At 39.2% G+C, this 72,089-nt stretch overlaps 2 protein-coding genes across 2 annotated transcripts in view; one reads left to right on the forward strand and one right to left on the reverse strand.

Moving 5' to 3' along the window:
- Positions 1 to 19,937: 19,937 nt before the first annotated feature.
- On the reverse strand, positions 19,938 to 39,734 carry galnt6.2.S (UDP-N-acetyl-alpha-D-galactosamine:polypeptide N-acetylgalactosaminyltransferase 6 (GalNAc-T6), gene 2 S homeolog). The gene is made up of 10 exons (XM_018250107.2): positions 39,146 to 39,734; positions 37,076 to 37,248; positions 35,938 to 36,087; positions 35,293 to 35,527; positions 33,102 to 33,219; positions 32,222 to 32,422; positions 29,778 to 29,909; positions 24,087 to 24,188; positions 20,903 to 21,061; positions 19,938 to 20,088 (listed from the first exon to the last, which is right to left on the reverse strand). Exons 1-10 carry the CDS (start codon positions 39,628 to 39,630, stop codon positions 19,975 to 19,977), a joined length of 1,869 nt encoding a protein of 622 aa, XP_018105596.2. The 5' UTR covers positions 39,631 to 39,734; the 3' UTR covers positions 19,938 to 19,974.
- A 25,901-nt stretch (positions 39,735 to 65,635) lies between these two features.
- tankl.S (TRAF family member associated NFKB activator like [provisional] S homeolog) overlaps positions 65,636 to 72,089 on the forward strand; it is a 14,123-nt gene continuing 7,669 nt past the window's right edge. Inside the window, exons 1-2 of the mRNA XM_018250108.2 lie at positions 65,636 to 65,815; positions 70,728 to 70,851. Coding sequence (XP_018105597.1) covers positions 70,740 to 70,851 — 112 coding nt within the window. The 5' untranslated portion in view covers positions 65,636 to 65,815; positions 70,728 to 70,739. The remainder of the gene's footprint in view (positions 65,816 to 70,727; positions 70,852 to 72,089) is intronic.

Below are 72,089 nucleotides of genomic sequence, written 5' to 3' on the forward strand. Positions count from 1 at the left end.
TCTGTAGCTACGGCAGAGGAGGTCCGGCAGGGGTCATCCTACCATAGCCTGGAAGAAATGCTCCACATTCTACACAACTGGACTTTGTTGTTTCATTAATTGGAATGCACAGAAGTATCACCAAATTTAACTTGCTCAGTGACATATATCAAATGTAAAACTATGGCAGGTAGTATGGTCAGGGCTGCCATGTGCCTTCTGGTGCTGTGCATCTAACACCATATTTACAATGATAAGCTAGGTTCAACTTGGATCTGGGACAGGTCTGGACTGAGAATTAAAATAGGCCCTGGCAATTCAGGTACATAGAGGTCCAATCAGCCCATACAGAAGTCCAAACAGCCCCAACAGCCCACTAAATAGTGACTTTATATGGGACCTTATAGCAGCCCCGCTGGCATTTGCCAGAACCCACAGATTGCCAGTCCGGGCCTGATCTGAGATCATATTAAACAGCCCATACAGTATTCCATAACACCCCAACATTTTGTATGATCTATTTAACTAGAGATTAAGGAATTTCTACAAACTAAATGGAAATTCATATGTACCTAAATGGAATTTAATTACTGCATTCTGGTTTGGCAAGTCTGTAACCTTCAGTTTACATAGATTCTTTAGGCGTTCCATCCTTACAACATGGATTCTGGAAATGCCATCTCTGAAATGGTAAATGGAGTATTTGCATATAGCCTAGAAACATAGTCATAATGAATATAAACTGATCTAGCATACAGTATCTCACCTTGGTAGCTCCTCCTATGTCACCTATTCATACAGCTAATCATTATACTCACACAGTAAAAGGAATGCAATTTTGTGCATACCAGAGGGTAATGGCATTAAAGTATTTGGCAAATAACAAGGGTAATTAAATAAGGAAAGCAATATTCCCTATGCAGCCAGAGAGAGAAGAATAAGTTTATACACTGTTGAATCAATATAGAAAGTAGCACACGTCTTATTTATGTGAGTGAAACAGAGCACAGTTCACAAGTCTGTATTCACTTCTATAGGATTTTTAGGTACAGTATGTGCTTCTCAGTCACCCACTGATAAAACAATAGGGGGCACATTTACTTAGCTTGAGTGAAGGAATAGAAGAAAAAATACTTCCAATTTTCAAATGTTTTTTTTAGCTACTTCGACCTTCGACTACGACTTCGAATCGAACGATTCGAACTAAAAATCGTTTGACTATTCGACCATTCGATAGTCGAAGTACTGTCTCTTTAAAAAAACTTCAACAACTTCAAAAGTACTTTGCCACCTAAAACCTCCTGAACATCAATGTTAGCCTATGTTGAAGGTCCCCATAGGCTTCCTTACCATTTTCTGATCAAAGGAAAATCGTTCGATTGATGGATTAAAATCCTTTGATCCTTCGATCGAAGTAATTGCGGTAAATCCATCGACTTCGATATTCAAAGACGAAGGATTTTACTTTGACGGTCGAATATCGAGGGTTAATTAACCCTCGATATTCGACCCTTAGTAAATGTGCCCCTAGATGTGATCAAAATGATTCAATGTTATCATCTCATTATATCATCAATTCTTTAGGGGTTCTGCTTTGTCCTTAGTGAGGGTGCATATGTCATAAGATCCTTCAGATTCCTAAAGAATAATCTCTATAATCTAGAATGAAATGACTGGGCAGAAATATTGGGCATCACTTTCAAAGTCAATACATGAAAGGGGTTGTTCACCTTTAATTATCTTTTTGTATGATACAGAGAGTGATATTCTGAGACATTTTTCAATTGGGTTTCATTTTTTATTATCTGTGGTTTTTGGGTTATTTAGCTTTTCATTCAGCAGCTCCAGTTCAGCAAACTACCCTAGCAACAATGCACTGATCTGAATAAGTGACTGGAATATGAATAGGAGAGGTCTACATAGAAAGATGAGTAATAAAAAGTAGCAATAACAATAATGTGTAGCCTTACAGAGCATTTGTTATTTAGATGGAGTCAGTGACCCAACTGAAAGCTGGAAAGAGTCAGAAGAAGAAGAAAATGTTTCAAAAATATTTCAAAAACTACAAAAAAAGAAAAAAAGTTGAAAAGTTACTAAGAATTAGCCATTTTATAACATACGGTAATGTAAGGGTGAACCACCCCTTTAAATGTCTGTTTCAGAAGTGTTTGGGCTGAAACCCAATAAATCGTTCCTTTCTTGCTTTGAAATTAAGTAAATGAATGAAACCCTTAAATGATTCTTCCCTGGAGTTTACTTCATTATGTACAACTAATAACCTGGTTCCACATGATGATTATTAATCAGAGCAGTGTTAACACAAATTTGGCATTCAATTGGAGTAAAATGTTCATATATACAGTTACCAGTTAATCATTAAATGTCACGCAATCACAATGGTCCTAAAGCCAACATTATTAAGTTAAGCCACCCCAGAAAGTATTTTTTTACATCAAAAAGTTGTATTACAGTTTTGACAGGTTTGGGATTATATTTCTACATTTGTTTGCTTTGCTGTAGGTTTGCCACATAAATGATCTCCAAGGTCTTTATAAAACTGAACATAGCAAAAGTGTTTGGTTTCATCTACTAATTTGTAAACCTTGCAGTTGGTCACTTAGGGGCACATTTACTAAGGGTCGAATTTCGAAGTTAAAGAACTTCGAAATTCGACCATCGAATTTGATACTTTGAGCGAAGTCAAAATCGAACGATTTAATCTTTGAAATCGAACGATTCGAAGGATCGTATAAAAATAAAAACTTTGACTACTAAAAACTTAGCCAAAGACTCAGAGAGGTTCTAGGAGGTCCCCCATAGGCGAAACAGAAATTCTGCAGGTTTAAGGTGGCGAAGTGGCGAAGTTGACGTTTTTTTAAAGAGACAGTACTTCGATTTTCGAATGGTCGACTTTGTGAAGTATTTTCAATTCGATTCAAATTTTGGCCTATTCAATGGTCGAAATACCCAAAAATTACTTTGAAATTTTAAGTTTTTGGATTCGAGAATTCACTTCAACCCTAGTAAATGGGCCCCTTACTGTATGTATACCATTATTAATTACTTAACATTTATTTATTAAGGTTTTTATCTGGCCAGTGTTGAGAGGGGAAAGCGGCTGAGCAGATATTGGGGCAATAGGGATCCATGGCTGGAGGGCATCTTAACTAATTTAGCAGCCAATCAGTACAGCAGAAATGCAAGGAACACCCTCTCCCTGCCATTCTGGCCAATAACCTTCTATATCAGTATAATCAGAGCCTAAAAACACATATCTGCAATGGCTCCAGACCTCAATCAGCCAAAAGTAGTCCATGAAGTTAACTTATTTTATGTATGTCCTATTCTTTGCAACCTTTTAACTGGTCTATATTTTTTGTTAGGCCTTCTGAATTATTTGCTGTCTTCATCTCCCTTATAAGGGGGGTTGCTAATAAAAGTGAATTGCCGTTTATGCTGCTAGTTCTTCCAAGAGACCTGCTTATTTTAAATAGTTACAATTGTTTCTTTGCTTATCTTAAATTGTTACAAAAGTATCTAAGTGCAGCTGCTGACTGTTCTGGTCTCTCTGACAAAAAGGCTCTTATTTTAGTTAAGTTTCAGAAACGTTGTATCTTTTCCTCGGGTCAGTGCAGGAGATCAGAGAAAGTCGGGACATTTCAGTAAGAAACCCGGGACTGAGGGCTGAGCTGGACAAGAACAAAAGGAATCAACATTTTTGGCTGAAACATTTGTAATGACAAATATGTCAAACCAAACATGTAGTAAAATACACAAAATATTAGCAATAAAGAAAACTAAGGAAAATAGTAGCGAACTACAATGACCAAATAATGTTATAGACCTAAAGATATATGGCCTTTTCACAGCCTCATATATACCACCCTTGTGGTTAAGGTGAATGTGAGATACACACAGAACTACACACAGATATGACCATGGAACTTGGCTGGAAATCAAAAATTAAATAATTTATATGATATATCATTGCGTCTGTGACCAGCAGTAAGTAGGAAAATCCCCAGAAATGTCTAATCTTTTTAATCAATACACAAGAGTCTGTAAATTATATATTTAATACGTGGTGCTTAGTGATGTCATCAGTTATAATCAGTGCTTAGTGATTTATGTCACATGACTCACTGACAGTTGAGTATTATAATAAATAATGTTGTAAAACTGGTGGATGTTAGAAGTAGAGATGTCGCGAACTGTTCGCCGGCGAACTTGTTCGCGCGAACATCGGGTGTTCGCGCTCGCCGGAAGTTCGCGAACGTCGCGCGACGTTCGCCATTTTGGGTTCGCCATTGTTGGCGCTTTTTTTGCCCTCTCACCCCAGACCAGCAGGTACATGGCAGCCAATCAGGAAGCTCTCCCCTGGACCACTCCCCTTCCCTATAAAAACCGAAGCCCTGCAGCGTTTTTTCACTCTGCCTGTGTGTGCTGAAGAGATAGTGTAGGGAGAGAGCTGCTGCCTGTTAGTGATTTCAGGGACAGTTGAAAGTTTGCTGGCTAGTAATCGTTTTGATACTGCTCTGTTATTGGAGGGACAGAAGTCTGCAGGGGTTTGAGGGACATTTTAGCTTAGGTAGCTTTGCTGGCTAGTAATCTACCTTCTACTGCAGTGCTCTGTATGTAGCTGCAGTGGGCAGCTGTCCTGCTTCTGATCTCATCTGCTGACTGCTGCAATAACAGTAGTCCTTGTAAGGACTGCTTTTATTTATTTTTTTGTTGTTTTACTACTACTACTACTACTACTACTATAAGAGCCCAGTGCTATTAGTCTAGCAGTGTTGGGGAGTGGGACTGGTGTGCTAATCTGCTGCTCCTAGTAGTTCAGCAGCACCAACTTTAATTTTTTTTTTTTAATATTCATTTTTTTTTATTTTACTTTTTTTATTTTACTACCGCTGTAGTAGTGTATAAGTTGACCTTTTAGGCATTATTTGCCCTGTAGGCATTATTTGCACAGTGTTTTCTTCAACCCGCCATCGAGCTGTGTGACCTTGTTCCCATTCTGTCTAAATATCCATAATATTACCGTCTCCAGAAAAAACACCGGAGTCACTTTTTTCAAGCAGCATTCATATATTTTACGTAATCCGTATCCACCGCTGTAGTAGTGTATACGTTGGCCTTGTAGGCATTATTTGCACACTGTTTTCTTCAACCCGCCATCGAGCTGTGTGACCTTGTTCCCATTCTGTCTAAATATCCATAATATTACCGTCTCCAGAAAAAACACCGGAGTCACTTTTTTCAAGCAGCATTCATATATTTTACGTAATCCGTATCCACCGCTGTAGTAGTGTATACGTTGGCCTTGTAGGCATTGTTTGCCCAGTTTTTTTGGCCACAGCCACTGAAGCACAGAGGCCAGAAAAAATATGCCATATAAATGCTGAAAATAGTCATTTTTTGCCATACGTTGACTCAACGTATATGGCAAAAAATGACTATTTTCAGCATTTATGTGGCATATTTTTTCTGGCAACTGTGCTTCAGTGGCTGCAACCAAAAAAACTGGGCAAACAATGTCTACAAGGTCAACGTATGGCGAAAAATTACTATTTTCAGCATTTATATGGCATATTTTTTCTGGCAACTGTGCTTCAGTGGCTGCGTCCAAAAAAACTGGGCAAACAATGTCTACAAGGTCAACGTATGGCGAAAAATGACTATTTTCAGCATTTATATGGCATATTTTTTCTGGCAACTGTGCTTCAGTGGCTGCGTCCAAAAAAACTGGGCAAACAATGCCTACAAGGTCAACGTATGGCAGTTGTTTAAAGAGAACAGTAGATTACTAGCCAGCAAAGCTACCTAAGCTAAAATGTCCCTCAAATCCCTGCAGACTTCTGTCCCTCCAATACAGAGCAGTATCAAGCAGATTACTAGCCAGCAAACTTACTATCATCTGTCCCTGAAATCACTAACAGCTCTCCCCCTACACTATCTCTTCCAAGCACACACAGGCAGATTTTTCAGATACATTTTTGCCCTTGATCCCCCTCTGGCATGCCACTGTCCAGGTCGTTGCACCCTTTAAACAACTTTAAAATCATTTTTCTGGCCAGAAATGTCTTTTCTAGATGTTAAAGTTCGCCTTCCCATTGAAGTCTATGGGGTTCGCGAACCGTTCGCGAACCGCTCGCATTTTTGCGCAAGTTCGCGAATATGTTCGCGAACTTTTTTTCCGACGTTCGCTACATCCCTAGTTAGAAGTCAACTCAGTGTTTCATGACCTGGGGCTCTTCAACCTTCAGCGCTTTTATATGGTCATGGAACTCTTTGGTGACATATAATATGCTTATACAGGTATGGGATCCATTATCCGAAAACCTGTTATACAGAAAGATCAGAATTATGGAAAGACCGTCTCCAATAGAGCTAATTTTATCCAAATAATCCAATTTTTTAAAAAATGATTTCCTGTTTCTCTGTAATAATAAAACAGTACCTTGTACTTGATCCAAACTAAGATATAATTAATCCTTATCGGAAGCAGAACCAGCCTGTTGGGTTTATGTAATGTTTACATGATTTTCTAGTAGACTTAAGGTATGAAGATCCAAATTATGTAAAGATCCATTATCCAGAAAGCCCCAGGTCCCGAGCATTCTGGTTAACAGGTCCTATACCTGTATTTTAAAATTGAGGGTTCACTTCTACTAAATTCCATTCCTGGGGCAGAAAAAAACATTTGTAACAACCATCTGGTTTATTCCAAATATATATAAGACTTATTCTGGTTGACCGATAAAGGCCACAGAATGACATTGCAGGTGCGGCAGGAAGTATTGTGGCAGCACAGAACTGGTTCTTCTAGTCTGTTAAGTTAAGAGGGGAGGTTAAACACTATAAAAAAATACAAAAAGAAAACGGTACTCCCACGCCCATATATATGTATTTAAGTTCATTTCCCCCAGGTCATATGCATGTGGATGTAACATGACCAAAGAATAGGGAGTTGCAAGGTGTAAGGGAACTATAAACTGCCACACAAAGAAAACATGCAGTGAAAGCCCACAATAAGTTTAATATCTTACATCATGAATAATATACAATTTTGGACAAACTTCTCCCTAAAGAACAAGGCAAGGTGGAGCTTCTCTGATACTGACTTGCTCTCCAGGCATACCTCCCAACTGTCTAGTTTTTAATGGGACAGTCCCGCTTTTGACAGCTCAACCTCATTTGTACTGGAAAGTCCAGTTTTTCTCTGCACTGAACAACCAGAAAAAGAAACAAAGTTTATTGGCTTTTGGCAGAGAGCCCAGTACAGCCACAACAGAAGATGAGATACATTTGTAACAATTCCAATGTATCTAGATAAGCAATCTAGGTAAAGAAATAACTAAGGGTCGAATATTGAGGGTTAATTAACCCTCGATATTCGACTGCCGAATTGAAATCCTTCGACTTCAAATATCGAAGTCGAAGGATTTAGCTAATTCGTTCGATCGAAGGAATAATCGTTCGATCGAACGATTTGAAGGATTTTAATCCATCTATCGAAGGAGTATCCTTCGATCACAAAAACCTTGTAAAGCCTATGGGGACCTTCCCCATAGGCTAACATTGGCCTCGGTAGGTTTTAGGTGTGAACTGGGGGTCGAAGTTTTTTTTAAAGAGGCAGTACTTTGATTATCGAATGGTCGAATATTCAAACGATTTTTAGTTCGAATCGTTCGATTCGAAGGTCGTAGTGGAAGGTCGAAGTAGCCAATTCGATGGTCGAAGTAGCCAAAAAAAACATTTGAAATTTGAACTATTTTTCCTCTATTTTCCTCTATTCCTTCACTCGAGCTTAGTGAATGGGCCCCTAACAATATAAGATAACAGGTCCCTTGGGAAAAGTTACACTCACAGCTTAAAGGGCAATTCACCTTCATTGGCAAAACTGTAATAACTGATAAAAACCACAGAAAAATGTTCAAACTTTTATAACCTCCCAAATTTTGTAAAATGAACGTGGTAATTAGGGGGTGTGGCCACAATAATTGGCGTAATCAATAAATTACGCTACTAGCGGGAACTTTTTTGTCCCTGTTTTTATTTCCAAAATGTTGGGAGTTATGTCTTCAAGGCAGGGATTAGACCACAATTTTAAATTTTTAATTATACATTCTTTATTTCTATATTATTATCATGTTAGAGAGAATAGTAAAATTATTAGGGGTAGTTTACAAAAGAAAGTCCAGTGTGCAAAGTGTAACACTGGTTGCAAACTGTTATGGTTTTTTTTTACCCATAATGCAGCCTTTTCTTTCTTATTCCAGAGTCCTGGAGCCAATGCAGAGCTGGAACTAGGGGTAGGCAGAAGAAGAGGCATGTACCTAGGGGGCAATAGTGTATGTGGGGGGTACTAGGCACTACCACTTCTGTTTGGCTACCCCTGGGCTCCCGCTCCCCCTCCTCATTTACCATTCTCGGTGGCACATCCAATTTTGATTGAATCCCAAACTCTATGCATGCCAATCCTTATTGCAATGTAAAACGAGTGCTCCAAATGCACATGTCAGGTATATGTAGGTTCTCTGTGTAACACTATTGAGTGATGTTGTACAAATCTGCACAGCTCCCCAGCCCAGACCAACACACTCCCCATACATTAGTTTAACTGGGTTTATGGCAGCATTGACGTCAGCAATCCTTTGCTCCTGTTTATGTTGTGCAGATAGGGTATCTACAGATACTATATAAATACCAGGTAATTATTCAGATTAAACAGTAGTTAGAAAAAAAATATAAAAGTTTCCATTATTAGCTGAGTTAGCAATAAAATACAACTTCTCATCACTCATCCAATAGATATTAAAATGTGTCTTCCGTTAAACCATATTCTATTTAAAAGAAATACAGTCTCCACCTACCCCAATAAAGGAGTGTGGCATCAGCAAATATCTTGTATTTGGTGTTAATGTACCAGAGGTGAGCAAACAGATCATGATCACAGGTGCTGAGAATTGCAGTTACCAATGCCGATTGTCTAGCTCTGATAAATATAACATAAATGATCCAAATACTGTTTTGAGCTTATTTTAATATCTTAACTAGACAGAAAATGGGAAGAAAGACAGACACCGGCAATGTCTGGAAATAACATGATGGTTACTGATCTGCTAAAAGTTCCCTTACCTCTATACATGACATGATGTACTAAGGGGCAGATTTATTAAGGGTCGAACTGTAAATTCAAATTAGAATTTTCAAGTTGGATTTTTGGTCAAAACTCACAAACTTGAGTTGGGAATAACCCAAACTCGAATTCATATTTGAGATTTATCATACCTGGACCTTGGAAACAATTCTAATTCGACTATTCACCACCTAAAACCTAGTTCATGTAGAAGTCAATGGCAGAGGTCCAGTGACCCATTTGAAGATGTTTTTTGGAGAAAAAACTCGATTCGAATTTAGTCTAATTCGATTCTAGCTTTTGGATCGGTAATATTCGCTCGAGTTTTAGACGTTCGAGTTCTTTCTTAAATTCTTTCTTAAATTCCCATTCGAGTTTATTTTATTTATTAGAGTAAAAAAACTATTTACATAAACTCAAAATTCGACCTTTGATAAATCTGCCCATTAGAGTACTGTGTCTTTTTCTGCTTTTTGGCATAAACACATTTAGGGGCACATTTACTATTGGTCGATATTTGACCCTCAAAGTTAAATCCTTCTACTTCGAATATCAAAATAAAAGGATTCAGCGCAATTCGTTCAATCGAACGATAGATTTTAATCCATCGATCGAACGATTTTCCTTCGATCCCAAATTGCCTAGAAAGCCTATGGGGACCTTCCCCATAGGCTAACATTGGTGCTCGGTAGGTTTTAGGTGGCGAAGTAGGTGGTCGAAGTTTTTTTTAAAGAGATAGTACTTCGACTATCGAATGGTCGAACGATTTTTAGTTCGAAACGTTCGATTCAAAGTCGTAGTCGAAGGTCGAAGTAGCCAATTTGATGGTCGAAGTAGCCAAAAAAATACTTCGAAATTCGAAGTATTTTTTATTCTAATCCTTCACTCGAGCTAATATTGCTTTTTAAGATATACAATATTCCTTAGTTATTTATAACCTTCAATCAGTAAAAGATGACAGGTTATTCTGCATGGGGTTTCAGTTACAGCAATATTTCTGTGTATAAGTATGAGTGGGTGTTGCCCAGGGCTGGGCCAGGATGTGCAGGTGCCCTAGGCAACCTGGCCGGTGCCGGTGCCCGTCTGGACATGCGCATGTGCGAATTACCACACGACATGCGCATGCGCAGCAGCGCAAAATGACTGGGCAGAAAGAATGGAGTCGGGGAGAGAGGCCACCAGACATGGGGTAGGCTTCGGAGAGAACCACTAGTTACAGCCCTGGTGTTGCCATAGACTCCAGTGCCAAATCATCATATAAATTAGCTATAACTTATGCTTGTGGTGACTTTCAGAGTAATTTAAAGCTAATACATTCTACAATGGGTAATGGGCATAATAGAGTTGTAATTAGCGAGTATTAAGCCAGGTTATCTTAAAGATAGCTTTTCAGGGCTCCACCCTACTGTGTGTATTTTCAGAACATTACCAGGTGGATTAACAGGGGCTCACAATTGGATACAATGTATCTTTAACTGCAGCTTGTGTAATATAATGAGCCCTGCAAACTTTTTGCAGCAGAGAAAGGAGGCTAGTGCCCCCTAGTGGAGCAGGGGTGCAACTTTACCCTTGAAAGTGCTGCTGCTGAGTAAGTCTGTACTATTCAAAGGCTTCTAGGTCATGTTAAAAATCAAAGACAGTCTAGCAGGGCTGTGCTTATTGAATTGACATTGCAGCCCAGAAACTTTCATCTATTACAATTTTTGACAAATAATGTAAACTGAAGCTTTATCCACTTACCTGTAATTCAGTAGACATTCGTTCCTGTTGTAACAAAAGCAGAAAAGTACATTTACAATCAAAAAATAAATGAAGACTGCTGGCTACAACATTTTCTTTAACCGTAGCATTCTGTCCATTCTATTCCACACATTTTAACATTTTAAATATATTTTTATTATATTGATTAAGTGAGATGAAATGTAAAAATACTCAATTGCTAGCTGATTGGTCATATGATCCATCACTGATCGTCACAGTGACACAGGAAAATTGCTTTTGTATGGTACAATACAACAAAATGTGATTAAGTGGCTGTCATTTATTGCATATTATGCTGGACCTGGAAAAACCCTTGCTTCTTGGGGAACAAACATAGCAATTAGTGCAGGAAAAGTTCAGTTTTCATTATGGGAGTAATATTACCACTATATTACTATACTGACAAAGAGCAGTATTCATTGTCATGACTTTACAAGACTTTAACATATGCAAAGAATAAAAGATTTAAAATGAAAAAGTTGAAATACGTTTAAAATGAAAATCTGCCGAAAGTCAAAAGACACGGAGAAGGGACCTAACACATTTCATACCTATTGGGGCACTTACTCACAGGCTGGTAGGCACACCCCTGTCCAAACTATTATAGAGGTTGTGACCAATCAGGAGAGACTTCCACCAACCAATAGGGGACACTTATATAGAGTAAATCACATTTGTGGAGATACTGTGAAACAATCTAACAGGACATACCACCTTCAAAGTATAATACAGGTATAGGATCCCTTATCTGGAAACCCGATATCCAGAAAGCACCGAATTACGGAAAGGCTGTCTCCCATAGACTCCATTTTATCCAAATAATCGAAATTTTGAAAAATGATTTCCATTTTCGGTGTAATAATAAAACAGTAGCTTGTACTTGATCCCAACTAAGATATAATTAATCCTTACTGGAAGCAAAACCAGCCTATTGGCTTTATTTAATGTTTAAATGAATTTCTAGTAGACTTAAGGCAGGAAGACCCAAATTACAGAAAGATCCGTTATCCGGAAAACCCCAGGTCCCGAGCATTCTGGAAAAAAAGGTCCCATACCTGTACACCAAATAAGTGAAAAACATTATATATATGTGTATAATAAGAGAGGAGCAAGTCACAGTTATATACAATATGGTTGACACATACAACCATTAGTGCTGCTGTTACATAGCTACATTAGGAACAGCCAACATTATTATGAATTATGAAGCAGTTATCCAACTTACCTGGAAAAGCCACTTTACCATGTCACTCTGTATGTCCATTTCCCTGTTAAATATCATCTCATTCAATACGGCACTTACTCACCAAACCTTCAATCTTTCTGTTGGAGACAATAGAGTTCCTTCTAAAACATATTCTGTATAATATAATAATACAATAATACTATAGGGCTTAGATTCACACACTTCTGTAATCATAAAGCAATTTATTCTCTATACTTCGTTTAGAGAAAAATACATTTTCTATTTACAAACTCAATACTGACTCTGACGGAACATGCTTTCTAAGATAATTTGTGATAATTTCTAGCATATTCCTTTAGATAATTTCGGTCTAATTTATTTTTAATATGGGCACTGTGCATTGCTTTTTTCTCCTTTTGTTTCTAATTAAAGATTTAACTCACCCCACCTAAAACTTGTTGAGATTTTACAACAATTTATCAACAAGTTTGAAATGGATATATGCAGTTCACGACCTAATAATATTTTTTAAATTTTTTAACACAAAAACGCAATCATCATGACCCCATTTGAATATTTATATATATTTATATATATTTAATAAATGCAGAGGGGAAATTGGTTAGTTAACTCATGAGTATTTACTGTGATGACAATTTCAATTGCAATGGGCCCTTAATATCAAATTCACTAGGGGTCCTTGGGGGTCGCACTGGGGTAATTTTCTTAGAGCGCCCTATGTACTGTTGAACAAACAAACCTTCTCTAGTAGCCTTTGAGCAACTCATTATCAGAGGACTTTTTGGCTAGGTAATTCGTTTTATAAGCTATTCCTGTGTTGTGTAGATACAGGAAGTGACAGGAATTATTTAAGTGAAACTTTCTTCATATTATTGTTTAATGCCAAAATTAGCAAAAACCATAGATTTTCCTTAATTAAACAATAGGCAAAACAATATGTTCAGCACAAGCCCAATTCAACACATTTTTAAATGGGGGTGTACACTGTCTCTTTAACAGAAAACTATTTTTTTTCTACTTGCCTTAAATAAACATAATAATCTGCTGATTAAAATAATTTTTTACACTTTACATAGTTTTTACCAATATTTATTTTAAGGTAGTAATTTATTATTATGCACTCATATTTATAAAACGCCAGCATATTCTGTAGCATTGTATAGAAGGTTGTATACATGAAGAACACACATTATATACAAATACTAATGCTAAAGAAGGCCCTGCAGCCCCTGCTTATTGGAGCTTATAGTCTAAATGGAGAAGAGTGTATGAGACCCAAAGAGCAAAATATGGGCAAGTACATGAGTCAGCTAAGTGAAGATGTGGAATTGAGTGTTGTGCTTAGAAATAGAGTAACTCCTTCAGAATTATTGCCTGGAGGGACTTCCTGAGACTTTGGTAAGTGTTTATGGCTTTTATAGAAAATTATCTTGAAGACCACTAGAAAACAGGCCAAGATGATTATGATTAGAAAAGATCTGCACCAGGGAAGCAGGAGGAACCTACTGGCCAATGTAAAGACATGCGGCTGGTGAATAACTATTAACTATGTGCTGCAGTATAGAAATTACAGATACATTGGCAGTTTGCACTTAACCACAATACCAAGGAGTATTTTCAGGTTTGCCTAAACAAAAAAATCTGAACAGAATTAATGGAATACTTAGAATCCCGTGAGGGTTGCCAAGAAGAGACGTATCTGTGTTACCTGTCCACGCAAATAGCGGCAGTCAGGACTCTGTCTGAACTGATCAAGGAGCCTCCAAAATTATTGGTAAAGCTGCAGCCAGATTGGAAAGTGGAAAAGGAGAGAGTTATGGAGCACAACTTCATGGCTAATGTAAGTGTAATGAAACAATAATGGACCTGCCCACAACTGATCCATAAAGCATACAGAGAAGAAGACTGGTTAATGTGAATTCCCTGACCCAGGAATCAGTTTTCTTTTATTAGTTTATAATCTGAGATATTCCTATTTTCTCCAAATCAAATTTTCAGCAAATCTTATGTCAGGCACACAGTCAATGTTCATTTATTTTTGACTGGAGAGATATTCAACAATATTAAGACTATGTGAAAAATTACAGAAGTTCTGTTGCATTGACATGTCTCAGAAAAAGCCAAACCTAAACTAATCGAAGCCACAAATAACCACCTTCCTTTGATATTCTTGTTTTTATAATGCTGACCAGTAAGGTGTTTACATAGTATCAGAATGTAGTAAGGCTTACCACCAAGGACCAATACAGCGAGCACCAGCAGCCTCAACTTGCTTCACTGTCAGGTAGAAATGCATCCAAGAGGCCCTTTTTATTTAGTCCACTAAAGGCAGCGAAAAAACTTGTATACGGTCATGTATCCATACCTGGAACCTGTTTTTTTCTAGATCAGGCATCTTTTAGTAGTTTTAAGCATTGTGCCTTATATCTAGTAAAATGTAAACACATTAAAACAATAATATACATGTATTGGATGTATTAGCCTTAAACTATTGGGAATTGTGTTGCCAGTTTGCATATGTGCTGTTTTGAAAAAGCTAAATAAATAGGGATTAAAGATGGCCAGAGATTTGATTTTACTAATCTCCGTTTTGTACAATTTTCGGGCCATGTGTGGACTGTCCCGACATTTTTCGTGAGATGTCGATTGGTCGTTCAGTTGATCGGACAGGTTAGAAAATTTCTGTCGGCTGCCGATAATATCTCTGCATATATTGCCGACCTGACGATTTTCAGTGGGAGACTATCACCAGCTTTGGTGGACATAAACTTTCGTACAATTGCTGTCAGGTCAGAACATCGTTGGATCTGTTCTTTTACTACTTTATTTAAACTGAAAGGTTAGTGGCAGATTGGGAGATGGGGACGTTCGTTCGTTCGTCCGATATGAAGGTAAATCTGCACGACTATGTCCAGCACAAGAGTAGTAGTAGTAGTAGTAGATGAATAAAGGAGCAATATGATTTAGATATTTGTAATGACCTATAGGGGCAAGTAAACTCATCAGATGCCAGGATCTATCAGGAGGACATAGGTTGCTCTAATGCAAGCTTATATGTTAAGCATGGTGTCTCAGTGTATAGATGGTATTGATTCATATACCTGTATGATGTTCCACGATAATGATTGTCATCAGAAGAAAATTAGAACTTAACCAAGACCAAGGATTTACATAGATTGAAATAATGACAGGTACTCTTCAAATAATAAAGAAGCAATTGATGAGGTATCCTTTACACACTTTTTAAAAAAATTGCACCTAAATATACATGCATGCCATACATTGCAGTTATTGTGTAAAAACCCATAGTTGATATTTTGTCCTACATCGCCGGCATAATTATAGAGCCCTGGGAATACAAACACAATTTAATATCACTAGTTGTTAAAATGGTTCTAGAATAATGCCGATCAAATAGCCATTCTCTAACAACCTTGCACCTTATATGTATTTTATGCCGTTCTTAAAGGGCCCGTACGCCACCTTTAAGAAACAGAGTAGGATAACCCATAACCCAGTGGAATGTAGCTGAATACAGTAGAAAAAGTACACATTCTTATTTCTTGTATAAAACTGTGGTTTATGCTAGGGATGCACCGAATCCACTATTTTGGATTCGGCCGAACCCTGAATATTTCGTGAAAGATTCAGCCGAATACCGAAGCGAATCTGAACCCTAATTTGCATATGCAAATTAGGGGTGGGAAGGGGAAAATGTTTTACTTCCTTGTTTTCTGACGTGATTTCCCTCCCATATGCAAATTAGGGTACGGATTCGGTTCGGCCTGGCAGAAGGAGTCAGCCGAATCTGAATCCTGCTGAAAAAGGCCGAATCCCGAACCGAATCCTGGATTCGGTGCATCCCTAGTTTATGCATGTTGTTGTTTGAGTGATGGAGCAGCATATATGGATAGAAGCAATAAATGATTTGGGGAGGAAAGGCTGCCACTGACAATCTGCAAGGGAGACCAAACAAAAGATCACTGCTGGCCTTTAGGTGAAATTAATTAATATCATATATATATGTGATTATCATTAGGGATAGAAATTATGCAATGTGCACTGCATGGTCAAATGTTTGTGGACACCACTTCTAGTTATAATTGCCTAATTAAGCCACAACTGTTTCAAACGGATATAGTCCTGTGCTAAAAGTCCAAACACAAATGGTTTGCAGAGATGGAATTAGAGGAACTTGACCTACACAAAGCCTTGACCTCAACCCAACTGAACAGCTTCCCACATCAGTACCAAACCTCAATGGTTTAAGCCTTCCTAGAAGAGCAGATGGTAAAAACTATTTTAGTAGAAAATGGGGGGGGGGGCAACTTTACATTAATACCCTTAGATTTTGAGTAAGATCTTCAACAAGCAGTTGTTCACGTAATTCACCAGGTAGTGTATCATTAATATTAAAACCAAACTGACCGATGAGACCGTCACAAAATCTTAATAAAAATATTGATTAAAGTTTACATAAAATAATCACTAGGTTTTATGCATCACAGTGATTTAATCTTGTATTGTGCTCCATATTGCCTTTTATGGATGATTGGAAAACTACAAAACCCTTCATATTAATTAAAAACAAATACACTTAGTAAACATTTACAAAAGCAAACTGTGGATTTAATATTCAGCACTGATAAATATCCAGATAAATTACTTCTTATCACTATGTAACACAGCCCAGTAAACTGAAGATATCTCAAGAGATTGCGAACTTCTTGACTAATTTAAACCACATTTGCCTTCTTTGGGTTTGTAATGTCAGATTGGCAAAAGCAAAGTGTTTTAGCACCACTGGCATATAGTTGGGCTGGTTTGTCTTCTTACATTCAAAAAGTCCAGTGTTTTAATATAAAATCCATTATAAGTGGACCTGTCACCCAGACACAAAAATCTGTATAATAAAAGTCCTTTTCAAATTAAACATTTTTATTAAAGTATTCATAGCTGTTGTGAGCTCATTTAAAAATCTCAGCTGTCAATCAAATATTATCTGCCTTAGGCATAGAGGTGGGGCAAGCAATTACTTTCACTTTCCTACATGTCACTGCTCTCCACACATTACCCCATTCTCTTAACCATTTAATTGTGTAGCCAGTGCATGGGGATGGACATCAGGTCCCCCATTCTGGTGCACAAACAAGATTCTGAGATGATACAAGGCTTGCCTTAATAACAGTGTCCACAAAATGCCTGCTGCCTGTTTGCTATAATTATGAATTCCCAGATTGAAGGAAACAAGATTCAAATAATTCATACAGTGTAATTAAAGTTCATTTTCCTTGACTAATGTGATAAAATAGGATTTTGAATATTTTTTTTGGGTGACGGGTCCCCTTTAATAAAAGATGATCTGCAAAAATAATGTTTAACCATAAAGATGTCATTTATTTCTAATGCTCTGCTGGAAAGACACAAGAGTACTGTATTTCTAGGGAAGAACTGTTTCTATATTTCTAGCACTCAATGAAGAAAAGAGGAAAACTTACTTGACTGCACTTGTAGTTAAAAAACAATCAATATAGGGTATGTGATACCTTTTATTGCCTAACTTAGTAGATAATAAAATGCTAGATTTGGGGACTTCTTGGGTCCCTGCTGCAGGCTTGATATATTGCAGCAACTGAAAGATCATTACATTTATACAATGTATGTAAAATTCTTTCCCATTCGGATATTGATCAGCATCCCTTGGCTAGGAGCCCACTGCAGCATTTAATGAAATAAACACATAGTTGTGCCTGCAGTTCTGAAATAATTGTGTTCAGACCTCTTACAGTCTTTTGAAGTGTGTCCACTGGATAAAGAATTCAGATCCCCCCCTGACAGTATCAGGCTGATATTGGAACTATGAATATGTGGACATGTAGCTTCTATTGGCCATTAGTATTGTGACTCAAAGGTCTTCAATATCGTGGGCACAAAACTGTGCTGCTAATGAAAGATCCATTTTCTGCAGTTGAAATGATATCTATGGGAGGAAATTAGTTGACACAATGTTTGTCCAGTTTCTCCCACATATAGCCCTGCAGTTGGGAACTTCACATAAAGAAGAAGGTAGACCACACTGAATGAATTGCAGGATAATGCTCTCTTAATTATGTGTTCCTGCTGGCAATTTGATACAGGTACTTGGCCTCTAGTCTAAATGATTATGTGGGTACAGGTTTTACATTGTGTTTGCCGGATGAGGCACTACCTTCTGCTGGGTCCCTCATGGAGCTTCACACAAAAAAGGTTTTTAAGGTTCAGCAGTTGTCTGTATTTCAGCAGGGGAGGTTCTGGAAATATATTTCTCAGCCCATCATCAAACTGTATGACAGGTTGGAGTTCTTTCATGATTTTGGATAAGGTCACATGGTGTGGATTAGATGTGACAACACAGGAAATACGGTTATTTTTTTCCGGCTTGCTTGTATTGGAGGAGGTTGTCCCTGGGTATGGCCATCTTGGTATGGCTATTTGTTTTGATCCCTGCGCGATAAAAACCCTCCTGAGTTCTCTTAGATGTCGATCTCTGTCTGTGGGGTTTTAAAAAAATACAGCTGTATGTAACTGCCTGGTTGTATATGATTGAGTCCCTTATATGTTTGGAATGGGAGCTGTCATTTATAAAGTACATGTGTCTGTCTGTAGGTTTCTTTTGTAGATGGATGTCACAAGGTTATTGTCCTTTTTTTGATGGTTGTATCTAGGAAATGTATTTTTACTTTTGAGTAGCTTAATTTGAGCTTTATGGTGGTATGGAAGAAGTTGAAGTTGTTGTAGAAAGAGAGGTGGTCCTTTTCACTTGCAGTTCAAATAAATAGGATGTCATCAATGTAGTGGAAGTAAACCGCTGATTTAATGGAACAGGATTGCATAAAATCCTCCTCCAGTTTAGCCATGAATACATTTGCATACTATGGAGCAAAAGGCCATCCCATGGATCCTCCTGGAGCTTGTTATGTACTTCCTGTATATAATCCACAGTATCCATGATGACGACTGCTCCTACCTTGTCTGCTGGTTTTATAATAATATTTGTTTTTTCTTTAGCTAATTAAAAAAAATCAATAATAAAATAAAAAATGTTGCTAAAAAAGTTATCACCTACCCTATATTGTCTGGTTTTGATATATTATTTTAATCAAATTGGAAGTAGAGGCCAATAAACATTAGTCATGAGCATGCCAGAGTCCTCTAGTGACCAAACAGAGGTACAACCATAAACTTAAATAATTCTCCAAGGCATGCTTACAAGTTAAAAAATAGAGTTTATTACAACAAAGTATTAAAACACATAAGAAAATAACCCCTTATAGCGCCTAACGCGTTTCATGCTTACCTAGCACTAAACTAAATTTTGCCTATGACTAAGTGCTAGGTAAGCATGAAACGCGTTAGGCACTATAAGGGGTTATTTTCTAATGTGTTTTAATACTTTGATGGAATAAACTCTATTTTTTAACTTGTAAGCATGCCATGGAGAATTATTTAAGTATATGGTTTTGATATATGGCTAACATGGTACAACAACACTCTGCACTTGTTTAACACAATCTCTAAAGAAAATAATTTGATGGTGGAGAGAAAGAGCAGATTTGACACCATGATTTCATTTGTTTCAGGACAATAGAATTTTAGTGCAGCAGTAAAACCTCTGGTCATATTATTTGCATGGTTTTATGGATTATCTTGTTTTCCATTCCTTGTATAAGGCACATCTTTGAAAAAATAGAGACATCTGTGAAGGACAAAAGGAGTGTTTTCTTATATTTTTGAAGAAACATCAAAAAAAGGTCACTTTGGTCACTGAAGGATCCTTTCCTAAGGTCCAGTGCCTAAAAAAGACATATTGGTTGCTGGAACTACTATCACCCATCAGTTCAAAGAGTTAATTGAAACTCCAGCGTTGGTGAATGTCTGCAGGGTTGCATTCTGCAGTGGACGGGTGATCGCCTTGTGCTGTCAAACACATATTGGAACCCACATTTTTAAATAAATGATCCTGTATGGAGAAAAAAGGTTGGATTTCAAAGACTGAGCTATGGTTAGTGATGAATCACACCGATAGTGATTGTATTACTCTTTTACAAAGGAATGCACAGATGTAAAGATTTAAAATGGCTACACATTTGTGCATGCTTTATCATGATATACAAAAGACACTTATGTCTATACACACTCCACAACACCTTGTAAGGAATAGTAAACAAGGTGTAAAGCTCAGAGCCCAAGGACACATTCTTGAAGTTCACACCTGACTTGGGGAGGAGTTTCTCCAGGTTCACTTAAAGAAGTAGTTGTCAAAGTTTTTCATTTCAAGTCCCACTTGAAAGTGCAACCTTTGGCCAGGACCCACCTTAAATATCTTACCCTGGTTTATTGCCCCCTTAGTTCATGAAATGGATACAGATATAGGAAAAAAATAGTCAATGAGTCATTATTTCATAATCTTAAGAATATCTAGGAGAGCCAATACATATTTGCCCTGACCTTTAAGCTGGGAGTATCTAGAAATGGACATTCACCCCAAAGTCTCGCTCTAAAAAGCCTTGAGATTGAGCCACCCCTGCTACTGTTCCAAGTACCATAGTTTGGGACCCTTAGAGGGTGGTGCTAACTCATGCTTACATCCAGTAAATCAAATGCTAATGTTATTGAGGCTGATGGAAAAAAATGTAATATAGTTAAAAAAAAGTGCATCTCAACTTGTCTGAAATTTACCAGATGATCATTTGTTTCTACACGGATGAACTGCCAGCAAGCTGCATGCTGTTTAGTGTATTAGAGAGGAGGTGACTAAAAGTATTTTTTCATACCTTTGTATAGTGCCATTCTTCATTGTCTGGCACAGTTGTCTGTTTTCCCTTGTACTGGCACTCTTCCATCGACACGTACCCTGGACCATATTTGGAACGCAGACATAGCGCTTTTTCTGTGTTGTGGCGCAGCTCCTTGTGTGTGCTATATTCGAAGTACTGCAGAGAAACAGAAATATTATGCTTAAAAAAAATATAATAACAGCAGTTTATATGAAGGACCATAGAAACAGCTCTGAATGACGCTAAAAGGAGCAGTGGGGCGTAAGACCTGGAACCAAGATTTCTAGCATTTCTTAGAAATCCATAGATTATAATCTCGGTTCATTCACCACAGTTGCTTCACATTCCCACACTGGGTAAATCCTGGGCAAGGTCATCCTTTCTTGCCAATGTCCATTGAGTTTCTTTTATAAAAGTCCCAGCATTTTCATTGATCCCTAATCCGTGGCCTGTTAGCAACATGATATGGCTCACAGTGGCCTCAAAGTAAAGGTGACCATACATGTAGAAATCCACTAGTTTGGCGTAACCCGATATGCCCACATTGAGGTGGGCAATATTGGGCTAATCAAATCTTGGGCCCTAGGACCCAACGATCGGATCAGAATGTCAGCAATACGGGTGGTCGGATTCGCAGGATTGCACTAACAAACAGATGGGGTTCGCGAGCCGACGGGATTTTTAGCCCTGCCCGATCAACATCTGGCTGACTTTCGTCCAGATACCGATTGTGGAAGCCCGTCGGAGGGCCTCACCCATGGGCCAATAAACTGCCGACTTGGTCTGCATATCGGCCCATGTATGGCCAGCTTAAGTTCCAATTTTGAAATTACTGTCTCAAAGGAAAGCTTTTCAGGCATAAGTGGTCAAATAGCAGGTGCTTATTTTTGAATTCCTGGCTTGGAAGCAGGTTTTAATTGCTTGAAAAGTAAGTATAGTGCCAAGTAGAGCTCATGTAGGCTGCTAGTCCACATAGGGGCTACCAAATTGGCAATCACAGCCATTATTTGGCATCCCAAGGGACTTTTTCATGCTTGTGTTACTCCCAAATCTTTTTAAATTTGAATGTGGCTCACGTGTAAAAAAGGTTGGGGACCCCTGAATTAGATTATCACAACCCGTTCCTTGGCATCACCAAGGAACTTCTTTTCATTCTTTTGTGGCTTCCCAACAATTTTTACAATTGGATGTGGCCCACAGGTAAAATGATGGCATAGGAATTAACTGAAAATCCAGCACATTTGGGTAATCATGTGATAATATGCTCCAAAGTTTAAAATATGTATGCATATTTGGATGGTACTGTTGCAGAGTTTTAACCAAACACAATCAGACATGTTGATGTTGCTTTAAAAGAAACCTTTTTGTACATGGAGAAATGTAAAATATATACAATGCAGTGCAGTGTTTTTATAGCCTATCCACTGTTTTATAGCCTATCCATTGTTACTCAGATGGGGGGCCATATTCCGAAGAATCCTGTAATATAATCAGCTACTGTGTATCATTTGGTCCTATCTGTACATATGTATAAATGAAATACAGGGCAATTTACGGTACTGTCTGGATTCTTATCCTGTAAAAACACCTGTCTATCCAATTCTTTTACTTTTTGTATCACAAGATCCCCTTTTAAGGAACCCATGTGTCACAAACGTATCTGATATTACCTGTAACAGCCTTCTACTAACATCAAGTCAGACGCTATACATTTGATTTACAGTAATTAGATGGGATTGTGAGACTCATCTTTTTACATGCAGGGGATGGTTACAAACGATTGTTACAATCTGTTTCTTTTACATATAGGCAGGGCTGGATGCAGAAGGGGAGAGGGGGTACTGTTGTGCCGGGTCCAGAGAAAATCTGCATTGGAAAGGGGCCCAGACATGTCAAGAAAATTAAAAAATTGCGTAATTTACCCTGCCCCGAATTGCTTAGGAACTTACCGTAACCTGAATAAAATATATGTAACTTGCATATGAAGCAAAGACAATGCAGAGAAGCTTAAAGGAACAGTAACACCAGTATTTCACAGTAAAAATATCCTTCTAAAGGGAAAAGCTCCACTGAGCACCAATAAATGAAAAAAGAAATCTTAAGATAAATGAAACTGACCCCCAATAAACTGACTGACGTATTTGCCACTTAATTAATTATTTATATGAACTACTTCTGACTAATTATTGGCCCCACAGAAATATCTTTTGACCCCCATCGCAAGATCATTGGGTCCCCTAAACGTCTGCAATTTCCGCAACTTGTGCAAAAACGTACATTACTTAAAGAAAATTATGTAACGTGTATCAAGCAACAGCAAAGCAGTGTGAAGGGACAGGTAGATTTGTTTAAACTTTGACCAAATCTTGCTGCCCCCCCCCCCCACAGATTATGATCTGTATGGCATTGGTTGATTTCTTAGAAATAATTGAGTATTTAGTATAATAATCTCAATGTAAGGGGTGGGAATATGTAAATTACATTGTAAATTAGGTTGAAAAAAAGACCCACGCCCATTAAATTCAACCTTTTAAGTCTATAAATGGATTTTGTAAGTGCCCATCATGTTTGATAAAGGGAGTCTGTTCAGGGTTATCTGTTCAGTTTATATATATTTTTCAATACAGGTATGGAATTCGTTATCCAGAAACATGTCATCCAGAAAGCTCCAAAATTGAAGCAAAACCAGTTTATTTAATGTTTCTCTAGTAGACTTAAGGTATGAAGATCTAGAACGCCCCTGGTCCTGTGCATTCTGGATAACAGGTCTCATGCCTGTATATGCACAATCTTATGTAATGGTGTCCTTTGCTTTATATATAGCAGCATGTTGCATTATACATTCTTGCAGGTTTTTGCTGGGTAACAATGTGCTATATCTATTCTCTGCCAGTGATTAAGCTGAACACTACAATCATACACATATAAAGTCTATGATAATACGTGGAATAAGGTTTGCTACAAAGGTTCAATGTGGGCAATCATAAATAAAATATCTCCTCACTTCTATAATGTGCTTCTACTAATACAGAACACACATTTGCCACATACACAGCAAATGTTACACATATCTTGTTTTCTAAGTTGGGGGACTTGACATTGCTGCATTGGACCTGCTTGTACCTTGCCCGGCTCATCATCTAATTCTATTTCCATACAAGTAATGGCGCCGCCAACATACCTGGTTGCCACCCATTCCGTGGCATGGATACATTATTAGTGGCTTTTCACCACCATTGTTCTCCCCCACATCAAGGCAGTTCTGTGTCCCTTCATTTATAACCTGCAAGGAAAAAGTAAATCTTATAAAGGCTTTCTTTCCACATGCATGACATGTCTGAAGTCTGATACAGAAGCCCATGTATACACAATAGAAGGAAAGAAATGCAGTGTTTCTTTTGACAGAGGGCTCAGAGCAGCATTACTTTGAGGGTTTACTGGTATATTTAGGTGGACCTTTCTAATAAGGCTTACTTAGTTTCCACCTTTCCTTCTCCTTTAAAGGTGAAGGTAGCCATCAGAGAGCAACATTGAGAAACGCTCCCTCTGATGGGGATTGAAAGAGCTGACTTCAGGCCAAAGTGTTACATTTGGCATCAGCCTTGTGGGGAAAGAAGTTCACTTTGCATAAACTTAGTTTCACAAATCTTCCTACATCTCCTGGTCCCCAAAGGCATAGCAGCCATACTATTGTATTATTATTATTATTATCAAATGTTACTACATTTTAGTAGAAGTTTGAGTTAGGGGCTTACCAAGAGGGAGGCAGGCCAAACATTAAACTTATTTAAGTGCAGTATATAAAATGCATCAAATAATTAACACTCCCCCTCCCTGAACTCTTTGTTTCATGTTTGTTTCCCTCATAATCTATGGCATTTATGTTTATAAAAGGTCATTAAATGCCAAATCATCATCATCATCATCATCATTTATTTATATAGCGCTGTCAAGATACGCAGTGCTTTACTGCAGTTATAGCAAACAGGGAATAAATGGTGGATAACAGACAAGGATTACAGAGTACAATAGGGTTTACAAACTAAAAGGTTAGGGTACAATTGAGACATTAGGATTGTATAAACACTTTGTCATTTTTGATACAGCAATGATTAATTAAGGTACATGGAATAGGCCTCTTTAAACAGATGGGTCTTTAAGGAGCGCTTGAAAGTTTGGAAGGAAGGAGAAAGTCTGACAGCTTGTGGCAGAGAGTTCCAGAGAAAAGCAGAAGCCCGAGAGAAGTCTTGTAGACGAGAATGGGCAGAAGTGACCAGAGGAAAAGTGAGGCGAAGATCAGAAGCAGAGCGTAGGTTTCGTGAAGGAGTGTATTTGGAGATTAGAGATGAAATATAGGGAGAGGTTTCATTATTAAGGGCCTTGAATGTGAGTGTAAGTAATTTGAATTTGATTCTAGAAGAGATTGGGAGCCAGTGAAGGGACATACATATGGGAGCAGCTGATGTTGAGCGGCGAGCTAGATGAATGAGTCTAGCGGCCGCGTTTAGAATAGATTGGAGTTTTGAAAGGTGACTTGTTGGAATACCTGTGAGGAGTAAGTTGCAGTAATCAAGGCGGGAGATGATGAGAGACTGAATCAGTGTTTTAGTTGATTCTGAACTGAGATATGGTCGTATTCGAGCAATGTTGCGCAGTTGAATACGGCAAGATTTTGCAAGTGTTTGAATGTGTGGTGAAAAAGACAGATGAGAGTCTAAGATGACTCCTAGGCAGCATGCCTGTGTGGTGGAATGAAAGGTGGTGTTGTTTACGGTGAGTGATATCTGAGGGACAGGGGAAGATCTTGGAGGTAATATGATGAGTTCTGTTTTAGAAAGGTTCAGTTTCAGGTGGCGCTGTGACATCCAGGAGGAGACAGCAGAGAGACAGTTTGTGACTTGGGAAAGGACAGAATTAGAAAGATCAGGAGTAGACAAGTAGAGTTGGGTGTCATCAGCATAAAGTTGATACTGAAGTCCAAATGACTGAATGAGTTTTCCTAGTGAAGTTGTATAGAGCGAGAACAGCAGGGGGCCAAGAACAGAGCCTTGAGGAACTCCAACAGAGAGTGGGAAAGTAGTAGAAGTAGAGTTAGAGAAGGAAACTTTAAAGGAACGGTCAGACAGATAAGATGTAAACCATGAAAGAGCAGTGTCCCGAATGCCAGATGAGTGTAGAATGTCAAGGAGGAGTGTGTGGTCAACTGTGTCAAAGGCTGCAGAGAGATCTAGAAGGATTAGAATGGAATAATGACCTTTAGACTTTGCCAATAGAAGATCATTGGTTACTTTGGTGAGTGCAGTTTCAGTCGAGTGTGATGGGCGGAAGCCAGATTGCAATGGGTCGAGAAGGGAGTTGTGAGTGAGATGCTGGATCAGGCGTTTGTAAACAAGCCTTTCTAGTAATTTGGATGCAAATGGAAGAAGGGAGACCGGTCGATAGTTAGTGGGAGAGCTGGGATCAAGGGAAGGTTTTTTGAGGATAGGAGTGATTAGTGCTTGTTTGTATAATGATGGAAAGGTACAAGTAGAGAGTGAAAGATTAAATAGGTGGGTAAGTGCAGGAGAGAGTGTATCAGAGATTGGGTGGAGAAGGCGAGAGGGTATGGGGTCAAGAGAGCAGGTGGTGGGTTTTGAGCTGGCTAGAAGTTTGCTAACTTCATCTAGAGTTGCAGGGGTGAAGGAGTGCAAAGTAGATGTGAGTGGACTGCGCGTTGGTCTGAGATTGTTGTCGGACGGTATGCTCAGCCTAATGAGATCGATTTTTTCATTAAAGAAATGAGCAAGGTCTTGGGCAGTAACATTAATAGGTGGAGGAGGTGGAGGGGGGCATAGGAGTGAGTTAAATGTGGCAAACAGCTGCTGTGGTTTGGAGGACATAGTAGATATTAGATAAGAGAAGTATTGTTCTTTGGCTAATGATAGAGCTCGGTTATAGCAGGAGAGCATGAATTTGAAATGGATGAAGTCAGGATCAGTTCGTGACTTTCTCCACCATCGCTCAGCTGATCTACTACATCTTCTGAGGTACCGTGTTACACTAGTGTGCCAGGGTTGGGGTTTAGCTGGCCGGCTGTGACGGGTGGTAGAAGGTGCAAGGGAGTCAAGTGCTGTTGAAAGGGCATCGTTGTAGAGAGAAGCTGCCATATTGGGACAGGAGAGAGTATTAATATGAGATATGGATTGTGCTGATACTGTTGATAATTGTTGTGGTTCAAAGGCATTAAGGTTTCTATACGTGTGGGTAGAGAGAGATGGTTGTGAAGGTGCAGGTGAAAGCAGTATCTGAAAGGAGAGTAGATGATGGTCAGACAGAGGGTAGGGAGAGTTAATTAAGTTGGATGGGCAGCATGAGTGGCAGAATATAAGGTCAAGAGCATGACCCTCGGTGTGGGTAGGTGAGTCGGTCCACTGAGAGAGACCAAACGAAGCTGTTAGAGAGAGAAGTTTAGAGGTGGCAGCAGAAGCAGAGTTGTCAATGGGGATGTTGAAGTCCCCTAAAATGAGAGCAGGTGTCTCACTGGAGAGAAAGTATGGAAGCCAGGCAGCAAAGTGATCCAAGAAGGTGGAGTAGGGACCTGGGGGGCGATATATGACAGCAACACGCAGAGAGATTGGAGAAAACAAACGTATGCTGTGGACTTCAAAAGAAGTGAAGGAGAGAGAAGTCGGTATAGTAGGATTTTGAAACCTACATTTGGGGGAGAGAAGAAATCCCACCCCACCGCCATGACGGCCATCCGGTCTAGGAGTGTGAGTAAGTGAGAAGCCTCCATAGCAGAGGGCAGCAGGTGAAGCAGTGTCTGAGGGGGAGAGCCATGTTTCAGTGATTGCAAGAAGGTGAAGGGATTTAGCTATAAAGAGGTCATGGACTGCTGTTAGTTTATTGCAGATTGACCGTGCGTTCCAGAGGGCACATGAGAAAGGCAGGGAGGGTGCTGGTTTTATGTGAATAAGGTTTGCAAGATTAGAAGTGCGTAAAGTCTGAGCGACTGGAAAAGACCTTGTTGAATGCCTGAGAGTAGGAATAAGTGAGGGTACAAATGAGTGAGTTGGACCAGGGTTTGGGGAGATATCCCCAGCTGCAAGTAACAGTAATAATGAGAGTGAGACAAGGTGTGACCTAGATTTGACAGTGCGAGCAGTGTATTGTTTGATGGGATGAGAGGGGATAATAGATTTAACAATACAAGATAGTGTGCTTAGATTGAGAGAGGGTGATGGGAGCAGTGAAGAGGAGATTTCAATTTCAGGATAGTTTGATGGATGTTGGAGTGCAGAGGATATATGCAGAAGTATAGAGGAGAGAGAGAAAAAGAAGGCAATCAGATTAAACATAGTTGGACAGTATAATCCGTTTTATCTTGTTGATAGAAGAATTGTTGAGCAGTGATGTCCAGTGTTTGCTTGGAGATTCCAGTCCAACTCTGATCCAACTGCTGTTCAACTCTGTCTAACTCTACTGTATATGTTGTACTTAAACTTTCTGTACTTTAACTTGATGGACTTAAGTTGTTAAATCTGCCATGGCTCTCCTGCCATGCTCACCCCTGCTATGCTTCCCCTAGAATGAATGTCCTGATATACAGCAAGAGGGTCACATGGGTGAGGGCCAGCAATTGATTAATTAAGACAAGTTAGAAGAATCTCTGTCTGGTCATCTAACAGACATCAATATCAATAAAATGGACATACCAAACTATTCACTAAAGCAAGCAACAAATTGCTAGATAAACGTAAACTGATGCATTTTAACACCTACCCCACAATTGAATAATTGGCAATGGTAATACAAAGATTTGCAGCAGAGTTGGATGGTGAGATGCAGAAAGCTAGGAGCAGTAAGTTCAATTAGCAGTAGCGATGGGCGAATTTGCGCCGTTTCGCTTCGCCAAAAAATTCGCGAATTTCGTTGCGAAATTCGCGAAACGGAGAAAAATTTGCGAAACGGCGCCGGCGTCTCGTTTTTGACGCCGGAGCCCGTTTTTGACGTCGGCCCCCCAATTTTTGACGCTGGCAAATTTTTGCCGCAAATTTTTGCCGCGTATTTTTGCGGGCGTTTCGCGAATTTATTCGCTGGCGGTGAATCGCGCAAATGCGCCGCGAATTCTCGCCTGGCGAATAAATTCGCCCATCACTAATTAGCAGGAATTAGACATACCCCACAATTGAATTCCGACGTTATCAATGTGCAAGCAAAGTTCAATAAGTATGCAGAAACACTACACAGTATATGCTTGGCTTACAGATTCATCAAATCTTACTGTTGCACCTGACACACATACAGTAAGTAGCACACTACCCATAGAAACAAGGGTGTGCCTCAAGCTGCAGTGCTATTATGCTGTTATATCTCATAATCATCATCATCATTCATTTTAATAACACTAGCATATACTTTACAGTTATTTATAGCAAACAGGGATCTTATAATGATTTAAAAAAAACAAGTGTTACAGGGCTGAGCCAACTGGGAGCACTAGACAACCTGGTCATCTAACCCCCCCCCAGCGTGCTCGTGAGTGAGCGCGCATGCGCCATAACGGAGGGGAAGGGCAACGAAGGGGAGGGAGGAAGGGCAGGGAAGGGAGGTAGCAGTGAGCATCAGAGGGGAGGGATGTAGGGAGGGGAGAACGACAGAGCGAGGAGGGAGGCAAGAGTGGCAGAGGGGAGTGAATCTGGACTAGGAATAGACAGAACAACCTTGAACAGGTACATCCCAGCGCCCCCGCATAGTTGTGCCCTAGGCAGGTGCCTCTTTTGCCTACCCCTAGTTCTGGCCCTGCCAGACCCTGCAAGCACAATTTTACAATCTAAACATCTGTAGGCCAATTTAGCCTATATTTTGGACAAAATGAGGGCACATCACTTACCCCACCGGAATATATAGGATGCGGGTCAGGTACAAACAATTCAGGATAGATATTTTCAAGGTACCATGTGAAATTCTTACAGTGCAAGTCTGCTCTCAACTTGAGTCTTTTAGAAACATCCCCGAAGGATTTCTACAAAATCAATGACATATATGACAATAAAACATTGGAAAGCATGGGTACGAATAAAAAATCAGCCTGCCGGCTCTGATAATAAGCACTGAGGAGGATAGGGATGTTCATTTCACTTTACACATGAATCTGTAGGCCACTGCTGTTTCCTAACACTAGATGTTAGATTAGGATTAAAGATCTCCAATCAAGGAAATGTAAATTCTGCAAATTCTGTTATCAACAAGCTGAATGTATGAATGGTGCTTTGCATATCACAAGCCTTCCATAAGTGGTTCTCCTATGTAAATCCTGCCCTGCAGTATCCCACAGTGGAAGCAGTTCTCATAGTACTTACTAAAATGTACAGGGTTCCTGAGTGGAGTACTCCAAAGAAACACTTAGATATCAAGGTGAAAAGTGTATAAAGGAATCAACCCCCTGTGCCTTAGGCAGGATTTCAGACAGCATCCATGCACAGTGCTCTGTATTTTTAGAATGTGAAGGAGAACTAAACCATTAAACTGAATACAGCTAAAAATGCTGTCAGGAATCACCTGGAACTGAACTCCGGACTGTGTGTTGAGCACTGCCTGCACTAATTTCCTGCCTCCAACCACTGGCCTGATAATAAGGACTTGTGTATTTTTTGATACTGCTGTATTGTCTTCCTTCATTAATAAAATCACTGCCTATTATCAGGTCAAATACTCACTTTATCTGTGTTATGCGCCAACATAGGCACCTACCAGGACTACCAGGATTTCATACTTGTCACAGGGGGTCACCATCTTGGAAAGTATCCATGACACTCACATGCTCAGTGGGCTCTGAACAGCTGTTGAGAAGCTAAGCTTAAGGGTTGTTACAAATTATCCAGCAGAAAATGAGGTTTGTCTGTAATATAAGCTGATGCTACAAGGCTCATTATTAAATTCTGATGCTAATTGCACTGGTTTCTGTGCTGCTATGTAGTAATTATCTGTATTAATTACTATATTATCAGTCTTATATTGTGACATTTATATTCTATATGTACTGTATATTGTGAGTGGATCCCTAAGCTCAGTAAGTGACATCAGCACAGAGCATGTGACGTGAATCAGCAGAAAAGAAGATGGGGAGCTACTGGGGCATCTTTACTGCTAAAGGTGTGTGGTTGTCTTAGGCTGGTACAGAATCCCGGAACTTTATAATGTTGTATAAAACGAAATTTGCACCAAAATGGTGTAAAAATCAATGGTGTAAAAAATCATTTTACGCTATGCAACACCAGATTTGAAACCGTTATTTTACATTGCTTCTGGTAGAAGTCACATAAGAAAAAACTCATAAAAATTTTATACCGTTTATTACACAGCGAAGCATGGCGATGTGTGGTGTATTAGCCTGCCATTTTTTACACAGCAAAATAAATATGCCCCATAATGTACAACATTTTAGGCATGCTTATTTAGCAAAGCTTTAATATTCCTTTAAAGTGGACCCGTCACCCAGACACAAAAAGCTGTATAATAAACATGAAATCCAATTTCTATTTTTTATTAAAACATTCAACATAGCTGTTGTAAGATCATTTAAAAATCTCCGCTGTCAATCAAATATTGTCTGCCCCTCCTCTATGCCTTAGGCATGGAGGTGGGGCAGACAATTACTTTCACTTTCCATTCAGCACTTTCTACATGTCACTGCTCTCCCCACATTCCCCCGCTCTCTTTGCCATTTAATTGTGTAGCCAGGGCATGGGGATGGACATCAGGTCCCCCATTCTAGTGCACAAACAAGATTCTGAGATGATGCAAGGCTTGTCTTAATAACAATGTCCACAAAATGGCTGCTGCCTGCTTGCTATAATTATGAATTCCCAGACTGAAGGAAACAAGAGTCAAATATTTTATATTGTATAATTAAAGTAAATTTTGCTTGACTGATGTGATAAAACATGGGTGAAGGGTCCCCTTTAAGGGATGCATGGGAAGCACAGGAAGATGGTGGGACCCACCCCAGGCCGCCGTCCGATTAGAGTCACCGATGGTGATGGTTTTGCTGTCCATCTGGCTTATATTGTTTGTGGGAACCCAGGTGCGCCACCAACCCCCTAACCATCAGTAATGTCTGTATTAATATTGTGGGGGGATAATGCCATAAAAAAAAGTTTGCAGTGGGTCTAGAATCCTGCTGTTATTGGGCTTTTGTGAGAGGTTCTAACTATGAAGGGACAGGTACAAAAATAAAAATATTATTATTATAAAATGTAAAGGCTCCAATATAATACACACACACACAGACTTATACAAACACAAAATTGAGAACTATGTATTCATTAGACCTACCTCTTTAACTATTTTTGCAGCATCCACAATCCTCCGGTAGTATATTAATTTGTAGTCATCCATCCACACCTCTGCCAGGCGCACCTGGTTCCTGATGATTACCTGGATACCCTTGGGGAAACTATGAGGACTCTTTGTGCGGAAAACATGACCGACCACAGAACAAGGAATAATTTCCAGCTGCCCGCCACACTGCCAGACCTGGAGGAATATTGGTAAGTGCCATTAGCAGAGTGCAGACATGAGTCCCAGCACATAACACCCATTATCATACAGCGTGTCACATACAGAGTGACATATGTGAGCAGAGATCAGAAGATAATCTTGTTTAAAGAATTATAGGAGAACTGATTGACTTTTTCGATTTATTTATTAATGCACTTTTTCGAAAAAAAAAAATTCGGGGAAAAAAACAGAAAAAAATCGTGAAAAATACGGATCGTATGAATTTTTCAGATTTTCCACCCAAAAACTCAGATTTTTCAGATGTTTGACCAAAACCTCAGAAATCCTCGGATTATTGCAAGAAATCCATGGCAGATCAAAAGATCTTTGGAACTTCTCCCATTGACTTATATTCAACCTTGGCAGGTCTGAGATGCCGGATGTTCCGATTCTGACTTTTTCAATCCTCAGAGTATAATGAATCTCAAAAAATTCATGTTTTTTGGGGTTTTTGGCATTGCTAGTTTAGTAAATAACCCCCTAAGTGTTAATGTAAAACCCCTATCTGTTTAAATGCCTGTGAGTCTGGATATGCGATAGGTGTGTTTATGCAAAATTCTACAGAATAGAATATAAACACATATAGATGTATGTAGTGTGCCCCTCCCTCCTTTACCACCCTTATGCCCCCCCCAATGACATAAGCAGAAATTACCCTAAAAGACATTTCCACATTTTCTCCTCCCCAGATTTCCATATCTTCATCATAGGAGCCAATGTGTTCAAAGTAGGCTTTGGATATGGAGAACAGACCTCCGGCAAATGCAGGAGTCCTAGGATAGCAAGAGACCCTTGTTAGAATCCAATATACAACAAATTAAAGCAAGCATTTTCATTCAAAGTTTAATTGCTTTATTTATGTTTCTTATGCCCTTGGGTTAGAAAACCCAATCGGTTACAAGGTGCTTGTCAATATTTAATTGAAAGGGGTACAAAGACAACATCTCAAATGCTTAAAGTGAGAAATGTTCAAGTCAAGACTTTATTTGTCATTGAAACTGCGCCAAACAAACCTACACAGTGAGACGTCTGGGGGGGGGGCTTATTTATCAAAATCCAAATCTGGTAAAAACTTAATAAAATTGAGCAAAAATCTGAATCGTTGTTTTTTTTCTGAATTTTTATCCCGAATTTTTTTTCCACTAAAAATTCAGATTATATAGTTAAAAAAACTCTAGTTTTTCTCTTATTGTTCTCTGACAAATATATGATCATTCTGAATTTGATGCCTGCAATACATTTCAGTAGGGGCATGTTTCCAACTGTGCCGTATACTCGGTAACAGTTTGGAAACTGAGGAGACTCATTTCTATAGTTTTGAAAGTAAAATGTTGTCCCATTCTTGCCTGATATAGGTTTTCAGTTGCTCAACAGTTTGGGGTCTCCTTTAATTTTCTAATGCACCAAAAGTTTCCAATGTGTGACAGGTCTGGACTGCAGGCAGGTAAGGTCAGCACTCAGGTTCTTTTACTACAGAGCAATGCTGCTGTAATATGTGCAGAATGTGGTTTGGCATTGTTTTGCTGAAATAATTAAGGATTTCCCTGAAAAATGTTGTCTGGGTGGCAGTATATGTTGCTCCAAAAATCTGTTTATATTGTTCAACATTAATGGTGTCATCCCAGATGAGCAAGCTCCCTATGCCATGCACACTAATACACCCCAATATAATCACAGATGCCGGCTTTTGAATTGTGTGCTGATAAGAAATCGGATGGTCCTTCACCTATTTTGTTTTCCAAAAAGAATTTAAAATTTTGATTTGTTTTGAAGGAAGATCCTGATCAGCCATTATTGGTTTTCCGCCTTGTCCCTTGTGTACAGAGATTTCTTTGGTTTCTCTGAATCTTATTGGGGTTATTTTATTAAAACAACTTCGACCAAACTCCCATCCACAATTTTACCTTATTTATCAATAAAATAATTGAAAAAATTCAATGCGGAAAAAGACTCTATAAAATATCAATAAAATCCTGAAAAAATTTGAATCGATTACAAATCGCTTTGACACCACAAATTATTTGGATTATTGTATGAAACCCAGCGCAGATCACGATATCTTCCAGTTGGAAAAGGGACATCTGCCCTTGACTTCTACATGACCTCGGCAAGTTTGAGATTGGGTTTTTTTTCTATAATAAATCTCGAAAAATTCAAGTTTTCCCTTTAAAACTCCGACTAGAAAAAAATCAGACTTTAGTAAATAGCTCCCATCATATTATTATGTACTATAGATGATTAAATCCTAAAATTTCTTGCAATTTTTATCTTGCATTATTCATCTGCTCCATTCACAGAGTGGGGTACTCCTAACCAGTTTTGTGGTCTAAGAAATCTAGCCTCTCTGGGATCCACTCTTTCTAGCATAACACAACTTTTCCCGTATTTTATTGCCCCTGTCCCAAATTTTGGAACATGTTGTTGGCATCAAATTCAAAATGAGCAGTATATGTTTTTATAAGTGTTATAAATATTTCAACATTTGATATAATTTTAAATGATTTCCATCCCTTTTTCAGGGGCGCTACAAAAATGAGGCAAGTTGAGAAACTCTCCTCCGACAGCAGCGCCCCACTGGTTACCAGACATAACCAGAATTCTGCTGGTAAATTTAAGAGCTGAATTTGCACTTCTCCCTCCAGTGCCAAAAAGGTGAGAGGGGGGCCAACAGCAGGAAGCCATCTCCTGCAGGACCTTCTGCAAATAATGAAATACGATTTTAAAACTAAAAACTTGCTCTCCGGTTATTATCTTCTGTACTTAGAATTTTCTTGGTGGTAAGACGGACTATAAGACAGGCCAAGCCCAAGAGGTGACTTGTTCAATATCTGACCGGTATTACTTACTTGATGGGGTAGGTTTCATTCTTTCTCATTTCCGCATCAGCTTCAGGAATTGTTTCCCAGCCGAACGACAAACTCCAGTCAAACTTTCCGCGGATGTTCATTTTGTCATATGGGACGGGTTTGGCAAATTCAAAGTTGTTAAGGTTTATGCTTGTGATGGATGGACTGACAACAGCAGTGTGATCTTCTGCAATTCTTGACAACAAAGGTTCCAGCCAACCGTGAAAACATTCACCTGGTTACCAGTAAGATTACAGTTTCCAGGTTATTATGGTCAGTGAATGAAATGTGCAGTTTGTAAGATATCGCTCCCTTAAATCTGCTCAGACACCATTATATTAAAGATCAGTTCAACGCTAATATACTTTGCATTAAGGCATAAAGTGACAATTCCAGAAATGTTTTAACTCTTGGAAAACTCTTTAAACACTGACTCAGGTGTAAGAAGAAGTTTCACTTCAGAGTTTTTCAATACCTGCACGTGGCTGAGAAACTTCTTTCTTGTATGTTCTTCTGTGTTACTACAGGGGACTTTTAGTTGGCAAGATATTGGATAGCTCCTGGGTAGGAAAGATAACATCTCCCCCTGTGTCATATATCCTATTAATCAACTCAATTTACTGCCTACAATGTCTTAGTACTTACAGTGGGCATCCAGGAAGGTCAACACTTCACCCGTGGCAATGCCGGCACCCAGCAACCTTGCTGTAATTAATCCCTTTCTCTCTTTCTGTCTTGCAATTTTCACAATCTGTAATGACTTTACGTAGTCGTCCAGCTTTTCCTTCAGATATTCTGTAAAGAAAGAAAGACAAAATACAATAAAAGGCATATAGAAAATGAGGAAGGATGTAGTTTGATCCATTCTGGAAAAATGTCATCAATCCTCTAGATTAACATATTAAAGAATATATTAAATTGCAGCTAAAAAGCCCCCAGATGTACCAAATTGACTTAATGGGTCTTAAAGGATGATGAGAAATTTATGATCTCCTTATGAATGTTTAGGTGTATCCAACCCCAGCTATTATATTTTTTCTATTTTTTTAATGTATAAGAAACTTTGCTCAGAAAGCCACCGCTACCATGCTTCCACACTTTGCCTTATTGCTTAATCTTCCTTCCCCAGCTTGTTTTGCATTAGAGGTTTTTGTGTTTTATACACATAATAAATTTAGAATTTTTAGAGCTTTTAAGGTATATAGGAAAGCCACAAATTTTTTCGAGATTTGTGGAAAGAAAATCGGAGTCTCGATTGTTAGTAAATGGGTGCCTTAATGTTTAAATTATTTTTTAGTAGACTTAGGGGCACATTTACTTAGCTCGAGTGAAGGAATGGAGGAAAAAAAACTTCGAATTTCGAATGTTTTTTTGGCTACTTCGACCATCGAATGGGCTACTTCGACCTTCGACTATGACTTCGACTTTGAATCGAACGATTCAAACTAAAAATCATTTGACTATTCGACCATTCGATAGTTGAAGTACTGTCTCTTTAAAAAAAAATTTGACCCCCGAGTTCGTCACCTAAAACCTATCGAAGTCAATGTTAGCCTATGGGGAAGGTCCCCATAGGCTTTGCTATCTCTTTTTGGTCGAAGAAAAATCATTCGATCGATGGATTAAAATCCGATATTTGAAGTCGAAGGATATCAATTCGGCAGTCGAATATCGTAAATTTGACCCATAAGGTATGACGATCCAAATTACAGAATGATCCATAACAAGTCCATACATGTATCATGAAAGAAAATTACACTGGCACTTAGCCACTGGAACTTACCATCTTCACTGGCATCATCTACTAGAATGATCTCTTTCAGCAGGATGGCTGGTGAGGTGTATAAAACACTATACACTGTACGAAGAAGAGTTGACCAAGCCTCATTGTGAAAGACAATTATAACACTGGTTGTGGGCAGGGCAGGGCAGCGCTTGAACTTCTGCTCAATGCACCTGTAACATGGGGAAAGAAAAGGAAGAAGCTTATTAACATTCCCCACGACTAACTGAAAGCACATTGCATCAGTCAGCTGATCATATTTGAAACAAGCTGACCCTGTAATGCTTTATAGCCTTTATTTATGCCAAGCATGCTATCCCCTACAGTTGCGCACATTATGGGAGAGGATGGTTGCCAAACCTCTAAACATAAAACAATGATCAAAAATATGAAGGGGAAGGATTTTTTCACTCGGCTGCATTGTACAACACTCACATCTTTTAACTCAAACCTCCGTTCTAGTTCAAACAGGGGAAATGTTTGACACATGAGAGCTCCTTCCATTTTCCTATTGACTAGCCATGGAGACAGCTGTTACAGTATTCAAAATGTTTGTTGTGGTTAATAGTTTTCAAATGGGAATTTACTGAAAGGGGGTGGCTTCCCTATTTGAAATTAAATTGATTTAGGCACTTGTCTTTCTCCTTGGTTTTAGTGAAAAGCCCCCCCCCCCCCAGAGAAGACACTGTTTGACCTATTGTTATGGACACACCTGCCAAGGCAAGGATGCTGTGGAATATAAGATTTCCCAAATCTTTCAGCTACACTAGAAAAGCTCCCACAGATACATCAATTGTTAAATGCAGTCTGATGACTGGCTTTTATAAAGAACAGAGGCTGGAGTTAATACCCTTGGGCTACCTATGATCTACCTTATTTGCCTTTAGCCTAAAATTCCAACTGGAGTGTTAAAATTTGTTTCCAGTGTGGCCTGATCTATTCCATTGGAGTTTGTAGAGACAGTGCGATTCCCTCAATCTCAAGTTATGTTCTATGTTAGGTTCTATGTTATGACAAAATTCTTCATTATTGGTTTCAAAGACTACTTATACACACTGGTAAAACTCTAATTTACTAACACAATTGCCCCTTACAAAGAGTTGTGCAAGGCACAACCAAAGTTGCGCTTAGGTGAGAAACAAATAGTATAATCCTTTGACTTCAATATTCGAAGTCGAAGGATTTTACTTCGATGGCCGAATATTGAGGGTTAATTAACCCGCCGATATTCGACCCTTAGTAAATGGGCCTCGCCGTGTGTTATGGAATAGCTAATTCTATGCAACTTTTTAATTGGCCTTCATTTTTTTCCTTAAATTTTTTTTAGTTTTTGAATTATTTGCCTTCTGCTTTCCAGCTTTTGAATGGAGGTCACTGAATGCTCTATAAGGTTACAAATACAGTATATTGCTATTGCTACTTTTTAATACTCATCTTTATTTTCAGGCCTCTTCTATTCATATTACAATCATTCAAATCAGTGCATGGTTGTTAGGGTAATTTAGATCCTAGCAACCAACTGGAGAGCTGCTGAATAAAAAGCTAAATAACTCATAAACCACAAATAACAAAACATGAAAACCAATTGCAAATTGTATCAGAATATCATTTTCTACATCATACTATACGTTTATTTAAAGGTGAGCAACCCTTTAATTAGGAAATGAAAGCAGCAGGTATTTTGGCACAAAGAGCAAGAATAGATACAGATCCTGTCCTTTGTAGAAAGAGTTTATATACATGGATTTTCAAGACAAGCGCATATGCACTGAAAGGAAATACAGAAAAGAATGGCTGAAGAAAGAGATGTCGTTTTACATTAGAGTTATTATTTTGTTTATAAATTGAATTAAGACATATGGTGACATGATATATATTATATATAATATGTGTATGCCAGAGGAAGTTTGCATCTTAGTAAGTCACTCAAAATACTGAAGCAGAAGTAATACTAACATATATAGTATAAAATATGCAAACAGTGCACTGCAGTTTACAGCTGAGTAATATTTTTCATGTTTTTGTCTTGTTTTTGATATTGTGAAAAGATATAATATGAATGATTCTTACTCTGGAGGTCTGGTGTCAGGGCCCAAGGCTCTGTGAAGGGAAATCCTATCGCTGGCATATGCATTGAAGCAATGTTTGTCAAATCCTTTTTCTTTTTCTTTTGCCTCCTCTTCGGTCCAGCTGTCCTTTTTAAATCCTTTCCCATCAGCACCTGGGCTATTTGGTTCTTGTGGTGGTCTCTCCATAAATGATTGAAGTTCTGCTGGTGTGTAATACCCAGGTAGGCATGACTTTTTGTCCTCTACAGGTGCTGCTTCTTGAACAGGGGGCATAATTTGGAGCTTTGGCATAGAATCCTTTAAATTGTTCACAGCCCCCATCATCATATCAATCATTTGATCTTTTCTCACAACTATGTTTCTTATCCAAGGGTCATCTTTCGTTTCATTCCCAACATCTTTGTGCATGATGAACACAAATATCACAAAAACAATGCCCACCATAGCCAGCTTGAGCGGTCCATAGTTCCTTCGAAATAACCTCATTGTTATAAAGTTATAATTAAAGTCACAATAGTTTATGAGAATAAAATCTTCTATAATGTCATACAAGACAAATCAGCAGTCACATAGACCTAAAAATAAGGGGAAAAAACAGAAAGTTGTAGCTGCAGCCCATAATTTACAAACTAATTCCAAGCAGGGTTTTGCCAGCAAATGTAACTGTCACCCTGGTTGTGCCACTCTACTACTTGGTACTAATAGAGCCATTTTGCCCTTAATGCCTTCTAGTTATTCAAACCTACCTACCTTTTATCTCTCTCTCTCTCTATCTGGCAAATGCAGAGGGGCTGCTATAAGTTGCCATAGAAAGTCCGAATTTAGTAGGCTGGTGTGGGCTGTTTGGGCCTCCATGTACCTGAAATGCCAGGGCCTATTTTAATTTGTTAGGTCCATAAATATTTGAACAGAGACAACTTTTTTTCTAATTTTGGTTCTGTATATTAACAAAATGAATTTTAAATCAAACAGTGCAGTTAAACGCCAGACTTTCAGCTTTAAATCAGTGGGTTGAACAAAAAGATTGCATAAAAATCAGAGGAACTAAAGCCTTTAGGTATATAAGGTGATTGTTCTCTTATCTGTTATCATAAGATAGTATCCATAATATTGCATATTAATGACAATATTAATAATTGGTTTATTGGCTTTAGTGGTACTTGAGTGGATTTGTTTAAAAAAAAATATATATATATATATATATATAAATATATATATCCATCTTGTTCATAACAAAATATAAAAGTAAACTGCAGAGTATCATATGCTCTTTACATTTCAGATTTACATATGAGAGTATTATCCTTTTTTTTATTGCAAAATAGCATCTCTATTGTAGTGATGTTGCACAAAAGTACAACAACCTCATCAGTCATTGAAGTATTATATCTTTGTGCATGTTTATCTGTTGGTTTTTTGTCTGTGTTTTTTGTTAATATCAATTGTGTTTTTTGTAAAGACTTAATTTTCACATTTACTAAATTTCACTCTCTTTGGATGTCTTTAGCCATTTAAAGTCCACTGTTATTCAACGATTACTATACTTTTTGAAGACTACACCATCACTTGTACACAATTTCACCCTCATTTTACAACTTCAGTGACATCAGAAGGTGCACTAGAATAAATACATACTGTACATATCCCAATAGACTGTACATTTCGAAGTCCACTAATATTAAATTAGTTGATCTTTTTTCAAGGCTACTATTAGATTCCACTGCTTCATTATACATTTTTTACCAGGACTAAGTTTGACCTAGAACTTACTTACTCGGGGTTAAAACTCCCAAATTACTGCCCTTTTATTGGCAACCACTAGGGACACCACAACAATGTCTCATTAACATACTTATAATGGGTTTAATGCAGAGAACCTCTTGTTTGCATATAAACAGGTAAATAATAACTGAAACACTGAACATCGCACACATTATTACCCACTGTTTATTAATAAAAGGTACAAACTGCTTTCACAAATATCTTAGCAAGAACTATAAAAGGAAGACCAGAGAGTGATTCTAATAAAATAACAGATATAAAACAAAAAAGAAATCACATGTTTATCATCAAAATAAAGATTACTATGCAATATGACATAACCATTATATATACATTTTTGTACAGTTATCCTCTTTCAACAATACATACAAGTTATTTAGACTGACAACATAACTACTGCACATAAAGCTGTCCATTTGAAAAGCAAGGTACTCTCACATCTACCCCTGCAAACCATAAGCTCTTCCAAAAAAAGGCCAATTTTATAGGAAACTGCAATACATTGTATCAAAACAGTTTCACCATTATATTAACCACCAAAAACTGATGCGTATACAAAATGGTTTTCAAAGTATGACATTTATCTTGTTCCATTGCAAAGTTTTGGAGGCTTTAGAATGTGCAGAAGCATTATAGGAGCTCTAACCTTTCATTCCAAAACATGAGGAGGCATTCCCATTGGCAATAAAGTGTTTTGCCATTCCTATTGCAAATACAATACCATTAAAAATTGGTATTATTACTATAATTATTTAGTGCAACATGCATATTTCTTTTTAAATGTACCATATGCCCACAAAGAAGATTATAAATGTGCAAGCATTCACTTGTATTTTACCACCTTTTGCAATTATAGTCAAACTTAATCAAAAGTTACCAGGTTATAAAAGGACTACACCTCCCATTATGCCTGAATTTTCTCCAAGGTCAAGGTACAACTAAGAGCTTCCAGAAAGCTTTTGTGCCATTGTACATTCATCCCCTATAATCATTTTCTTTTCTTTTGTATTTTGTATTATGAGATATATTACATGTTGGAAACTCTTCAAAACTATTATTCAAATATATTTTAAAAAGAGAATGGGCAGTCTGACCATCTGGCAACATTGTTTTGGCGATGGCTTAAGAAGTAACTTTTTTTTTTTTTACCTTACTCTTGCTAATAATAATTTAATGACAAAGGTTTCCCAGTACCATCTGGAGCATCCAAAAATAAAATATTTCCTTTACTTTTTTTATAGCAATATATTATGTTATAAACATCAATCTATTCCTCATTAAGCAAGTGCAAGTTTTCCTCAATGTAATTAAAAAACATATAGTACATATAATACGTTTTACTGTAGCATTTGGAGTCGGTACTTTTCTAAACAGCTATTATTCATTTTTTTAAATGTTTTTGCAGTTTTAGTTGTCATCAAAGTCTAACTCATAATTCTTACTTTTTTTGTCTGATGAACTGTACGCAATTGTATTCATGGACTCAAGGAACCCTGGAATTGCAGGCAGACTGGACAGTAATTCTAGATGTCTCTTAGTGGATTGTGTCCATAGCCACAAGTGAATTGGAAATAAATCCTTTTATTAACAGTATAGTGCAACTTGTACGCACTATTACAATGGAATTCTAGAGATCTAGATGTAACGAAGTAGATATAAAAACCTTAAAGCCTTAAAGCTTGTACTTTGTAGCAAGTTTTCTCTTACAGCATTAGGTTCCAAGATAAGATACCCTAAATATGAATTCCATGGATCCACTAAACTTTTATGCCTATTGTGCATAAAATGTTCAAACTATGTGGCATTTAGAGACCCCAAAATGAAAATAGTGCATACAAAGGGGCCAACTCATTAACTTCGAGTGAAAGATTCGAAGTAAAAAAACTTCGAAGTGTTTTTTGGGCTACTTCGACCTTCGACTGAGACTACGACTTCGAATCGAAGGATTCGAACTAAAATTCATTCGACTATTCGACCATTCGATAGTCGAAGTACTTTCTCTTTAAGAAAAAACTTCGACCCCCTAGTTCGCCACCTAAAAGTTACCGAACCCAATGTTAGCCTATGGGGACGGTTCCCATAGGCTTGGCTAAGTTTTTTTGGTCGAAGGATAATCCTTTGATCGTTGGATTAAAATCCTTCGAATCTTTCGATTCGAAGGATTTAATCGAACGAACTTTTTTGCGCAAAATACTTCGACTTCGATATTCAAAGTCGAAGGATTTTCATTCCCAGTCGAATATCGAGGGTTAATTAACCCTCGATATTCGACCCTTGATGCATCGGCCCCAAAGTGTTCTGGAGGTCACTCCAGCTATTGAAAAATCAACACATCTACTGCTTTTTGTCAGGTGTAAAGTCACAATAAAAACACATTTACTACATTTTATTTGGGGTAAAGCCACAAAAAATATGTTTACCCAAAAAACATATATTTTTGGAAAGGTACACATGTAGACAAATCCAAAATGGGTAACTAAGTCTTTCTCCTCTAAACTACCAAGCACAGGATCACCAAACTATCTGTCATGTAGATACCCCAAAATGTACATTATGCATACATATTTCATGGTATATATTTCTACTCCTAAAAAAATATACTGCCTGTTTTATGTGTGGCAAAATAATAATGTAGCCCCCAGTATATTTTAACAAAGCACACATTCTACTGAATCTAGAATTGGTAAATATCTATTTCCAACTTTGTAAGTCGTAAAGCTTTTCTATAGTAAGTAGTTTTGAATACATTTCTGACAATCATCTCAAAGCTTGTATTTCACTCCATCACATGTCCCACATTTTGTAACGTACCAAAATAAAAGATGTATGCACTGGCACAGATACCAAATTACTAGTGAAACAGGGAACCAGGGATTGTGCTTTGAAATATAACCTCGCAGTTGTCGTCCATTACGGTCGAACCGAACAAGAGATGTTCAACTTAGAAATATTATAACTAGGATATTATATATTCCTGGTAATGAGACAAGTTTGGTGTGTGTGTCAAAAGGAATTTTGGTTTGTAGCAAAAACTGCTGTCAGTATTGCCTGCATGTTTGTACCCCAGAATGCAGGTCCTATCAGGGACATGTTTAAGCCACAGAGTAGAGGATTTTGTTTCTCCCTATCCAAGGCTGGTTAAAGTGCAAGCACCAGTACAGAGCAGCATAGGACATCTATGTAAGACACACATAACACAGTAGGATGCCAGAAACCTAGAATTAGATATAGCAGTAGTGTAAAACCTTTTGTACTGAACATATCTTGTCATTAGGGATTAACTATTGTAAGACTATCTGCTTACACCAGTAGATGTTCCGCGTAGGTATTCACTGCTACGGCCACATCAGCACATCACCATCAACAGCCCCTTTAGATGTGATAAAAAATGTTGGTTAAATTTTAAAATTCTTTTGATTACAATAAAGAAGGATCTGTACTCGCTACATTAAGGTCTAGCAAACATAGTTCTTAGCACACTCATACAGTTCCAGGATGTGATTTTCAAGCACACAGTAACTATACAGCCTTGTAAAACACATTTTTTCTGGTCTGAGTAAGAGGCTTAAAAAGACAAGTAAAACAATTTTTTTCTGATCTTAGTAATACAGGTATGAGACCTGTTACATAGTTATATAATTACATAGTAAAATGTTATCCAAAATGCTCTGGATCTCTCTGTAATTTGGATCGTCATATCTTAAAGGGATTCTGTCATGATTTTTATGATGTAGTTTTTATTTCTAAATTACACTGTTTACATTGCAAATAATTCACTCTTCAAGATAAAATGTCATTGAACCAGCAAGTGTATTTTTTTTTGTTGTAATATTGGTGTGTAGGCAGCCTGGTCATTTGCTTTCAGAAAGTGCCAGCACTTTAGGAAGGAACTGCTTTCTGGCAGGCTGTTGTTTCTCCTACTCAATGTAACTGAATGTTTCTCAGTGGGACCTGGATTTTACTATTGAGTGCTGTTCTTAGATCTACCAGAGAGCTGTTATCTAGTGTTAGGGAGCTGCTATCCTTTTACCTTCCCATTGTTCTATTGTTAGGCTGCTGGGGGGGGGGGGGAAGGGAGGGGGTGATATCACTCGAACTTGCAGTACAGCAGTAAAGAGTGACTGAAGTTTATCAGAGCACAAGTCACATGACTTGGGGCAACTGGGAAACTGACAATATGTCTAACCACATGTCATATTTCATAATTAAATATAAAAAAAATCTGTTTGCTCTTTTGAGAAACGGATTTCAGTGCAGAATTCTGCTGGAGCAGTACTATTAAATGATGCTTTTTTTCCCATGACAGTATCCCTTTAAGTCTACTAGAAAAGAATTTAAACATTAAATTAAGCCAATATGCAGGTTTTGTTCAGTCACAGGGTGCAGGTCCAAGACAACATTTCAAAAGAGAGATGTGAGTACCTCCAACAATAATAAGTTAATCAGTTAAAAAATTTAAAAAATGTATTAGGACATAAGAGACAAGACCTAACGCGTTTCGTGCCTGCGTTTAATATGTAAATTAAATGGTGAATTTATCAAGGAGTGTGTCATTTTATGCCAATGCGAACGCCAGATTTGCCGTCATTATTTTACATTGCTTCTGGAGGCAAAAATGTGTAAATAATTGATGCCATTTTACACTGCAAAGCCTGGAGATGTGTGGTGCATTATCCTGCTGTTTTTTTACACAGCATAATAAATATTCCCCTAAATGTCTGTAGTGATCATTCATAGTTCATCAAGTTTAATTTCTTCACTAAAAATACATCGAATAATTAAAGTATACTTGGAAAGGTAGCGCCCTTTGAAAAATGTTTTATTGAAACACAAATGTTTTAGCATGTCTTGCAGTCATTGTCTATTGATTATTCTTCAAATAAATATATCATTAAATATTAGTGGACTTGGAAAGAAAGTTCATTGGGATATTGCATTTTTTTAAATAGAAATTTTGGACCATAGTTCGCAGTGCATTCCTGCAAAGTTCCCTACAATGAGGGTGAAATTTTATTGAAGTGAATGTATAGTCTTCAAAAAGGAATAGAAATTGTAGCTATATTGAAGAAAAGTGGATGAACCAGTGAAAATGTAGTTTTCTCAAAGAAATATAACTAATGTGGACTTCAAAAGGTAGTGCCTGATGGGAAAAGATTTTCTTTATTTTTAAAGAAACTTAAATGGTTTACATTGTGTTTTCCGATGTCACTGAATTCAAGAGACATTCAGGTGGGCATTTTGTAGGAGTGAAGTGTAGAAGTCTTCAAAAAAGGAAATTAAAGGGGAACTATCGCAAAAATGTAATATAAGCTATATCATACTGAAATAAGAAACTTTCTAAATACAATCAATTAAAAGTGCTGCAGTTCTGCACTGAAATAATCAAGTTTATGTTCACTATTTCTCTCTCAGCATCTGTTTCTCTTCACTCTGTTGTCTTGGAGCAGTTGGGTGTCAGATATGCATTGACAGTTAGAAGAGCTTTTCAGAATTTTTTCCCCTCTAAGCCCCTTACCCTTTGTGATATAAAAGTGGTTCAGTTTCATAAGTTTCCACCCACCTTGCCCCCATGAGAGTGAAAAGCCCAGAGTCTGAAGACTGCTGCAATAACACCCCAGAGCAGAATTTAATAACGTAACCTTAACACTAATTCATTTTATTTTATATGGTTGTTCGAAGCACTTGAATGTATCAATGCAAATATACCATGTATTTACCTATAGGTTATACTTCCAGATTTACATATAGGTTTTCACACCAAGCCAACCAAGCCAAAAATATACAGATTGGAAAAGTACTTTCTAAAGGCAAAGTAGACATGTGATAAGCTGTGACTATGATGTAAACCTGCCATTGGCTGAACAACAAAAGGGGTTTGCTGCTAAATGAATGGAGAGCCACTGGGTAATGGCACGACTGGTTGGACAGTTCCTCCCTTCATGGAATGCAACGTGTCTCCCATTCATTTCCAAATCTAGCTCTGCACAAACCAAACACAATGACAATCAGTTTTGTTAACCGATGGCTGTTACCCATAAAGAAAATGCCCAACTTTCTTACTGATGTGTATCTCACAATACAATCCATAACAGAATGTAGCACTATTGTTACATATAATGGCCTAAAATATTAGTTTTTTTACCTGCCTAAACAAGTGACACAGCCTTTTCTGGGATTCAAGGGGCTGCTGTTGTACTACAACGATGTCCCAGCTTCTAACCAAAAACCCAAGTGAGTCAGGAATTAAGAGAGATGAGGGCTGCAGTTCTATTATCACAGTGGGTCATGCTAGTAAATAACTATTAGAGGCCACTTTATGCTGGTAGGACTGGCACAATCCAGCTGATACAAGGTGCCAGGCAGCATGTCATACCTGCACTACAAAACTAACAGCTCATTATTCTCTGGGCACTGCATACTTTATGGTAGAGTCATAGGGGCAGATTTACTCAGCAGCGAAAATTTGCCAGTGATGGCTTTGTACCCATTGCAACACTTCTCCAGGTGAAAATTCGCTCCAACTACACAAATTTACTAAAATGCGAAGTTTGGTCCTGGCTGACGGACACTGGCGAATTTTTGCTAGCGTTACTTCGGCAATGCGAGCAAATCAAAGCGAAGATGTGTTACCATTCAATTCTGCCTATCGCAAATTCGTTAGAGGTCTTCGCTCAGGCTAATTTACATATGGTGGGAAAGTACAATGGAGCTGTGTATGTTACATGTTGCAGAAGATTGAGGATGTTCTATTTTAGTGAATGTTTAGTAATGTCCATTCGCCAGAGCAAAAAGTCAGCTGGCAATAGAGTGTGAATCACGCTATAGTCTGCCTCTTTCGCTAGCGAAGTGACGTTAGTAAATCGGCAAAGTCCCTGCAGGTGGTAACGTTGGTGAATCTTTGCACTTAAGCAAATCTGCCCCAAAGACCTTCTCTGTCCGCAAAAGAGTGCAATTCAGCCAGGCACCAATGTGATAAACCACGGCACCGTTTATAGGTCTCAAACCCAGCATTAAGTAGGTCCCATCTTACCTTTCTTCCTGATCTGATGGCACTGGCTGAAGCAAAGCACCCTAAATGATGGATGATGAGAGGTATGTGACTATGACATACTAAGCTGCAGGCGAGGAAACTCAATGAGTACCTTGCGAGGGTCAAACTTGCCTTTAATCCTGTCACTGCTGCTCCAGACTTTAACTGTACTGAACTCATTCAGGAAATGATTTGATGATGCGAGGATGTTGAAGCACTCAGTACTCAGAGGATAGGACAAGTGGAAATTACCTGCTTAGAGAGGGCGAGGCCTCTGGGATTCTTATTCCTCAAACAATATTTGTTCACTTCTGGCACTTTTATAACAAATATAGCACACCCATGTGTTATTCCTGTTATTGCATCCGTGCAATATAAGCAGTTTTGCATGGTTTACTAAACACTAGCACCAGAATTATCACCAAAATATGCTCAAATTTCTGTTATGCAGTTAGAGAGTGTTTTATGAACACTAGAAATTGAATAGATGTGTTGTCAGTTTTTTTTTTATTATGAGAATGTAATAATAGTTATATCATTTCAATAACATCAGCTATCTAATTTGGTGCATCGAATTTGAGAGACTTTCTGGTGCCAAAAATATTGTCAGCTTTAATAAGCGATGAATTATAGACAAAATTTAGTAAATGGACACAATAGTTAAGTGAAACTGAAGAAATCAAGCAATGTTTCCTAAGCTCAGTCTTATTGTAACAAATCTAGTATTGGACTTACAGTCCCTGTGGAACAGACATTACCAAGACAGAGAACAACTACTCTCTGACCCAGTGTGATCAGATAAAAAAAATTAACAGTATCAATAGATTTTACTTGGCTTCTTTTTAGTGTTTATTTTTCTGCCCCCATGTGTTAAAAAGAGCCTCATACATTTAAAACAGAAAAGGGGGACAACTGGGGAGAAAATATATCTGTAGATTTGCATTAAAACTAAATCAGGTATGGGATTGCTTATGTGTAAACCTGTTTTCCAAAAATCTCAGAATTACAGAAAGGCCATCTCCCATGGACTCCATTTCAAGCAAATAATTCTAATTTTTAAAAATTATTTTCTTTTTCTCTGTAATAATAAAACAGTGACTTGTGCTTGATAGTAACTAAGCTGTGTGAATTCGTATTGATGGCCAAAATGGTGAGTTTATTTGATTTTAAATGATTTATTATATGTTTTGAAGTCCAAAATAGCAATCATATTGGGAGTGAACTCACCAATAATTATGTGGGGTCCAGGTGCTCATTGTCCCAGACCTTCAACTTAGGGGAGGCTGCAAAAACTTGAAACTTCTCATGTAGCAGGCTGGCACCAATGGGATTCTAAGTAGCCAAAGTCAACGTTTCCTTGCATGGCAGAGATTCGTCACTAGTGATAAATCTGGGTTACCACAGGTGACAAATCTCCCCATGTGCCATCAATCTTAAGCACTCGGACTTGCTCTTAATAACCAGGACCTCAACGTGGACCCTGATCCTTCCATTCCCCTACCCCCCATGATGTAATGGCAACACCTCTATGACATCATTACCTTCCTTCAACACTGAGCAAGTTTGGGTGGAAAAGGTGTCAACAGTATAATTAATTATATCTTAGTTTGGATCAAGTACAAGGTACTGCTTAATTATTACAGAGAACAAAGGGAATCATTTTTAAAAATTTGGATTATTTGATTATAATGGAGTCTATGGGAGATGTTCATTTCGTAATTCTGAACTTTATGGATAATGGGTTTCCAGATAACGGATCCCATTCCTGATTCTAATTCTGTAGAAAGGTCTTTTTATATACTGTGTTTAAAGGGGATGTTTGTGTTTTGGAACATCTTTCCATGTTGTTTGCTAGAGACGTGTTAAAAATGAAATTGCTCTTGTTTAGCACATGTTCTTATAAATTAAGTGCATACTTGCTTGCTCCATCTAGTCTGATGCACTATGGAAGAGTCAGGGCAGAAAGAACTTAAAGGAGAACCAAACCCTTTTTTATAAAAAATTCCTTACCCCGCCCTACCCTACATAGACCCTCTCCCTGCTCCCCCCAGCCTAAGTGTTAACCTGGGTAACTGCCCTTAACCTTGGGTCTTCTTCCTGCACTTACGGATTACTGAAGAGAAGAAGATGGCGCCCATGAACTCTGATGCCCTGAATCTGCAACGAGGGGTAAGTAAAGAGTTAGGGGCATTTACCCACGGTAACACTTAGGCTGGGTAGGGGGGTAAGGGATTTTTTATAAAAAGGGGTTGGTTATCCTTTAAGAGCTACTCCACAAGCCCCATCTCTTCATCACTTGTTCCCATAGGCAGAGAATAATAAATTTAAGTAGGGCTTGGCAACTGCCTTATATAAATATAATCCTCCATGCCTGTTGATTTGCATAGTTGTATTGGCTGGCAATGTGATACTATACAAAGGAGCAAAGAATCCCTCCTGACTCCAAGGTGGCAATCAGACCAGTAGCATTTTAGCTGCCCTGACTACTCTTGGCTAAACGCTGATGAACTCTGTGTGAGGTTGTGGAAGAGGAGGTGACCCCCTCCTCCATTGGGATTGCAAAGAACCCCAGGACTTAGAAAATACTTGTCTTATAGGAAAATGTAAAGGAATGGAGATATGAAGATTTTCATTCATCCAGGTCATAGTATATCTAGTATAGGTCAATCTAAAAACAACTGGACTTGCTGAGTAATCAATGAAGACGTTTCACTACTCATCCGAGCAGCTTCTTCAGTTCAACTGACTGGTGTGGGAAGTTCTCGTCATATAAACTCTTCCACTAATCCATTTACAATGGCACATTGTAACTCTTCAAAGAGGTGACATCTGAAGAAAATCACAGAGGTGTTGATTCTGTGTAGTTGTGATAGGATTATCCAATGTGTCATGCAACTCCTAGATACAGGTGTTACTTGTGAGAGTTGCATGAATGGATGTGTGAAGTGTTCTGAATCTGCCGGGGTACAGATGTTAGAACAGCATTGTATGTAGCAGACAGGTGGTGTCGAAGGCCCCCACCTCTGTTCGGAGATGGTCTCTCCAGCTTGACATGAATCGCCTCTTTCACGCCTCGTTCAAACCAGCGGTCTTCTTTATCCAAGATTTGGACCTTGCTGTCTTCAAAGGAGTGTCCCTTGTCTTTTAAGTGTAGAAAGACAGCTGAGTTTTGCCCTGTAGAGTTCTCCCTCCTGTGCTGAGCCATTCGCTTGGAGAGCAGTTGTTTTGTCTCCCCAATGTATAGATCTGTGCACTCCTCGCTACACTGGACTCCGTATACCACATTGCTTTGTTTTTCTTTTGGTGTTGGATCCTTTGGGTGTACCAGTTTTTGTCTCAGTGTGTTGCTAGGTTTGAAAAACACAGGGACATGGTGTTTGTTGAAAATCCTCCTGAGTTTCTCAGACACTCCAGCTACATATGGGATGACTATGTTTCGCCTGCTATGTGTCTCCGGGCGGTTATTTCTATTGGTGTTCCTGTTGGGCTTGGTTGCTGCTGTTTTGACAAAGGCCCAGTCTGGGTAGCCACACGCTTTCAAAGCTCCTCTGAGATGTTTTTGCTCTTTGTCTTTGGACTCTGTATCAGTTGCCACACATTCCGCCCGGTGGTGCAGGGTTCGAATGACACCCAGTTTGTGTTCCAGTGGATGGTGGGAATCAAACAACAGATATTGATCCTTATGAGTGGGTTTCCTGTATACTTCCGTCTTCAAGTTACCCCCCTCTTGGATACAGATCAAACAGTCCAAAAAAGCAAGTTTGTTCTCGTGGACATCTTCCCTTGTGAACTTGATGTTATTGTCCACTGAGTTAATGTGTTCTGTAAAGGCCGCCACTTCATTGGATCTGATTTTAACCCAAGTATCATCCACATACCTGAACCAGTGAGTCGGTGTAGTTCCCTGGAATGTAAGTAAGGCCCTCCTTTCCACCTCCTCCATGTACAAGTTTGCTACAATGGGAGAGACTGGAGAACCCATTGCACAGCCATGTTTCTGTCTATAAAAAAGATTCTTGTACTTGAAGTATGTGGTGTTAAGGCACAAATCTAGCAACACACAAACTTGGTTGGGACTGAGCTTCGTTCTGCTGCTGGAATGGAGAGCTTTGAGATTTGTGGGATGGCCAAAAAGGCCTGGGCCTTAAAGTTTAAGGTGTGGCTTGCGGTGATGGTGCTGTGGGTGGAGTAAAGTGGACGAGTGAGTTTAGGGCGGTTGTGCAAGTGGTGGCAAATACATTTGTGAATCTAAGAAAAAATGCATAAAAATGCAAAATTTTGTCAAAATATCAATGGAAAGGTGAAATTAAATTGTGGTTAAGGCATTTTTGGCTTTGAAGTAACATATACATTGCCCTACCCAGTTAGAGAAGCTCCTTTGCACTATGCTACAACTGTTCTTAATAGAAAGTTTCAACAGTAAGTGATCTAAAATATTGCTGATTGATATACAGTAACTGATTATATATATCACACAGGCCTTAAAGGACTATATTAATCTTTACAAACATTTTACAGCAATACTGACCCGCCAGCAGCTTTAACAGCAACACAGTGATGCAGAGACCCACACAGAGAATGACAGTGACGTCATGGGCATCAACCCTGAACAACATTAGATGACTGATGTCTGTGTACAAATGGAGACCAAATCCTGGTACATTTGCAAAGCTTGCTGGAAAAAAGCAAACATTTTTAGTTTGCACAGCCTATTTACCCAGTTTGTATTTTTACACAAAACTGTTTCTTTAAGCCAGAATTCTTCTGCTCTTTATCATCTGCAAAGCAGGTTTAAACAAAACAGTGCAATAACATTTTCCAGAGTAATCAATTTAACAGAAAAAGGACCCTCACTAAATAAGTGGGGTCTAAATAAGAGTGCTTCCACCCTTTACAAAGTAAGTGATATACATTAGCTCAGAGATACCTTCTCCCTATCCATCCTATACACAGGCTGAGAAATCTGAGAAATAAGACTGTCCCTTATCCTGAGCCTGAGCTTAACTATTTGTAGCCTGAAGCCCCTCACCATGTATAAGTGAGAAACCTAGGAACTATATATATATATATATATATATATATATATATATATATATATATATATATATATATATATATATATATATACATACACACACACATACAAAACCAGAGGATGGCACACCGCTTTCAATGTATGCCCAGGTGCAAGGTAAAATGTCATACATTATCCAAGAAGACCAGCAACACCTGGATTGTTGTGCAAAAATAGAAATATTGTATTTATGTGAGCATATATACAGCCAATGTGATGTTTCGGTCCACTCTGGGACCTTTCTCAAGGCTTTTATATATATATATATATATATATATACACAACCCATTTATATACACTCAACCCATTATCAATATATGTAAGACACTGACACATTTTGTGCATAATTTTCCCTTGATTCTTATAGTATATATATATATATATATATATATATATATATATATATATATATATATATATATATATAAAATATCTTGTATTTGTCTATATGTATTTTGTGGTCACACCCTCATTGCACCCCCGCCTAATGATTTTAAAAACTAGTGGTGAGCACAACTTTCCCTTGTTTGTTATAGTTCTACAGGAGCAGTGACCAGCTCCATGTTGTAGCTCCCACCCCCTCCAACTATAGTCAGGTGATCCCACTGGTGTCTAATAAAAGGGCAGCCAAGTTTGGTTGTTTTACTTTGAAAGCAGCTAGTAAGTTGCAGGTAAAACGTGTTCGTCCCTTTTATAAAATGTATAATGAAACCATAGAATTCTTAATGAATCAAATGAAAATTGAGCATAGGACTGGCCAGATATGGGATGACTTTGACGTAGTTGGCCAGCTTAAATATATTGCAATATATGGACAAACAATCCCTGTTTTGTTTAAAGGATAAGGCATTTTTCAGTAGCAGTATGCACAAAATGTCGCTGTCTTAAATATATTGATAATGGGTTGAGTGCAGAGGAATCTTGTATTTGTCTATATGTATTTTGTGGTCACACCCTCATTGCACCCCCGCCTAATGATTTTAAAAAACTAGTGGTGAGCACAACTTTCCCTTGTTTGTTATAGTTCTACAGGAGCAGTGACCAGCTCCATGTTGTAGCTCCCACCCCCTCCAACTATAGTCAGGTGATCCCACTGGTGTCTAATAAAAGGGCAGCCAAGTTTGGTTGTTTTACTTTGAAAGCAGCTAGTAAGTTGCAGGTAAAACGTGTTCGTCCCTTTTATAAAATGTATAATGAAACCATAGAATTCTTAATGAATCAAATGAAAATTGAGCATAGGACTGGCCAGATATGGGATGACTTTGACGTAGTTGGCCAGCTTAAATATATTGCAATATATGGACAAACAATCCCTGTTTTGTTTAAAGGATAAGGCATTTTTCAGTAGCAGTATGCACAAAATGTCGCTGTCTTAAATATATTGATAATGGGTTGAGTGCAGAGGAATCTTGTATTTGTCTATATGTATTTTGTGGTCACACCCTCATTGCACCCCCGCCTAATGATTTTAAAAACTAGTGGTGAGCACAACTTTCCCTTGTTTGTTATAGTTCTACAGGAGCAGTGACCAGCTCCATGTTGTAGCTCCCACCCCCTCCAACTATAGTCAGGTGATCCCACTGGTGTCTAATAAAAGGGCAGCCAAGTTTGGTTGTTTTACTTTGAAAGCAGCTAGTAAGTTGCAGGTAAAACGTGTTCGTCCCTTTTATAAAATGTATAATGAAACCATAGAATTCTTAATGAATCAAATGAAAATTGAGCATAGGACTGGCCAGATATGGGATGACTTTGACGTAGTTGGCCAGCTTAAATATATTGCAATATATGGACAAACAATCCCTGTTTTGTTTAAAGGATAAGGCATTTTTCAGTAGCAGTATGCACAAAATGTCGCTGTCTTAAATATATTGATAATGGGTTGAGTGCAGAGGAATCTTGTATTTGTATATATATATATATATATATATATATATATAAAATATTAAAAATTGCCTGCGGCAATGCACTCGCGTCGCTTCAATTTCAGAAGTTGCCTCACAAGGAAACTTCGGAAATCAAAGCGCTGTGAGTGCATTGCCGCAGGCGATTTTTCATTTTAGCAGGCGGAAGGCAGTTCGGGAGATTGTCGCCTAGAAGAAGAGGTGATTAGTCACCAGGCGACTAAATCCCCCCGAATCTGCCCATGTGCTAAAGCCCTAAAAGAGAAATGTTAATATAGTTTGATATGAATTATGCAAGGAAATGTCTTGATGGCAATGTTTGTCTGGAGATGCTGGGAATTGTAATTACCAATGCTGATTGGTTACCTCTGATATATTTATATAAAGAATCGAAATACTGTTTTGGGTTTTTATAAATATCTGAACTATCTGAACTAGACTCACATTGGGAAGGAAGAGAGAGGTGCACAAAAGCTGGAAATAACATGATGGCTATCGATCTGCTAAAAGCTCCCTAAATACATTCTCTAAATATGACATACTATATACAAAAATTAGATGTAATACAAATGAAATATCATCTTTGCTTTAAAAGAAGCAATAAATGTTAACTTATTTATTTGTTTACAGTTACAGATTTACAGTCAGAATTTCTTCAGTAAGACATGACACAAAGGTTGTTCTGCGCGGGATTCACAGTTATCACAATGTTTCTGTGTATCAATATGAACAGATGCTGCCATAGACTCCAATGAAAGAGTGCCATCCAGTAACCAAGCCATCATGTATATCGTATAAATTATCTTTAACTGTTGAAACTCTCAGAAAAACATAAAGCAGATAGATTCCATAATGGTTGGGTGTCATGAGCTTGTGATTAGTGAGATAGGGTTATACTAGATAGCTATTCAGGGAATATTCATTTTGAAGGTCCATCAAGCGACTCAGACATTTTTCAATAATGTTTGGATACAAATGTACTAATGCCCCCCAGTGGAGCATGGCTGCAACGTTACCATTGAAAGTGCTGCTGCTGGGTAGGTCTGTACTATTCTAAGTTTCTTGATCATGTTACAAACAAAAGCAGGGTTGTGTTTAATTGACAGTGTAGTCCAGAAACATCTACCTATTTAAGTCAAACATACATAGGTCAGGTTATGTGTATTTATGAGCTATTAAATGGACATGGAATATGGTCTCCTGTGGTTATTTCACATTTATATTTTAAGGCCTTTGAAATCTAAAAGGGACACCTGTGTATTGGATACAGAACAATCTTGTGTCATTTCTCCTTTAAACAATTTGAAAGCCCTTTCATTGGAGTTTTGAGACTGATAAACTATGTGTTGCAATTTATTGTTCATGTATATCCAATATTTAAGACTTCTATTATATTATTACTTTAATTTCTAATATTGTTTAGCTTTATATGGTGAAAATGTGCCCCCTATTGATGTAAGGACATTTGAAGTTCCATACAGAGGAGCAATCACAGACTTTATGGAACTCAAATGTTGGCTCTAATATTAAATATCTATATTTTTAAGTACAGGTAAGGTATTTTTTTCATAATACACAAGTTCCAGTGGATAATCAGTGACATCATAATGATATATGGCAGGCACTCACATATCCCACAAACAGACTTACTAAGATATATACATGATATGCTTGTGTAGCGCTATAGTAAACTTTGCGTGAGGGCAGTTGTAGCTACTTTCCTTTGTGGGCTGATACCACAGATGAGCTCTCTTTCTCAGGGGTAAGCCCTCGCAACGCGGTGGAGGCAGGGTGTAGTGTAACTGTAACTGGGTGTGTGTGTGTGCACAATGATGGGCGCCAGTAGTTCTTTAACGGTTGAACATAGAACTGTATTTATTGAACAATAGCACATAGATCATTCAGCACATTGATCCACAATAGAGCATAAAACATACACAGCAGCATAAAGGAAGCATATACTCACAACGTATAGGCTGAATCCCCACAGGCTAGGGAATATACAGCAGAGAGTAAGTTGACAGCATGTGATGGGTATTGCCCGGTTTTCAGGATATCTTCCAGTGGCAGACTAGAGGAACTCCTGACATCCCTATCTCAACACTTTAGTCCTTACTCCAGGTCAGTAATACCCTGGGATCTTAATCCCTCTAATCTCCTCGGCGGAGCCTTGAGCTGCTCAACCACATAACCTCTCTATCACTCCTAGAGCGATCTATAAACGAGTATAGCTGTCTAATTACTAGGGCCAAGGCGCCTAGGGTCAGCACTACCCATTCCCTTCCAGCCTGCTTGGTTGGGCTAAAGCAATGGACCCAGAATACATGGTTCCTAAACCCTTACTCTGGCACAGTGCCATCTGGTGTACACTGTGTGAACTACAGGGGTTACATAAGCACAAGGTCCCCATAAGGACCTTTTAGGCGTCCATATAACTAGGGATGTGCCTGTCTGTAATGTTTAAGGGTGTCTAAGATTTTCGCATCCCTACACTTGTTTAGCAGTTACATCACCAAGCAACATTATTAACTGATGACATCAGTGAGCACGGTTTACAAGGCCAAAAGGATATTTACAGCATTACTAACCTTGTATGACCTATTATTTCTAGGAACAGGTATGGGATTGGTAATCTAGAAACCCATAATCCAGAAAGATCCAAATTATGGAAAGGCTGTCTCCCATATACTCCTTTTTATCTAAACTATCCAGAAAATTATTTCCTTTTTCTCTGTAATAATAAAACAGTACTTGTACTTGATCCAAACTTGATCCAAACTAAGATATAATTAATCCTTATTGGGAGCAAACCCAGCCTAGTGGGTTTACTTAAGTAGACTAAGGTATAAAAGGTATGAACAGAAAGATCCGTTATCCGGGAAACCCCAGGTCCTGGAAATTCTGTATAACAGGTCCCATATCTGTACAGTGATTTTTGTGCTTTGCATGTAGCTAGATGTGAACGACTAGTTTAATTCAGTGGACTCCACCACCACCTACTGGGTTCAAAAGATATTAGACTAGCAAGGACAGCTTCTCAACAGAGATGTATTCTTTTATTTATTTTCTTTAATATTTCAGTTCAAATCCAGTTTATTTTCTAAAGCATTGCGCAATGAAATGAAGGTAATAGTGATGACAAAAAATATCATCATTAAATGTTACTTGGAGACAAGGGGGCAGATTTACTTAAGGGCGAAGAGGCCGTCACTAGGGATGTAGCGAACGTCAGAAAAAAAGTTTGCGAACATATTCGCGAACTTGCGTCAAAAATGCGAACGGTTCGCGAACGTCGCGAACCCCATAGACTTCAATGGGAAGGCGAATTTTAAAAGCTAAAAAAGACATTTCTGGCCAGAAAAATGATTTTAAAGTTGTTTAAAGGGTGCAACGACCTGGACAGTGGCATGCCAGAGGGGGATCAAGGGCAAAAATGTATCTGAAAAATACATTGTTGACACAGCGCTGCGTTTTGTGCTGTAAAGGGCAGAAATCACACTACATTTCTAAACCTGTGTAATAAACTGCTTTAAAACGTCCGGCGTCTACATGCCAATCAAGTCGTGTAAAGGTTACAGCCTGTTCACACGCAAAGACGAAACGCGGCGCTTACTGCAACGCAAAAAAACGCAAAGAGCTTTAATGAATGATACCGTCAAGTGAGCAAATAATAGTTGTTAATTACTAGTTGAGCTTGTCACCTCCAGGATGTTCGTCCTGTTGGTGGCAATATTTCTGTAGTGGTGTGTTTAGCAGTCACCGTGCTTGTGCGCACGTGCACGGTCAGGCAGAGGTAATTCAATGTACAGTGAAGTGAACCAAAAAACACTGATTCTGCAGTGTGGGCCCAGTTTTGGTCTACTTTATTGATCACCTGCGGTGACCATAAAAGATGCGATTTTGCCACTGTTGCAGAACCCTGAAAAATTAGGCATGTGTACTTTCCTGAAAAATTATGTTTTTTTTGTCGCAGCCACTGAAGCACAGAGGCCAGAAAAAATATGCCATATAAATGCTGAAAATAGTCATTTTTTTTTGTCGCAGCCACTGAAGCACAGAGGCCAGAAAAAATATGCCATATAAATGCTAAATATAGTCATTTTTTTTGTCGCAGCCACTGAAGCACAGAGGCCAGAAAAAATATGCCATATAAATGCTGAAAATATAAAAAAATTTTGTCGCAGCCACTGAAGCACAGAGGCCAGAAAAAATATGCCATATAAATGCTGAAAATATAAAAAATTTTGTCGCAGCCACTGAAGCACAGAGGCCAGAAAAAATATGCCATATAAATGCTGAAAATATTCATTTTTTTTGTCGCAGCCACTGCAGCACAGAGGCCAGAAAAAATATGCCATATAAATGCTGAAAATATAAAAAAAATTTGTCGCAGCCACTGAAGCACAGAGGCCAGAAAAAATATGCCATATAAATGCTGAAAATATTCATTTTTTTTTGTCGCAGCTACTGCAGCACAGAGGCCAGAAAAAATATGCCATATAAATGCTGAAAATATAAAAAAATTTTGTTGCAGCCACTGAAGCACAGAGGCCAGAAAAAATATGCCATATAAATGCTGAAAATATTCATTTTTTTTTGTCGCAGCCACTGAAGCACAGAGGCCACAAAAAATATGCCATATAAATGCTGAAAATATTAATTTTTTTGGTTGCAGCCACTGAAGCACAGAGGCCAGAAAAACTCAGGATTTACCTGGATTCAAATGAAACCAGTAGGGTTTGCACCCTAGTTTGTAACGGTGGCGGAGGGAGGAGGACGCTAAAGGACAGCTGTGTGTGGAGTCATGAGGCGTGCAGAGAAGGACAGCTGCATGGGGAGTCAGAACAAGTCTTCCGGCGTGCAGTAACCCTCCGAGATCCATGCCTCGTTCATTTTAATAAAGGTCAGGTAATCCACACTTTTGTGACCTAGGCGAGTTCTCTTCTCAGTTACAATCCCTCCTGCTGCACTGAAGGTTCTTTCTGAGAGGACACTTGAGGCGGGGCAAGACAAGAGGTTCATGGCAAATTGTGACAGCTCTGGCCACAGATCAAGCCTGCGCACCCAGTAGTCCAGGGGTTCATCGCTCCTCAGAGTGTCGATATCTGCAGTTAATGCCAGGTAGTCCGCTACCTGCCGGTCGAGGCGTTCTTTGAGGGTGGATCCAGAAGGGTTCTGGCGCTGCCTTGGACTGAAAAACATTTGCATGTCTGACGTTACAGAGTGGCCAAAGTGCTTTGTCCTTGCAGGTGCGCTCGTGGCAGGATTACTGGCACCTCTGCCCCTGGAATGTTGATGAGTTCCTGAAGTGACATCACCCTTAAAAGCATTGTACAACATGTTTTGCAGGCTGGTTTGTAAATGCAGCATCCTTTCGGACTTGTGGTACGTTGGTAACATTTCTGCCACTTTATGCTTGTACCGAGGGTCTAGTAGCGTTGCGACCCAGTACAGGTCCTTCTCCTTAAGCCTCTTGATACGGGGGTCCTTCAACAGGCATGACAGCATGAAAGACCCCATTCTCACAAGGTTGGATGCAGAGGTATCCATCTCCGCTTCCTCATTATCAAAGACTATATCATCCACGGTCTCCTCCCCCCAGCCACGTACAAGACCAGGGGTCCCCAAAAGGTCACCACAAGCCCCCTGGGAAGCCTGCTCCTGTTGGTCCTCCTCCTCCACAAAGCCACCTTCCTCCTCTGACTCCACTTCTGACACCTCTCCCTGCGTTGCCTGGGCTCGTTCTGGTGATTCCGACCAGAAATCATGCGCTTCCTGCTCCTCGTCACGCTGGTCTACAGCCTCATCTGTCACTCGTCGCACGGCACGCTCCAGGAAGAAAGCAAAGGGTATTAGGTCGCTGATGGTGCCTTCGGTGCGACTGACCATGTTTGTAACCTCTTCAAAAGGGCGCATGAGCCTGCAGGCATCGCGCATAAGCACCCAGTAACGGGGGAAAAAAATCCCCAGCTCTGCAGATCCAGTCCTACCACCCAGTTCAAACAGGTATTCATTGACGGCTCTTTGTTGTTGCAGCAGACGTTCCAACATGAGGAGCGTTGAATTCCAGCGAGTCTGGCTGTCGCAAATTAAACGCCTGACTGGCATGTTGTACCGCTGCTGAATGTCAGCAAGGCGTGCCATGGCTGTGTAGGAACGTCTGAAATGGGCCGACACCTTCCTGGACTGCCTGAGAACGTCCTGGAATCCTGGGTACTTCGAGACAAAACGTTGGACTATTAAATTCAGAACATGTGCCATGCAGGGCACATGTGTTAAATTACCCAGTCTCAGTGCTGCCAACAGATTGCTTCCGTTGTCACACACCACTTTTCCGATCTTCAGTTGGTGTGGGGTCAGCCACCGATCGGCCTGTGACTGCAGAGATGACAGGAGTACAGATCCGGTATGGTTTCTGCTTTCCAGGCACGTCATCCCCAAGACAGCATGACAACGGCGTACCTGGCACGTCGAATAGCCTAGGGGGAGCTGGGGGTGCACAGGTGTGGAAGAGGAGGACCCAGCAGCAGAGGAGGAAGAAGAGGAAGAAGACGAGGTAGAGAGCGAAGGAGGAGTAGAGGTGGTGGCAGAACCGCGTGCAATCCGTGGCGGTGACACCAACTCCACTGTTGTTGTTGAGCCACACATTCCCTGCTTCCCAGCCATTACCAAGTTCACCCAGTGGGCAGTGTAGGTGACATACCTGCCCTGACCATGCTTGGAGGACCATGCGTCAGTAGTCATATGGACCTTTGGCCCAACACTAAGTGACAGAGATGCGGTGACTTGGCTCTGCACATGGTGGTACAGGTGTGGTATTCCCTTTTTTGAAAAAAAATTGCGGCTGGGTACCTTCCACTGCGGTGTCCCAATTGCTACAAATTTGCGGAAGGCCTCAGAGTCCACCAGCTGGTATGGTAAAAGCTGGCGGGCTAAGAGTGCAGACAAGCCAGCTGTCAGACGCCGGGCAAGGGGGTGACTCGCAGACATTGGCTTCTTACGCTCAAACATGGCCCTCACAGAAACTTGGCTGGGGGCAGATGACTGGGAATGGGAACTGGTGGTCAAGGTGGAAGGCGGAGTGGAGGGTGGTTCAGACGGGTCAAGGACAGCAGAGGTAGAGCAGTAAGATGCTGGACCAGAAGGAGGGTGGCTTTTAGTTTGTCTGTTGCCTTTGAGGTGTTGCTCCCAAAGTGCTTTGTGCTTGCCGTTCATGTGCCTTCGCATAGAAGTTGTACCTATGTGGCTGTTGGGCTTCCCAAGACTCAGTTTCTGACTGCACTCATTGCAAATTACAACGCTTTTGTCAGAGGCACACACATTAAAAAAATCCCACACTGCTGACCTTTTTGAAGCTGGCAATCTGGCGGTAACAGTAGAAGTTGGCGGCATTGGCGGCAATGGCGGGTGCGTTGGCCGGCTGACCACAGGTGCCGATACATGTTGTTGCCCTACTGTTCCCTGCGAGCTGTCCTCCCTGCTTCTTCTAAGTCTTATACTCCTCCTGCCTCTCTGACTCTCCGTCTCTCCATCTGAACTATCCTCCTCTTGCTCTCTTCTAATGGGCACCCACAAAACATCAATCTCCTCATCATCATTCTCCTCAGATGCATCAATTTCTTCTAACAGCTCACAGAAGGAAGCAGCAGCGGGGACCTCCTCATCACTCATTATGTCCATCTCTGTTGTGTTCTCTGCCAGAATTAAATCTGGTGTAACGTCCTCATCTCCTTCATCTTCTTCTGCCAATAATGGTTGCGCATCACTCAGTTCAAAAAACTCATGTGTAAATAACTCCTCTGACTCCAGTGAAGAAGGGGCGCCGGTGGTGGAGGAAGTGTTACGTGGGGTGCCCATAGCAGTGGAGGATGAGGATGTTGTGGTAAAGTTAGAAACGGTAGAGGATGGGGTGTGCTGTGTAAGCCAGTCAACTACCTCTTCAGCATTTTGGGAGTTCAGGGTCATTGCCTTTTTAAAACTGGGCAATTTCCTAGGGCCACAGGATAGCATAGCAGCACGGCCCCTAGTGCCTCTGCGTTGCGGCCTGCCTTTGCCTGGCATTATTTTTAAAACAACAACAACAACTCAGGTGGTGTTTCTGGAGACGGTATTATTATTGATATTTAGACAGAATGTGAACAAGCTCACACAGCTAGATGGCAGTTGTTTGAAGAACACACTGGGCAAACAATGCCTACAAGGTCAACGTATACACTACTACAGCAGTGGATACGGAATATATTATTGCTGCTTGAAAAACGTCACTCGGGTGGTGGTTCTGGAGACGGTATTATTATTGATATTTAGACAGAATGTGAAAAAGCTCACACAGCTAGATGGCAGTTGTTTGAAGAACACACTGGGCAAACAATGCCTACAAGGTCAACGTATACACTACTACAGCAGTGGATACGGGATATATTATTGCTGCTTGAAAAACGTCACTCAGGTGGTGGTTCTGGAGACGGTATTATTATTGATATTTAGACAGAATGTGAACAAGCTCACACAGCTAGATGGCAGTTGTTTGAAGAACACACTGGGCAAACAATGCCTACAAGGTCAACGTATACACTACTACAGAAGTGGATACGGAATATATTATTGCTGCTTGAAAAACGTCACTCAGGTGGTGGTTCTGGAGACGGTATTATTATTGATATTTAGACAGAATGTGAACAAGCTCACACAGCTAGATGGCAGTTGTTTGAAGAACACACTGGGCAAATAATGCCTGCAAGTGCACTACTATTGGTGCACTACTATGAAGAACAGCAAACAGCACTGGACACGTTAAAGAACAGTAAGATAAGTAAAATAAAAAAAAAATATATGTATATTAAAAAAAAAAAATTACTCGGGTTGGTGCTGCTGAACTAGGAGCAGCACAGTAGCACACCAGTCCCACTCCCCAACACAGCTAGACTAATAGCACTGGGCTCTTATAGTAGCAAAGTAAAAAAACAAAAAAGAAAATAAAAGCAGTCCTTACAAGGACTATTGGGTTATTACAGCAGTCAGCAGATGAGATCAGAAGAGATCAGTGCCCACAGCAGCTACATACAGAGCACTGCAGTAGAAGGTAGATTACTAGCCAGCAAAGCTACCTAACCTAAAATGTCCCTCAAATCCCTGCAGAGTTCTGTCCCTCCAATACAGAGCAGTATCAAGTAGATTACTAGCCAGCAAACTTACTATCAACTGTCCCTCAAATCACTAACAGCTCTCTCCCTACACTAGCTCTTCCAAGCACACACAGGCAGAATGAAAAAACGCTGCAGGGCTTCAGTTTATATATGGAAGGGGAGTGGTCCGGGGGGTGTGGGGGTGGTCCAGGAGGGAGAGCTTCCTGATTGGCTGCCATGTATCTGCTGGTCTGGGGTGAGAGGTCAAAAAAAAGCGCCAGCTAAGGCGAACCCAAAATGGTGAACGTCGCGCGACGTTCGCGAACATTCGGCGAGCGTGAACAGTCGATGTTCGCGCGAACAAGTTCGCCGGCGAACAGTCCGCGACATCCCTAGCCGACACTAGCGGAAATTCGCTAGAAATCGAATGCACAGGGAGATCGCCAATTTACTAACAGGTGTAGACGACAATTCACTACCAAAAGAGTTCACCGCTAACGAAGTTTCACGCACTTTTGCCAGGCGAATTTTTGATCAGGTGAATGATTGTTACTCCGCAAAATCACTAAAGTGAGAATTTTCCATTACATTGTCCCTTTTGCCAGAGTTTCCTTCATCAGCTTAGACCTGGCGAACTGATAAGATAAAGCTACATCCTCCCCAATCTTATGTCAGTGACATCATATCCTGTATGCCAAAAAGTTATAAAAATGAAAAAAAAAAAAAAAATTTGTGTTTTTTCATATTTTAAAGTGGGATAGTCTTTAAAAGTTGTAACTGTTAAAAATGTTTGTTTACATTTTTTTAGGCATTTAAGCAGCATGCAACATTTGTTTTAGGGTGGGCTCATGTCTAGGGCATTAGAGGATCTCTTTTGTCTTTATTTTGCTTCCTTGGACATTTGTAATAATAAGTGACCACTTCAAGGATTTGTACCAACATCACTAATAAAGACATATATATGACCTATATGTTCCAGCCATATTCAAATTGACCTATGTATAAGTGAATTAACGAAGTTTCACTAGGCAGAATTGAACGCTAGGGAAATATAGCAAGGAAATACTCGCGCTGACGAATTAACACTAACGAAACTTCGCCAGCATTCGGCTGCAGTGACACAACTTCTCATTTTAGTTAATTAGCGCAGTGCTATCGAATTTGCACCTGGCTAAGTGAATTTGCCCCAAGGTAGGATATACAGGGGGTGGTTCACCAATTAACTTTTAGTATGTTATAGAATGGTTAATTCTAAGTAACTTTTTAAATTGTCTTCATCTTTACTTTTTTTTTATAGTTTAAGTTAAATGATTTGGTTTCCTCTTCTGCCCCTTTCCAGATTTCAAACGGAGGACACTGACCCCACCTAAAACAAAAATGTTAATTTAAAGGTGAACAGCCCCTTCTAGAAAAAAGACACATTTCCCACACAAGTTATGGGGCCTTTAAAATGATTAATGCTGTTTTTCATCATCTGAGTAAGGCTACATTTTATACCACTTTAATCTAGAATTGAATATGCAGAGAATTGAATGTTGTACATCTGCCCAAGTGTGAATGCACAAAGAGTGGGCTTGTGTATGATAGTATGACAGATAATCGGTATTACGTGCTAATGGCGTTTCCTGTTTTTCTGCCACACGCAGGTTTCAGTTTCATTGTTGTACGACAGGGAACTTCCCCTGAGTGTATTTAGTTTGCTCACAGTCGCAGTACTGTATAACTGTAGCAAGCAGATGGCGAGAGGAAAGGAGTAAGTGTAAGTCTCTTGTAGATACATCAATTGACACATTTTATCTGCAATATTTTGTGTTATGAATGTGTGGATTTCATAATGTTTCTCACCGATTCATTGGATGTTGCTCCCAGTGGCCTCAAAGCAGGTGCTTTTTTTGAATTCCTGGCTTGGAAGCAAGTTTTGGCAGTATAAAAACCAGATGTACTGCCAAACAAAGCCTCCTGTAGGCTGCCAGTCTATATAGAGTCTACCAAATAGGCAATTACAGCCCTTATTTGGCTTTGGGACCCCCATTTACTTTTTGCAGGCTTGTGTTGATCCCCAATGCTTTATTTATTTAAATGTAATGTGGGTAAATAAAGGTTGGGGAACAACTGAGCAAGGGAAGGCTGAGTTCCTGCATTTAAATGCATGCATATGATGTATAGTAGCGTAGTTAAGTTCTGTTTTGATCCGTACTGTAACCCTGTATGCATTGTTGATTCAGCTTACTGTACTTACAGTTTTGCCATTTGATCAAATGGTTGGAGGTGGAGAGGACAGGAAAATGAGTAAAGGGGGACAATTAATATATTGGTTGATATGGAAGTAGAATGTGGAATGTGGATACGTTCTCTTCAATAGATAAACTGAGCAATGCGCTACTCTCATTGTAAGTACAGCTCAGTTAAAGGAAATGTAAACTCTGAATACCAAGATAAACAATGTTATCAGACTTTGCAAAAAAGCATTAATATACGGCCATCACTCTTCCAAACTGTGTATGTAGCAGTTAATATTAATATTCTAGAACACATAGATAGAGAATGTCCCTTACTCTCTCCCTATCCTGATCCTGCTTGGGAATGGACACATTTGCAGGTGCAGAAGGAAGGTTATCAGCGTATAGACATTTTAATCAGTTGTCAGAGGAGGGGCTAGCTGTGCATTATGATAATCTTATTGATAATGGCGGCAGATTAAAAACTGCCGCCATGCATATGAAAAATTTTAGAGCAATGTTTTTTTATTAAGTAAGAGACTTTTGGCAAAGCAGATGATGCATTTCAAGGAATAGTGTGACCTATTCATTGGCTGTGTTTAGTTTTTGGGGCTTTCCGTGCCCTTTAAATTACAGTTATTCTCAGACAATTCTTATAATAAAGGGAAGATAATCTGAAAAGAAATGCGGTTGGTTAGATCTTAAGAATGATACAAAGTACACAACTACAAAGGCCATAAGAAGCAGTGAGGCACTGCATGCAGGACATAAATGATACATACCTACAGATTATGTTGCCATTTGCACTGGGCACTAGCCCCAGAGTTTGAAAGTCAGAATAGAGATAAAAAGGAGAGGTCCTGGAAAAAATGTAAGCAATCAAAAAAAACCATAAAAAATAATGATTTCTTTAAAGCCTCACAGTCAGTATGTATGTTAATTGCTGATCAATAACTCCAGATAGGATTTTCAGTTGCAGACTGCATTTAGAGGTTAAAAGAAAACATATAAAACAAGAAATTAATACTAAGTGATTGCTTAGAATAGCTTCTACAATAGCATAATAAAATGAAGTTAAAGAGCAACTTCCAGGGGCATAACTTTGGGAGTCCAGACCCATTCTGACCTCTCGATTTTGTGTGCAACTCACCCACCCACACACAAAATTTCGTGGTCATCAAATAAGCAAATATCTACCTGATTTTGCTTCCAAATCAGAATGATGAGATTGTTTTGAATGGGGGCCTATGAAATGGTTTTCAAACCTCTCTGATCAATATATAACCCAACAATCAATATATAGTCAGTTTTCAGCCAGATTTTGATTGGTAGTACCTCATGAGGGCTCCATGCACAAGTTTAAAAGCTGCTGCCTGACTCTGGAGTGGGCAAGTTATAATTACTGTAGATGTGCACATGGTTGCCTAGATAAAAGTGCAATCTGCAATTTCTCACTCTGGAATAGTGTGTAGGCACAAATATTCATTACAGCACCTTGGATATTTTTAAGGAACATTTCTGGTATTCATGGGCCTAAAATAACTTTTGCAATACTTCCTTAGCGTAATATTATGAAATGTTAGCAAATCACTTCTGCTAAAATCTGAATCTTCTGTAAAGGTCACATTTTCCACAAATGTGCAAGAGGAAAGCTGATCATGATCGGCACCCTAAATCCAGAACCTATTCTAAGTACCCTGGTCTCAGCTCTTGCTTCTGCCTAAAACAGCCGCCTTTCACCTTGGGAGGAACCCTCGGCTAATCGGATGCCACCAGGTCTTAATAAGAGAGGTGCCAAGCTAAGGATTCAGGATGAGCAAAGGGACAGGATAGTAAAGCAAAGTCGTTTGGGCAGAAGGTCACAGTACAAGGAGTAGACAGAATTCGTAGTCAAATCAGGCCAAGTCGGGGCAGGCAGAGTACAAGCGGAGTCAGACAGGCAAGGATCAAACCAAGAGATCAATGAGAAGGGAAACGGATTCAGAAGAGTCGATTACCAGGCAGGGGTCAGGATACAGAAGTCAGAATCGTCAAAACAGGCAGGGGTCACAACAGGTATCAAATATCAGACAGGAATTAGATCACAAGGCACCAGGAACTCACTAGGAATAAACCTATAACGGGCAATGAGAATTTGTACAAGGTCCCTTTAAATAGCATTTGAATTTCGCGCCATTGCACGCTGACATCATTACGCCAGCGCCAATGCGCCATAAGAAGAGGAAATGCGTGCCGCGCCCGCCCTAAGAAGCCAGCATTTTGGAAGAAGAGGAGCGGCGTGGCGTGCGTCCACTGGACCACCAGGATGTGTTATTACTGCTGAATTCAGAGTAGTTCCTTCAACAAGACACCTAAATGATAGTATAATATCTAAAGTATGAAAAAGTGTAGCTAAAGACTTCTAGACCGACTTCATGGGACAGTTTCACATTCAAACATAAAAAGTATTAGGCAGCCACAGAAGCATGAAACGTCTCATGTGTGTTGCCAAAAAATGGGTTATAATTGGCTATTTAGTAATCCCATGTGGACAAATGCATTTTATGCTTCCAAAACTTGCCTCCAAGACAGGAATTTAAAAATGAGCATGTCCTTTGAGGCCACTAGAAGAAACATCAAAGGTAGTGGGATCACCAATTTAGAGCTTTTAGGACATAGCAAAGTCCCTCCAGTGTCCAAGTGCAAGAGCTAGGGGAGCAGAAGTGCACCGGGAACTGTCTTTTCCTGTACCTTCAAAAGACACCACTACCCCACATAACCCCACAATATAAGACTGATCTGATCGTTTGGCCCTGGGGTAAACAATCTAATCATAGAGCTATGTAGGCCATCGTTGTGAGTATCTCATCAACCTGCAGATGTCAAAATCAAACCTCTCTGATCGATAATCAGCTAAATAAGCTGCTTACTTGTGACACTGTGCAATGATATTGTTCAGCTGTTAGGTAACCAGGTGCTGTTACAGGCTGGTAATTACATTGAACAAGAGCTAGTGAGATTCACAGGACAAGGGAAAGTGAGGGTCACTAAAAATTTAGAGTCATCGAATGGTAAGTATATAACTTATGATGGTAATTTGATTATGTAAGATAATTTAATTGAAGTTGATTTTTTTAATGGAACTTCATCTTAAAGGGATACTGTCATGGGAAAAATTTTTTTTTCAAAATGAATCAGTTAATAGTGCTGCTCCAGCAGAATTCTGCACTGAAATCCATTTCTCAAAAGAGCAAACTGATTTTTTATATTCAATTTTGAAATCTGACATGGGGCTAGACATATTGTCAATTTCCCAGCTGCCCAAGTCATGTGACTTGTGCTCTGATAAACTTCAATCACTCTTTACTGCTGTACTGCAAGTTAGAGTGATATCACCCCCTCCCTTTCCCCCCCCAGCAGCCAAAAAAAAGAACAATGGGAAGGTAACTAGATAGCAGCTCCCCAACACAAGATAACAGCTGCCTGGTAGGTCTAAGAACAACACTCAATAGTAAAAACCCATGTCCCACTGAGACACATTCAGTTACATTGAGAAGGAAAAACAGCAGCCTGCCAGAAAGCATTTCTCTCCTGAAGTGCAGGCACAAGTCACATGACCAGGGGCAGCTGGGAAATTGACAATATGTCTAGCCCCATGTCAGATTTCAAAATTGAATATAAAAAAATCTGTTTGCTCTTTTGAGAAATGGATTTCAGTGCAGAATTCTGCTGGAGTAGCACTATTAACTCATGCGTTTAGAAAAAAACATGTTTTCCCGATGACAGGATCCCTTTAAGCTTTCAGTAAATGTTGCATTTAAGCAATGTGACTTAACAACTGAACATTTGCATTAGTGCAGTACAGTACTTACTTGAGTGCCTCTACGAACAGGATGAAAAGTGAACCAAAACTGTCAGTGGTTGTTGCAGTTCCTGATTCTGTGGGTAGTTCAGCTTTGTATAACTACCTACTAGTTTTAGTCAACATTCTTAGCAAGGAGCACATTTTATTCTACTGCTGCCAAAGCTTGCTGTGAGCAGTTGGTGGGATCCCCAGGTAAGAGAGCTCAGAAATGCTCTACACTAGAACAGCAGAAATCCTTTTCTAAAATGAAAGGTAGTTTATATTAAAAAAAACTTTGCTTTACAGGTCTTTTTTTCCCCCATACAAAACGAAATCCTAATACAATCCAGATTCTGCTCTAAGCCTGTTGTGTACACATCAAAGTGCTGATATTAGTGAGGAAAACAGAAGACCATTTTTTCCGAATTAGGAAGGTTGCAGTCTAGTTATAATTTACAACATGCAGGGAAATTCCAGCGAATCTCTGTGTGTGCATATTCTCAGATAATGACTTGAGACAACAATGACAATAATGGGCTTGCTCTGAAGGTCAAGGACTTCATCATCACCCTGGTTTCAATTCTCTTTTTTGTGCCGTTCTGTACATTCTTCTTCCTGTTTCTCATCAGGCAAAGCGGGCAATGGAAGATGCATTTTTATCACTTTATGAAGAAGTCCAGGTGCTCCAAACAATATGCAGAAAACAGACTGAACTTCTTGGAAAGCTGCTTGCAGTAAAAGGTATTAGCAATGGTAAGTAAGCAAAGAAGTTCAAAAAGCAAACTTCCCTTAAAGGAGAAGGAAAGTAATTTATACTTGGGGTGCCATAAGTTAGGCATCCTCAGCTGCTTGTATTTACTTACCTGACACACTGGGTTAGTACTCCTATCAGTAGAAACCTGCACCGACCCGGGGTTCTGCCAGCAAGCACCACCAAGCGATCATCTTCACTTTTTCAATCTTCAAATTTCCCATAGCAGATGCATGTGCAGTGGAATGAAATAGCTGTCTTTTTCATTAAAGTTTTGCTTTTCACTCTACTGTGCATGCACAGCTGTGAGAAGAAAGCTCCATTATGTTATTAAGAATAACAAACAATAATAATAAGCCCAATAAAGTATATCAGATTATTGACCATAGAGTATTGTACCCTTTTCCTTTATTTTAGAGAGGAAAAACTACAGTAGAATTTCCTCTTTAGGATGGCCATGTTTTGCATAGTTTCATTGAACATGCCTATTGCCCAGTGCCGCGTACGGACGTCATTGAGCCGTGCCGGGCGCGTGCTGTCAGTACACGTCCAGGGTCATGGGTTCAATGCCCGAGTATAGGCTGTTTTACCTTGGCATTCCTGGGTGCTGATAATTTCTATTATAATACACAAAAGCCATGAATATCTTGTAAATTATATCCTTATAAACGGTGAGTTCTGATGTCATCAGTTATAAACGGTGAGTTCTGATGTCATTTCTGTCACATGACTCACTGAAATTTGTGTATTATAATAAATAAAGTAACCCCTGTTGCAAAATATGAGGATATTAGAAGTTACCCTGGAGTTCCATGACCTGTATAAAAACACTCGGCCTTCGGCCTCGTGTTTTTATATGGTCATGAAACTCCTTGGTAACTTATAATATCCTTATATTTTACAAGAGGGGGTACTTTATTCACTATATATTGATTCCTGGACTTTTGACCCTTGCCTGAACCTTTAACTTTGATCCTTTGCTGCCTGCCTATTGAATTACTGCCTGTATCCTGACCACGCTTGTTCCTGATCCCTTTTGTTACCATGAACTTGGATTAACCCTAGAGCTTCCTTCTTGGTCCGGACTTCTCTGTGCTTGGAGCCGCAAGGCCCCTGACAGTCTGCTTATCTGGGTAATGGTCCATTGGTGAGACTAAATATTTTTAGGATCCATATCTTGACTTTGCCAAGATACATTTATAGAAAAATCGCAGGATGAAGACTGCAGAAACCCTTAATT

This window comes from Xenopus laevis, chromosome 2S (assembly GCF_017654675.1).
Source record: "Xenopus laevis strain J_2021 chromosome 2S, Xenopus_laevis_v10.1, whole genome shotgun sequence".
NCBI lineage: Eukaryota > Metazoa > Chordata > Amphibia > Anura > Pipidae > Xenopus > Xenopus laevis.

Excerpts from the sequence above, each read along its gene's own strand:
- galnt6.2.S (XM_018250107.2), bottom strand. The coding sequence starts at position 39,630 with ATGAGGTTATTTCGAAGGAACTATGGACCGCTCAAGCTGGCTATGGTG. Across the intron at positions 33,220-35,292 it reads AATGAAACCTACCCCATCAA|GACTCCTGCATTTGCCGGAG; the intron begins GTAAGTAATACC and ends TTGCTATCCTAG. Across the intron at positions 32,423-33,101 it reads ATGTGGAAATGTCTTTTAGG|GTCTGGCAGTGTGGCGGGCA; the intron begins GTAATTTCTGCT and ends ATATTCCTCCAG.